Source organism: Lepisosteus oculatus, chromosome 1, assembly GCF_040954835.1.
Source record: "Lepisosteus oculatus isolate fLepOcu1 chromosome 1, fLepOcu1.hap2, whole genome shotgun sequence".
Lineage (NCBI taxonomy): Eukaryota > Metazoa > Chordata > Actinopteri > Semionotiformes > Lepisosteidae > Lepisosteus > Lepisosteus oculatus.
Window position 1 is genome coordinate 45,005,256 of NC_090696.1, and position 72,089 is coordinate 45,077,344.

General features: G+C 36.8%; 1 protein-coding gene across 2 annotated transcripts; it reads right to left on the minus strand.

Moving 5' to 3' along the window:
- Positions 1-7,110: 7,110 nt before the first annotated feature.
- bod1l1 (biorientation of chromosomes in cell division 1-like 1) lies at positions 7,111-46,340 on the minus strand. 2 transcript variants are annotated; one of them, XM_015344980.2, is made up of 44 exons: positions 46,106-46,340; positions 45,643-45,767; positions 44,849-45,039; positions 44,033-44,587; positions 43,558-43,707; positions 42,578-42,744; positions 41,653-41,749; positions 41,365-41,488; positions 41,192-41,273; positions 36,511-39,064; positions 36,006-36,076; positions 35,477-35,561; positions 34,651-34,724; positions 34,226-34,277; positions 34,061-34,128; positions 33,877-33,937; positions 32,165-32,232; positions 31,684-31,765; positions 31,532-31,596; positions 31,247-31,334; positions 30,702-30,748; positions 29,345-29,420; positions 29,168-29,229; positions 27,677-27,755; positions 26,504-26,556; positions 25,904-25,988; positions 25,532-25,590; positions 25,145-25,229; positions 25,009-25,067; positions 22,831-22,918; positions 22,303-22,352; positions 22,024-22,099; positions 21,816-21,880; positions 19,179-19,263; positions 18,953-19,020; positions 18,633-18,705; positions 15,558-15,607; positions 15,309-15,387; positions 15,151-15,218; positions 14,929-15,016; positions 12,621-12,756; positions 11,328-11,363; positions 9,530-9,646; positions 7,111-8,508 (listed from the first exon to the last, which is right to left on the minus strand). In XM_015344980.2, exons 1-44 carry the CDS (start codon positions 46,220-46,222, stop codon positions 8,382-8,384), a joined length of 6,687 nt encoding a protein of 2,228 aa, XP_015200466.2. In that variant the 5' UTR covers positions 46,223-46,340; the 3' UTR covers positions 7,111-8,381. The 2 variants fall into 2 exon arrangements, with proteins under 2 accessions (XP_015200466.2, XP_006629723.3); XM_006629660.3 differs by having other exon boundaries at positions 19,179-19,266.
- Between the last annotated feature and the right edge of the window lie 25,749 nt (positions 46,341-72,089).

A 72,089-nucleotide genomic window follows, 5' to 3' on the forward strand; every position in this document is an offset into this window, starting at 1 on the left:
TCTTCCAGTGTCAGTGGGTAATACAATATACCTTTTTGAATAGAAAAATACTTACCCATAAAAAGGTAAAACTGAAGCAAGTAATATAGGTTTTACTCCTTGCAAGAACATTTAGACAATAATACTAGAGGACTTCTGTTTGGCAATACTATTCTAGTGTGTATTCAACATGGATTTAGAAAAGGTAGGTCTCATTAGAATTTTTTGACAAAAGAAGAATAGCAATGAACACAGAATGTATCATATTTTTACAAATCAGATGTATGATAAAATGATAAAATAGTGAAGTTATGAAATCAATATAATAATCAGGTTCTGACACTAGCTTGCTGTGCAAGCAAACAAAGATTAAAATCAGACCTAAAATCCCCCCAAATCAGAGATTTCTGAGTGTAACATGGCACATGTGTTCTTTAATTCTCTGACATGAATAGATTAAAGAGACAAAATTGGATCCATGATTAAACATTAAATAACACAGCAATTTAAGACACACAACATTACAAAACATATAATGGTTACACTATGAATAGATGTGTACAAATAAAGTGAGTTTGAGAGCCCTACCTTCTACAGATGTACCTTTGAGAAGTCCTTATAATCTTAATGGGTCTGGTGTTCTTTTTAGAGATATTGTGAGAAGTGCATTATTTAATATAATTTGATAATAATATTGAATTTCTGAATTTCTGTTTTTTTTCTTCTCTCCTTTCTGCCTTGCACTGCATCCCCTTGTCAAACAGAATTAAGAGACTTCATACTTATTTATATTTATAATACATGATGTTTTGTGATGACTGGCAATTTTATTTCTGGCAATTCTTGTATGTAAAAAAAAACTAAGAAAATTCAAGTAAAACAAATGCACCATCATAATAGACCTAAGAGAGAGATTCTGGGTCTTAATAAAAAAGATGAAAAGTCAGACATGCACTGCATACTGTAACTGTCCCTTGTCATTTGTGACACAAGAGTGAGGTTCATTGTTGTTATACTGAAATGTTTTCATGCCATGATGGGTCTGAAGGAAGGGCAGTGAATGTACCTTACAAACTACCATATCTAGAGTTCTGTTGTGACTAGACATTCCTGCCAAAATCATCACACTTGGATCTCCCCATTAATGTGACTGTTGTACACAACCAGCATGCCATTTGGCAAGTCTACACTACTCTTGCTGACATCCATTAGAGTGATCTAACACTCTTGGTTCTAATTCTGGGGAGTCCTCTTGATGTGTTACTTCACATACCAATGGCATAGACTGTATTTGTTCCTTTCTCATTTCTTGATTTTCACCAGGCTTGACATCCAAGAAAGATAATTTGCCTCATCACCTCTGCCCAATAAAGTTTTACCAAAGACTTCTGCAACTTTTAAAGTCAAAAGAGTTGCTTCTGCAACTTTAAAAAGTCAATTATATTTATAACATTCAGCCATGAATGATTTATCAAAACATCACCAAAAGCTATTTATGCTATGGTCTATTCCTGTGCAGGCTGGATTGATGAACTCACTAGAAATTACCCAGTCACTGTTGAATATTGTGCTTCCTTTGTCATATTTGGCTTCCTCCGAGTTTACTTTCCTCATGGCCCAAGGACAGCTACGTCAATAGAGAAAAACTATACCTATTTTTAAAAAACTTTCAGAATAGGGTAATTTTGCTGGGAACTACAAGCTTTGCTGAAACTTAGCTGCCTAGTATTTACTACACATTGCAGTATGCAATTTGGCTTCTTCAAAATGAGTTTGAGATTTTAGTATGAATTACTAGCATGAAATCTAATTATTATTTAATTGGAAGTAATTGATTTTTTATTTGGGCAGCTTGGTGGTATTGTGCTTAGCTTTGCTGCCTTGCAGTGCTGGGGTCATGGGTTCAATTCTGTACCTGAGGTGTTATCTGTGTAAAGTATGTTTTCCCTGAGTTTGTGTAGATTTCCTCCCACAGTTCAAAGACATGCTGCTAGGTTTATTGGCTTCTGGAAAAATTGGCCCTCCTGTGAGTGTGCTTTTGTCTGTGTGTCTTGCAGTGTCCTGGAATCCATTCCAGGGTGTATTCTGCCTTGTGCCCATTGCTTGTCAGGATCCTGAAGTGGATGAAGCAGTTAGAAAATAGATGGAGGATTTAAATAGCTGGTGCTGACTTTTGTTTTGTATTTTCAGGTGTTTTCATTCAGTTCTGATCAATTCTTTTCAGGATTTTATTTTAAATGCTCCAGTACAAAAGTTGTGCTTGTGCATGTCTAAAGAGTATTTGTTCACTTGCCAAATATCTACAAAGGTTATTTAACCTCCACTCTTTGGATGAGCTCATCCAGAACACTTTCAGTGCTGTTATGTTATGATAAGTGTAGAGTAATGACTAATAGGAAGTAAGTGCTTGTAAAGTGGCAGGAAATGTAAGCAATGTAACAATAGCTTAGGATATGTTCTTTTCACAATGAGAACAGTGATTGATATACTGTAGCTGTGCAGCAAGACTGTAAATCAAGAGGTGAGTAAGCCACTATTATACATTTATTTTTTCACTATTTACCAGGTGGAACTGACTATACTCTTGCAATATCTTGTGTTGAAACAAAACCTTAAAATCAGCCCTTTTATTTACAATAGGAACAAACTATTTCCCACTAGCATACAGCAAAATTCTTTAAGCAATGAAAACAAATGACCGTCTCCACCAAAAAGGTTCTATGAAAAAACTTGATTCAGGGGCTGGAAAATAAAAGATTTGTCTTATTTAGTTTTATTTAAACAAATATGGAAAACCTTAACATTTGCAATCCACATCAGCATACAGTCAAAGAAAGTAAGGGTAAGCTACACTCCTTCAATTACCCTCTCTACCTGTTGCAGTTTGCCATGAGTCAGCCAATTGGGGCCAAGGAGATAATTCTTGGCAGGACTGGGTTCCTACAGCTTTTATAGAGCCTGGTCATGAGAAATATTTTGGCATAGTGAAGTATTGTATTCTGAACTGATTTTACTCCACTTGTAATACAGTATCTGAAAAACCTATGTATACACCACACTGTAAGTAACAAGAAAAACTCTATACCATTTTGTTATATAAAGCAATTAGATTCTTAGAAGTATTTAACCATTAAAATGTATGGGAAAGAACAGGTGACTGTCCAGGTTTTCTTATTTAATATATGTGACTCATAATGCTCTATCAACTTGCAATCACTTTATCTGTCCCAAAGACATAAATGGTTATACTGTATATGATTTTACTTCAGGATGCAGACTGGTCTCAGTTGTGAATAACTAAACAGTTAAACTGCTTTTACTATAACTTTGATTGACTGCAGACTAAATAAACATGGCTGATCCACAGAGGCTAATAATTTTGACATGAATATGAAAAGGACTATATTTCTCTTAGTTCCAAAGGGTTTATTAAAGATTTTTATACTTGGTATAGCGGGAAAGCGCTCTTGGTGGGTACAGAAAAAGCTCTTAATATTTTCCCTGTTCTATTAAGACCTATTGCCAGATTTTATTCAAACATAATAAAAAGTGCATAAATGTATTGCCAAGTTAGAGTTGTGCTCAGGAGAATTTGTTCCACAAATATAAAATCTTAAAAGCCACTTCAATAGTCTCATTAATCAAGCCTGATGTTGAAAAGTGAAAAATGAGCATTTTATAAAAATGTAAACATAAGTAGGCTTTTAGTTACATAAGTACTGATCCAGGATGTTCCGCACTCCTACTCTCAGAAGACAAACGATCTTTGTATGCAATCGATGCTAGATGGAACAATCCTTTTGAGAAGCACTATAGTGTAAACTGAAGGCATGAGAAAGTAGCAAATGGGTTGACCAAACTTGGAAGATATTCAAAAAAATGATGCAGGTTACATTATCAACACTAATTGAACAGAAATGTGCACTCCTTTAATGAAAACTGTTACAGTCCAATTAATGTGTGTAGATTGAAAGAAAGGGATTTATAGTTCGTTTCAAAAACCTATCCTCATGATGAATGTTTCAAGATGTATCATGACATGCATCAGAGACTTCAAACAGTAAGAATAGGCATAAAGAAGGAAAGGCTTTATAGTATTCTCCAATTGACTCAGCTATTGCTGTTTTTAATGGAAAAAAAGCATTAATTAAAAAAAAAGATTTTCATTAGGGGCAGCATGATGGCACAGCGCTAAGGCCCTGTGTTCAATTCCAGACCTGGGGTGCTATTTGCATGGAGTTTGTGTGTTCTCTCTGGGTTTGCATGGGTTTCCTCACACTGTCAAAAGACACACTGCTAGGTTAATCAGCTTCTGGGTGACCCTGCTGTGTGCTTTTGTCTGCCAAGTGATAGACTGGCATCTTATCCAGGATGTATCCTGCCTTGTGCCTGTTGCTTGCTGAGAAAGGCTCTGGCTCCCCTGTGACCCTGAATTGGAGGATGCAGTTAGAAGATGGATGGATATATTTTCTTTACGGTTATTGGGAACATCAGAGTTTCTGTATGGCTTTAGGTGAAGGAAAAACAACAAACTATGGACCTCATTCATAAAAGTTTTCCATGATAAGATGCAACATCCATAAGCTTGTAACTATATTTACCTTATTGTAGATAGACTTGTTGAGAATGTGGCTCTGTGTTTTTAGTAATGCTGTAATATTTAAGAATTTAAAAAAAAATATGTACTTAGATTAATGAAACTTCAGTTATTGTGTGGATTAAATTGTACAGTGAAGTAAAAAGAGCCCTGGTAGATTAGTGTTGCGTTTAATAACTGAAGGGAATATCATCATAATTTGCACAGCAAGTAGCAAAATATGAAAAATTAGTTAGACTAATATTTGACAGATAGTCCTTTATCAGGAAATACCTGTGGAAAAACCTAAATGAACTGCAGTTAGTTATACATCAACCTGTTCTCCACAGGAATACTCTCAAGATGACTACTAAAATCATTTTGAGAACATTCCTGTGGAGAACCAGTTAATATACATCATTGCTAAACACCAATATAGATTAATCAAAGTTTTTATAATGCCTTACAGCAGGTTCTTCAGTTTTGTAAAGGGCAACTTAATAGCATTCTGCACTTACTGTAATGATGCCTCTGTTCTCCACTATTAACACTCAGTAGGGCCCTTATTTCTCTGTGTAAGCACTTGCTTATACATTAAGATAATTTGAAAAAAGGAATCAATTTGTAGATAGGTTTGCAATGGATGCCACACCAAAAATAACCACAGATCCATGCCCTCAAACAGTTTGGAAAGGATGGGGTAGATCTGAATGTTATTCCAGAAAGTCCCTTGCAAAAGGTGAAAAATGGTGCTCACAGTGCCCTCTAGAAAATGCTTATGTTGAGATCTAGGAACTTGTTTCAAATCATACCATCTACAGTACATGTGGTAAGATAGGTGCTGTGAAGGAGATTTAAGTGATTCATTACACAATTAGTATTAGAGGCAGAATTTATATTTGTTTTAGAAAACATGAAGCTAATTCCTTAGTTTTGCCCCCAAGATCAAACTGATTGTGCAAACAACCTTCCCCCACAGATGCGATTGGCTCACACTGCAGAAGGGAGACAAAGGAGTACAAAAAGAAGAGCCTGGCAGTTTGTATTACAATGCCAAGCCTGCAATGAGCAAAGACCATCCACACTGAAGATATCTAATAGATTGTGGTGACAAAGGGATTGATAATCTGAAAAAGAGAAAGGAGAACACAGCCTGAAAGAAGTGTACATTGTGGAAATGAGGGAAAATTTTCAGTGATCTTGGGAATCATTCTACCCGAACAGCAAATTATTTGAATATAATTGTTGAATTATGAGACCAAATTAGGTAGGTGTTTTTACCCAACTTTTTCAGCTCAATGTCCATTACTATGCCAGATATATGGAAGGTATCTACTGTTGTACCTATCCCCAAAAAGGCAGGCACTAAATCATTTAATGATTTTAGACCTGTGGTTCTACCCCTCTTTTTTGATATTATATAAAATAATATTCTTTTTTAATACATAATAACATTCTCAGACAGATACACTTTTTAGCAAAATGTATGGAAGGAGTTGTAAGTAACCACCTCATGTTGGATCCACCACAATTTGCTTTAAGACACAGGGTGAGAGAGGATACTACTTACTTTAGCTAAATTGGTAACAAACATCTCCAACAAATTTCTTTGTGTGAGATCCATTTATTGATTTTAGCCCAGTTTTTAATACTATGCAAGTTCATATTCTTTTACAACACTTCTCTGATGCATATGAATGGGAGTATTATATGCTAGATAAGGGACTTTTCTCACAGATCAGCCTCAGAGATTATACGAATGGTGCATTTTCACCCTAGCATTATGTGCTATCACCTCTTTTGTTCTCAAAATATACTTCATATTCAGATTTAGAACACTACTGTCAATCTATTCAAATATGCTGATGGTATGGTTCTAGTGGGATCAACCTTCAGGTGAGCAAACTTACCTTGAGCAAATCAGTAATTTTGAAAACTGGTGTCAATCCAGTGCATTGGAAATAAATGTGACCGAAACTAAAGAGCTTCTTTTCAGTGTTAAATCCAACTGTTGGCAACCTTTCAGCCAACAGTACTTAATGGTCAGTCTACAGAGGTTGTGGAGAGTTTTAAAAATCTGGGAACACATACTTGACAGACGTTGAGTTACACTGAGAATACAGATAATATTTTCAAGAAAGCAATTCAGAGGCTGTTTTTAATTTGGAAACTTAAGACCTTAAATGTCAGTCAAAATGTCCTAAAGAAGGCTTATAAAAGCCTTATTGACAGCATCCTGGCATTTAAAGATGACAGTGCGGTTTATATATCTGGGGGTGAAAGGTAATATCAGAGTCAAGGATTGTGAGAATGGCAGGAAAAATAACTGCGTAGCAGCAGACCCAGTCTGGTGATTAATATCACAGTTAAGTTCTCAAAAAGGTGAGGAGTTTCACAGCTGATTCCACTAATCCACTCTATCCTCAGGTTGTATAGCTCCCACCAGGGAGACAGTTTAGGGTACCAAAATTGAAAGGGTAACAGAAGTGTTCATAAGAAGTCCTTTGTCCCATGAGCAATAAAACTGCTTAATGAATGTAAAAATATTAAGAATATTCTTTCCCACTTCTTATTTAATTAGGTAAATAGTATTATTTTAGTATATATAGTACAGTATATAGGTAAATAGTATAGGTACAATTTTTTATTATTTTGTGCACCTGAATGAGATTTAATGTGACTTTTATGTTTGGTGTCAAAATGTTTGATGTAGTTCTTATGGGATGAAACCAAAGACATTTCTACAGTTGAGAACTATTGCCTTACAAGTGGGCTCCAAGAGCATAGGGTTATTGAACCATTCAGACAATGCACGCAAATCAAAGGAACAGGAATAACAGAAAACTCTTTAACTCCTTAAGAACCTTCATGCTTAGAATGGAAAGCTTATCATGGGGGGGGGGTGCTTATTATAATTTAAAATTAATTTTCCAAAAGTGACATGGGATATGAAACTTTAAATGTAAGATAATACATTTTTAATTAACCTCAAGATTCTACACTTTAAATATATCCCTTCATTCAGTCAGAAAACCTTTGAATAGTTTTAAGAATAAATGATACATTTAATGCCTAATATTGGATTTATTATTTTTTGGTTTAACAAATATGGAGTGCAGAAATTACTTATAATGCTTCCTAGTGCAGCATGGTGTTTAAGAGTTTGTATCAATCCAAGGAACGATGGAATAGAAAATATAAATAAAAATACTAAAACTATTTTCAGCAAATAAAGATAATGAAATTTACAATTTACAATGACAATATAGACATACCGGATCATAAGTAAAAAAAAAAGAACATGCACGCTTTCTACTAACATTCATAGAATGTGAACATTGTCAAATTGGAAATTAATAATGGTTTTAACATGTTGAAAATGTAAAATAAAAAGTATATTTCAAGCAGATTCTAAAAGTGTGCATCTATTTATTATTAAAAGGGACGAGCTCCATACCTATATTCTAAGCACTAATCTTTTACACCAAAATAGTGGTCAATTCTTACTACGATTCTGGTCAAGTATGAACATTTTGAAGAATCTAATGCGTGTAAGCACGTTTAACCAAATAAAAAGACTTTTGTTACAATAAAAAAATCAATCTTGTGAAAAAGTGACCCAGAACAAAGTTACTTCACTATCAATATATCATTAAAATGTTTTTTTTTAAACTGACATCCTTACAATCACAGAAATCCTAAATGCATAAGGTTTTTCTAGTGTTTATAAGCCTCATATTTTATAATACTGGATATATACAAACTTATACTGCATAAAAAATGGAAAATATGTAGATTTACATCTCAAATATGGCACATGTCACTTTCAAGTTCGTTTTGTCCTTTTGGCTGCTGGCTCCTCTGTTCTTTGGCCCCCTCGAGTGCGGACTGCAGGAGGGCTGACTTCAGGCTTGCGTCCAAGTTTGGCGGCAGGAGAAAGCTGGGTTCTTGAACTGTTTCAAAACACATTTCCGAATTAGTTTTTGGAATTCTTTGTTTTACTAAACGAGTCAATTAAATATTAAATTGTCTTCAAAATAAACATCTGGTAGAGTTTGACTGCTGATATGCAGAAGCATTTGGTTTGGTAACACTTTAACAGGCAAAGAAGAACAGAAATAATTGAAAAGTAGCAATCAATGGACATTGTTGGGATATTCAGGAAAAAGTTCTGGTAAATTAAATAAAAGGCTCTTACAGTGACAGAAAGGGTATTTATTTTGGGGTTTTTCAATATTTTTATTGCTCTTCCTTGAGGCTTCTAGTACATGGGACATACATGTACAATAAATCTTTTTGTCAGAATTGAAGACCCCCGTCGGTTAAGGTGGTATTTAAGAGCAGCAGCTGCAATGAATCATGGTATGAATATTAATAAGGTCTTCATCCAATCACAACTTTGGATCAAACTTAAGTCATATCCCCACAAGTTTTTATTAGATGCCTACAAACATTACACTTTAACAGTCTTTTGAAGGACAGGCTTTAACCTGTTATTCTTCAAATACAAATGTGACAAAAAATTTGTACAAAAAAAATTACTTTCAGCGGAAACCAGGTACTTGCAGAATAGAACTACGATATTGTTATGTTAAGCAGCATACTGTCCATTCCCAGAGTAAAGATGGGAGGGCCATAGAATTTTCCCCTTAAATTTTACAGTCCTCAATAATGGGAGTTGCTTATTTGTGTTTAGTCATCTCTATCTTGTCACTTGATTCTAGCAGTCTAAAGGGATTGTTCATAAAGATGTGACATAATAATACTTCAGATTGTATCATTTTGTAAATTTTGGAGCCGTTAAGCATTATTTATTGTACAATTTAATTTTTATTTTAATAGTAAATAAATTTACTATTGATTTAATATCAGGTAAAAAGACACCACTTATGTCTTATTTAATAAATCACAACTAAGAACAAACTGTACTGTCAAAAGCTTTTTTTGTATTTGTGACAAATGTTAAGTATCTACCGTGTTGTGGATGTGGTGTCCTCCTTTCCAGACGAAGACCGTTTGTCACGTGCTGAGCCTGGATCTGGGCTGCTCAACTTACTGAATGCACGTGTGGAAGGCTTTGTGGGCTTGTTTCTGAGGAACAAAAATATTATGATGTTTGTAGCAACACTGAGTGTTAGTATCAAAAACATTGCTTTGATTAACAAAATATATATATATATATTAAAGATCTATATTAAAACACAATAAAGAGCCAAACAAGTATAAAAGCTACTAGGTTTAGGGTAAGCTTCATAAATAGGTTAAAAATGCTTAGACTTAAAAGAAATACAAGGAAGGAATTTCTATTAATTCTCATTACTTTGCACATACTGAGACTCCAAAGACAATTGTTAAAATGGAGTACTAGGAGAACTACAAAGACAAAATCCAAATAGAAAACTATAATAGAAAATAGAAAATAAATAGAAAATAGTATTTTTATTTAAATTCACTGTAGTTATCATGACTTAAAATTTAAATATAGTTTTTTTTCTAGCAGAGAGAAAACTGTTCCCTCTAATCTTGTTCACAAACAACACTATTTTGTTCAGTGGTCTAATATTTGACACGAGGATTTTTGCCATCAAGCATGCAAATCTGGAGAAACATATTGTAACAATACAAATAAGTAAGAATCTCTCTGAATTGAAACCATCAATTACAAGTGCAGGTTTTTGAACAATACCCAAATACTTTTAGGGTTTTGTCAGTCAATGAACATTAATTATCCTAATCGCCTTATTTATACATGTGTGTTTTTAAATTAGTAATGCACACAGATTTGGGATATTTATTAAACGTTTTTGACATTTTGATTATTAATAACTGACTGACATACTGACATATGAACAAGAGTTCACTGCATATCAAGACAATATCACTTCCATGAATTCAGTGTTTTTGGGCAATATCTTTCGGGTACACACCACAGTGGAAGAAAATCACATCATAACACATTTAATAACCCCGTGTCCAACTCAAGGTCATGGTATCACGGAGCCTATCCCAGGAAGCACCAGACACAAGGCGGGACACACCATGGATGGGACGCTAGGTCATCGCGGGGCACACACAGACACAAACACCAGTTTGGTTTTTACAATTGCCAATTCACCTACCAGTATGTCTTTGAAATGTGGGAGGAAACCCACGCAAACATGGGGAGAACAAACACCATGCAGATAGCACCTTAAGAATTGAACCCAGGGCCCCAGTGCTGCAAGGCAGCAGCGCTAACCACTGTGCCACAATGCTGCCCGTGGAAAAGCATTTTTAGCAACAAGTTAAGGTTTGAGTAGACCACTCTAATGGACATCAGGGAGCGTTATGCAGACGTGCAAAAAGATAATTGTTTTGTAGAACAGACCAACTTATTGAGAGGCCCAAGTGCGACAGATTAGTCAGTACTGTATAGTTGCTACAGAATTCCACATTTTAGTAAATAAAGGCAACCTGACTGCATGGTAGCACACACTGAGTCCCAAGACCTCACTTGCTGACATTGCTGTGGGCCCATCCTGATGTAACAATTCTCCAGCAGGACAAAATGTCCTCATGCTGCCCTACACAACACACTTCCAACACACTGATAATTTTTAAGTGATGTGTGGTATCTATGGTTTATAGTTTAGTAAACAGCCACATGCTTGTCCAGGCTCTATAATAGGAATGGAACAGAATCATACAAGTGGCACCCGCAACCAGGTACAATGCATGTATTATAGTCATACATCATGAATCACTTCCAACACTGGCGATATAAGCTACTAACCTGTTACTTTCAGAGTAGACCCCCTGATGATCAATCCTGTTGATGACAAATGTTAATTAGCATAATGAATTTACTTATGTTATGTCTGTTTAACAAAATGTTAGTGCACCTGCTACAAAAAACAAGCAAAGCACACTAAAACAATCTCTGTTCACACCTAAATCTTAATTATACAATGATAACCAGTTAACCTAGTAAGGACAACAGGAGGGTGTCATGTACTTGCAAAAACTGTTGATGCTCATATCTACATTTTGTATTCCTTATTTCTCAAGTATGAAACCCTGATTTCACAGCATTAAATTTGCGCCCAGACTGACAGGGAAAGGTGTTGTATGCATATACAAAAGCTCACAAGTTGGCAATGGTGCCACAGAGCAGTAAATTGAAATTGTATTGGCTTTTCCATTCAATCTTTTAAACAGTGACTGATCATATCTGATAAACTGATTCTTGAGGGCTTGCTTCCTCACAACAACAATTACAGCTTCTACAACAACTGGGCATCAAGGTTAACTCATAAAACCCGACTGCACTCATTAGATTCCCCTACAATGGCAACAAGATTCATTGCCACTGGGTTGCACATCTGCTGTTTGTACATCAACAAACTAACTCCTGGTTATTAGCACAAGGTGATACATTATTAAGTTCCATAACTATTTCTCAAGTGGCTCTAGTAGAGTTTGCTTAAATCATAATAATGGGGATCATAACTCGTTTTGTTGTAGTCCTTTAATGTTGTGAGGGGGATCATTAATGACTTGAAAAATCAACTTGTTACCGCTACAGTAATCACACTGTGCAATATCCTTGCCAAAACTAAATCTGAAACTCTCAACATAATTATTTTGACAGGTCTCATATCAAACATTCAGGCCATCAAATTCCTCTGGCAAAAGATTAAATAAGTACGTAGTTTCCTTACAGCATGCCCTTCTGTTATGCCCTTGTTTGCCTCCAGTCTCTCTAGTCAAAATGTCCACCTGAGGACCCTGGAGTTTTAACATTTTAGCGTGGGACAAGGGACAGCAACAGTACCTAGGTCCGTGCTTCCAAAACATGATGTTGTCTTTACTGCCATTTCTCCAGCCAGCTCATCACAGGCTAAACAATTTGAATTTTATATTTGGGCCATATTTCCTTCGTTGAATTAGCTTGGAACCAACTGAATAGGACAGCAAAGGATATCAACCCTGGACAAAACCCTTTAAGTCAGTTCTTAAAGTCCAGAGGGTAGTGTGATGAAAGTGTGACAATAGCTTTTGTCTTCCAGCATCCCTAAGATTGTACCTCTCAGCTTCCAGGCGTGATGCAGACCGCGTTGTCGCTCGTATCTGAGTTTCTTCTTCATCCTCATCATCCTCATCCACCTGTTCTTCCTCTTTTTCATCAGTCTTTTTGGTTTTCTTGTCAGATTCTTGTTTTTCTATATAAACCATAAAAATAAAATCACTATCTGTAGTAGTAAAAGATATCATCACAGTAATAATTCCTTATTGTCTTGATGGTGGACTTGTTACCCTGCCACATCTCCTAAGCTTACCTAAGTTGAGAGTTTAACCACAAGCTAGCTGGGCAACACTTCATTGCAGTGGCTCTGTGGCTAAGGATCTGTGCTTGTGGCTGGAAGGTTGCTGGTGTGTATCCCGCGGCCAGCAGAGGAATCCTACTCTGTTGGGCCCCTGAGCAAGGCCTTTAACCGCAACTGCTCCAGGGGTGCTGTATAAATGGCTGACCCTGCACTCTGACCCCAAGCTTCTCTCCCTGTCTGTGTGTCTGTGTCTCATGTAGAGCCAGTTGGGGTATGTGAAAAAGACAAATTCCTAATACAAGAAATTGTATACGGCCAATAAAGTGATCTTATCTTATCTTCTAATTTCCCAAAGACATTACATTTCCTAACCTTTTAACTCTTAACCTTAGAATTACACTCAGCCTTTGAACTGAGGTGATGCTTGCTGGTTAAGTTATGCTTAAAAAAAGAGAATAAATGGTAGGGTTAAATAATTTGGTGCAAGTGAACACATGCAGGATAGATCAGAGGCGATGAGTAGGGTACAAGTATACAGAAATGACACTCTGGATATTGCACATGGGTATTGTGACTGGCAAGGGATTACTGGATGTATTTTAACTTTGAAGTGATCTCTAACTAACCTTCTCCTACAGTAATTTCCAAATCTAATCCTGGAGGATCATTAATAGGACCCATTTTCTACATATATTTTAAAATAAATAATGCATAAAATGTAAAAACCTTTACTGTGAATGCATAAAAATATCCACTGAATCATTATTTTAATACTTATTAGTAAGTGCAAAACACATAAGAAGATAAACAACTATGCATGTGAAAATTGTTTATATGGTGCTTCATGGTGTGGAGTGATCTTCCAAAGAATTAGGTTACAAACTTAATGTTCTGAATCTCTGGTCAGGTCTTATTATATATATTTATAAGAAGGCTGCAGTACAGCAGTAAGTTGCCACAGGGGTAATTCTACATCAGTGGTCAGCAATCTATGGCACACATGCCATTATTGGCACGCAAAGGAAATTCTAATGGCACATGCAATGAAAGTGGTACATACAATACAAGATTAATATGTCACAAAGAAATTAAGTAAAATAAAATGATAAAACTATACCTGGGTGTTCTGTAAATCTCTACAACATGTTACCCAATGAAAGATCTTTGGCATAGAAACACTGATTCTTGTTTTATTTGCTGCAATATTTTTAGCGAGGCTAGCATTTTGTTTTCAGATGAGCTTGCAATCTACATCGCTCATAACATTTTGTACACTTAAGTGTAAAGTCAAACATTGTAAAGCCTTGTGAAGGTTTTGGTTATGTGGATTGTCTTGATGCAATCAAGATCTTTAGTCAAAAAAATGTGAAAACTTCGGTAAACTGCATGATGAAAAATGGGTTACTAGTTAACATTCACCACACATATGAACCAACTCAACCTTTGGAGGGAACATGTGAGAACTGGCACCAGAAGTTTGTCAGAATTTATGATTTTCAACATTTTGGCACAATGTTTCAGTGGATGGATGTTAAGAAATTTGAAATGCACCGCAGTAAAATAAGCTCAAAGTTCAATAGTTGATTGATTTTCATTTTTGGGAACTTAAGTGTCTTAAAACCACGTAGAGATGTCAAACGTCTTGCATTTTGTGAGAGTTACACTTTATCATTAAAATGCCTATTTGTTTTTAAAACATGATGTTTCAGCTGTCTAACTCTGCTAGGAAAATATACACTGGGATTTTTTTCCTGCATTTGGATCAACATACCTCTGTGGACAGGTTAATAGCTAAACTCAGCAAGGGAAAGCAAGGATCACATTAAATGGTAATTAATTATGAAAACTATTATAAATAATGGTAATAATTTGTATTAATTTATAAGAAGGATCATTTGTAATGTAACTAAGGTCATTACTGAGGTTAAAAAACGTATCCATGGCGTGAAAATCTCTTAAAACAAGGGCACCAGCTTATACTTGGGATGCCCCTTCTTAAAGGATGGTGACCCCTACATGAGGATTAAGTCTTTTATAGTTCTACGTCCTTACAACTAAGCAGTATACCTGGCTCTTCAGACACAGCTGCAATCACTTTGCAAGGCCTTCCTCTCCGAACTACTTTCTTCTCCAATGATTTCCCTTTGTCTTCATCCTAAGATAAGTAAATAAGGCAAAGAAGTCATCTATTTTACTACGTTACATTAATATGTGAATATAAATACATTCACATTCCAAATATTCAAAATTTATTGGAGTGCTGACTGATGTAATAAAACAGTGACTTACATTTTCAGCTTTTGATTCATGTAAGTTTTCATCTCCTTTTCCATCCTCCTGATCTTCCAAAGGACTGCCTGAATAAAATATAAAGGAAAATAATCTTATGCCTCATACAGGGAACTATGCATTGGTCATCTGCTGATAAAATACAGCTAACCACTTACAACTGTCATCTCGAGCTCGTTTTGGCATTCGCCTCATTAGGGCAGCGTTCTTCTCTTCGGCTTCTTCAGGTTCTCCTTCCTTAAATTATAAGAAATGTAAAACGTGATCATTTGTATACTTTTAATATCTGTTTTAATATTAAATTGAATTCATTCATTGAAATTGAATCGCAAGTGAATACGATAGAAAGTTGCAGATAAGAACCATTAATATCCAAATCCACCAGTAACAAACAAAATATTACTCACATCAGAGTCCTCATTTTCTTCTGCCCTCTTTCTCTTTGTAGCAGGCTTACCTGAAGGATTTCAAGTAAAGTTATTTAAACTCCTGCCCATCCCTTACCAGTTCAAGTTTTGCTTGAGTTTCTTAGCAAAGGAAACCAGGTTTCTGGATAATACATCCCAACATTGTTTTGGAATCCATCCATTCCTCTTTTCCCCAATATGGACACCAGGAGCAGAGGATTCAAAACAACCCCAAAGCAAAACAGAACCAACTCCATACTTCCAAGAAGAGATGACATTCTTTCAACATGAGTTTACCATTATGTACTAAACCTTCAGCATTCTGTACTGGCGAGACTGCTTTGTGTTTCATCGGCTACATCATGTTCCAAAGGAAGATCGGTAGTCAATTAGCTGCTTTCTGCTATTCTCATTTCTTTTTGCTTTATGTTGCCATGAAACTCACAGAAACTGATTGTGTAAACCACAGATTTGTGAGGTCAGCTTCAGATGCTACTTTCCAGGACATTGTATCCTAATGATGCCAAAGGTTTTCTGAAGATTGCCACTGTTGCCATAAGTTGTGAGTTAGCCTTCCAAACCACTATTTGGGTAGTTTAGTCCCCTTTATAGAAAGATATAAACCATCCCACCTGCCTTGAACTGCATGATGGACAGAAAATGAGCATTTTTCATAGCATTACTCAACTTGTGGAGGTCAAACAAACTTTTACATTTGACGATCTGACAGTTATTTGACTTTTCCCCATGATTACCAATATTGACTGGATTGTATCTGTGTGTAACCTCCTTTTTACCCTCTTTATCCCCAAGATGACATCCACAAACTTCTAAAATCTTCCAGATGTTTTGAAAATGATCAGATGGCCACAATTCAGAGCATTATTCCATTTACAGTGTCTTCAGTAGTCCTCTAATATCCCATTTTGTGAAATTACAAAATGATCTGCACATTTTTTAAACTGAACAGTTCTAATTTACATTAAATGTCAATCAAAACAAAGAACAGAAATATCCTGATTGCATAAGTACCTAAACACTTTAACTCCACATTAATCACTACTTCAAAGTGTTACAATTGCAAGCTTTACAGCGAAAAGGTGAAAGATCTGAATACTTTTGCCTGACACTGCACATATTTACAGTGCCTTGCGAAAGTATTCGGCCCCCTTGAACTTTTCAACCTTTTTCCACATTTCAGGCTTCAAACATAAAGATATAATTTTTTTTATTTTATGTGAAGAATCACCAACAAGTGGGACACAATTGTGAAGTGGAACGAAATCTATTGGATTTTTGAAACTTTTTTAACTAATAAAAAAATGAAAAGTGGGGCGTGCAAAATTATTCGGCCCCCTTGCGTTAATACTTTGTAGAGCCACCTTTTGCTGCGATTACAGCTGCAAGTCGCTTGGGGTATGTCTCTATCAGTTTTGCACATCGAGAGACTGAAATTCTTGCCCATTCTTCCTTGCAAAACAGCTCGAGCTCAGTGAGGTTGGATGGAGAGCGTTTGTGAACAGCAGTTTTCAGCTCTTTCCACAGATTCTCGATTGGATTCAGGTCTGGACTTTGACTTGGCCATTCAAACACCTGGATACGTTTATTTGTGAACCATTCCTTTGTAGATTTTGCTGTATGTTTGGGATCATTGTCTTGTTGGAAGATAAATCTCCGTCCCAGTTTCAGGTCTTTTGCAGACTCCAACAGGTTTTCATCCAGAATGGTCCTGTATTTGGCTGCATCCATCTTCCCCTCAATTTTAACCATCTTCCCTGTCCCTGCTGAAGAAAAGCAGGCCCAAACCATGATGCTGCCACCACCATGTTTGACAGTGGGGATGGTGTGTTGAGGGTGATGAGCTGTGTTGCTTTTACGCCAAACATATCGTTTTGCATTGTGGCCAAAAAGTTCGATTTTGGTTTCATCTGATCAGAGCACCTTCTTCCACATGTTTGGGGTGTCTCCCAGGTGGCTTGTGGCAAACTTTAGACGAGACTTTTTATGGATATCTTTGAGAAATGGCTTTCTTCTTGCCACTCTTCCATAAAGGCCAGATTTGTGCAGTGTAAGACTGATTGTTGTCCTATGGACAGACTCTCCCACCTCAGCTGTAGTTCTCTGCAGTTCATCCAGAGTGATCATGGGCCTCTTGGCTGCATCTCTGATCAGTCTTCTCCTTGTCTGAGCTGAAAGTTTAGAGGGACGGCCAGGTCTTGGTAGATTTGCAGTGGTCTGATACTCCTTCCATTTCAAGATGATCGCTTGCACAGTGCTCCTTGGGATGTTTGAAGCTTGGGAAATCTTTTTGTATCCAAATCCGGCTTTAAACTTCTCCACAACAGTATTACGGACCTGCCTGGTGTGTTCCTTGGTCTTCATGATGCTCTCTGCGCTTTCAACAGAACCTTGAGACTATCACAGAGCAGGTGCATTTATACAGAGACTTGATTACACACAGGTGGATTCTATTTATCACCATCAGTCATTTAGGACAACATTGGATCATTCAGAGATCCTCGCTGAACTTCTGGAGTGAGTTTGCTGCACTGAAAGTAAAGCGGCCGAATAATTTTGCACGCCCCACTTTTCATTTTTTTATTAGTTAAAAAAGTTTCAAAAATCCAATAGATTTCGTTCCACTTCACAATTGTGTCCCACTTGTTGGTGATTCTTCACATAAATTTTTTATTTTATATCTTTATGTTTGAAGCCTGAAATGTGGCAAAAGGTTGAAAAGTTCAAGGGGGCCGAATACTTTCGCAAGGCACTGTATATTGGGCTTATTTACTGGCTCACACATTTCAACTGTGTTTAGCAGATTTTATCATTTTTTCTTTCAGTTGCATTATATCAAGGGTAGCAATAAATCTAGTGTGTTCTCCTCTTTCTTAAAAAGGGGAAATTAACATCTTACACTATTGGTCCTTCTTTCAGACTTCATTCCTTTAAACTTTTAAACACTTTAAAAGGTGTTTACTAGGAATGGTTAAGGCTGTCAAACTATTATCTTCTCCTCAACAGTTCTAAGCAGTGAACTAGGCAGAGGTATTCTCTACTGACAGACGCATGTACCTCTGGATTGCTTAGGCGGACATTTTCCTTTCCCCTTTATGGCACCTTTATCTTCATTATCAGGCTCTTCGTCCTGCACAGAAAATCAATACCGTAACTAGGAGAGAACTGTGATTTTGGTGATGTTTTTTGCTTCACAATTTGTGCAGGCTTTGAAAACTCACTTAAACTTGCTTACAAGTATTACAAATATCTTTTTGTAGTTAATATTAAAGTTAATATAACTGGCAATCTGTCGTAATACTGATGAGCATGATGCTGAAAAAATATGATTCCAACAGAAATATCCGAGAGGACTACGAGCAGTACTTCAGACTTACATCTTTCAAGTCTGCTTCAGAGCTTTCTTCACCTTCCTTTTCCTCACTCTGGTCCTTTGACTGTTTATCTTCACAAAACAGACAACAAACGATTCAATAAAACAGCCCATGCATTGGACACCATTCACAATTTACAGTATTCACATCAAATACATTTTTTTTTACTTGAAAACAACAGGGGGAAACCACCTAATTACAGTAGTTGCTCAATTGTGGAAACAATCACCTGCTTGCTGTGGGGTGGATGTCTGAGACTTGGGTTTCCTTCCACGGCGCCCAGGTCTCCGCTGCGGAGTTTTCTCTTCTTCATCCTTCTAAATGCAAAAAGAAACGGTTTTAAAGTATAAAGAAAGCTGTTCTCAAGATAAGTCATGTGAAACCTTAAAACTTCTCGCAAGTGTTCAACGAACCAACGATGCCTTTTTGTGGTCAAAACATTCTCAAAATAAACATTACACTTATGATAGCATTTTTAAAAAAGTCTAATGCAATGCAATATGACAGAATATGTGGTGAATCATGGGTCTGCACAACCAAGCAATCTGAGCACTGTCTTCACTCATGTCTCCTGACATTCTGTACACCAAACTGCTCTGATGCTAAATAGCATACATCTAAATTAAAAATGTTGAAGACTTAGCATAAACACACAGAACAGAAGAGTAATTATCACAACATGCACAAGTTTCCAGCAGCAATCAATGTAATTAAGACAGAAAATCATCTACACTCACAACTGGCTACCTAAGCACCATCATGGAAGTCATTTTATTGTGCTGCCATCTGTTGGGCATTTTAAGCAAATGGCAGCATTGTTTTTGTTCTTATGTGAAGAACCACAGGCAGCATGGTGGCACAGGGGTTAGAATTACTGCCTTGCAGTGCTGGGGCCCATCTGTGTGGACTTTTTCCCTGTGTTTGTGTGGGTTTCCTTCAAGTGCTCCAGTTTTCTCCACAGTCCAAAGACATATTGGTAGGTTAATTCACACTAGGTATGTGTGTGTGTGCCCGTCTAGTGTGTACCCTGTGTTGTGTCAGTTGCATGCCAGGATAGGCTCCAGCTCCCCCACGACCATAAATTGGAAGAAGTGTTTAGAAAATGGATAAATAGAACCATTAATGCCATAATAAAATTTAGAAATTTATAATTTCATATCTATGTTGCATTAAAGTTGGCCCTGCACAAGGAAATGGTAACATATTATTACAGGATGGTTAATATATTAATATTAGAAAACCATAACTAACGTATAATTGTTTTTTAGAGCTTTAATGATGCAATGTAGTTTTTAAAAAGAGAAAGGTCTGCATTATGTTTGTTTTTTTCCAGTGGGCAGAAAATGTTTTTATGCAGTTTCACTGTACAAAAACTTGTGGCTTAGTTCTTAGTTGTTACTGGCTCCATACGAAACACAGCAACATTGTGTCAATGTTTGAAATTACATTTTTAAAAGCTATCAATAAAGTTACAACTTTAAACAATAACACTAGCAGCAAAAATGTGATCATTTGACGTATGCTGCCATGTAAGAAAATTAGTAAATCGGTGATTAGCGATGTTCAGTATGTCTGATGTTGTCATTTTTTATATTACAATTCAAGTTAAATCTATTTGAATCACTAGATATTACTCAGTGAAAAGAATGGGTGAAATAAAATAATAGTAAAAAAAGAAACACTTGGGTAGAAATCATTAACATTTTAATAACACTGCCATTATGAATTCTTTAGTAATGATTGCACTAATAATGTTTGTAACATTTATTTAAAATGTCATGTCATAACATTCACCAAACTGCTTTATACAATACAGTGTCATGGGAAACCATAGCCTACCCAGCAATCAACGTGCGCAAGGCAGGGTACACCCTGAAAGGGGCACCAGTCCATCACAGAACAAGTGCAAGCCAATCATACATGGGGACAATTTGGAGGCCACGGTAAAGGCCGAGGGGGGAAATTTGGCCGGGACACAGGGATAATTCCCTATTCTTATCAAGAAATGCCCAGGGATCTTTAATTACCCCTGAAAGTCAGGACCTCGGTTTAACGTCTCATCCAAAAGACGGCGCCCACTACAGTAGTGTCCCCGCCACTATACTGGGGCATTATCATTATCATCATCATAATAATAGTTTACACTTATATAGCGCTTTTCTGGATACTCCACTCAAAGCGCTTTACAGGTAATGGGGACCCCCCTCCACCACCACCAACGTGCAGCGATGATGCGATGGCAGCCATAGTGCACCAGAACACTCACCACACATCAGCTATCAGTGGGGAGGAGAGCAGAGTAATGAAGCCAATTCATAGATGGGGATTATTAGGAGGCCATGATTGGCAGGGTGGGCGACAGCAGCTGGTCCCACTAACACCACTTCCAGCAGCAACCATAGCTTCCCAGGAAGTCCCTCATCTAGGTACTGACTAGGCTCAACCCTACTTAGCTTCACTGGGTAGCTAGTTGAGAGCTGCAGGGTGATATGGCTGCTGGCTATTTAAAATTTAACAAAAATAATTGTTTGTGTTTGGAAACAAAATCATATTTTGTAAATATTTTATTTGTACATCAAAAAGTAAAACTGATAACTTTGACAAATGTGTTATGCAGCTTTTTTGAATCACTGTGGTCTCAGATTGTGAGAATGTGGATTACGTGATCAATACATCTGCTCCTCACTCCACTTATTTTCAAAGTCCCACTGCATGAAAATGCTCTTTGCTTTATAGAAACACTGCTAACAAAAAACAATTAAAAGCCATTTTAAACTTTTGTTCCCCACTCACACCTCAACGGGACAAAGGTATAAAAATGTAAACTTTCTTTCACCATTATATAAAAGATAAAAAATGATCTTACCTCATCTTGCTTTTCTTCAGAACTATTTTCTGTTTTTTCATCATCATCTTTCTTCTGCTCCTTACCTGTAAAAAAAGTCAAATGTTTAATGACAAACAGGTTAGCTTTTTTTGTTAACTGTGAATGAAACTTATGCAAGCCTGCAGCTCACATTTGCGAACAGGGACCTTAACACTTGAGCACGTTTTAAAAGAGCTAGGAAACCAACCTTTGTTAGCGTCTTTCAGCTGGGCAGCAGGACGTCTTCCTCTGCGAACAGGAGGCTTCTCAATCTTCGCTGGCTTCTTTCAAACGTAAAAGGAGCAGAGAGGTTTTATTTGAGATTTTTACCCTTCAATATTTAATGTTCCCATATTAGTGTCAAATAAATTTAAAAGAGTATTCATTAGAATGCAAGCAAAGGAAATGTCCCGGTGGTTTTGCAAGAATACATTCAACAGATGGAATTCAGTGCAAATGGTTCTTTAATGTAAATTTTTTAACCAACCTCTTCTGAATTCTCTCCTTCTTCCTCATCTACTTCTTGGGATGAAGTTCCTGGAATGAAAAGAAATTGAAATCAAAATGACTGCATATGTTTTTTGCAAATCATTTTAAATACCAAATATAAGAAATATTAACATAGTGCCCTTCCTCTTATCAGATCCACCCTCCTCCACTATGAAAAGGAGAAGCCCATATATTGAAGAATACTAAATCTTAATTTAGTGTCACACAAGCAATCCAGAGACTGGTTGGAATATTGATTTTGCACGCTGTCTTGTAGCACTCCAGATCTGAACTCTGCAGCCACTTCCTCAACACTGTGGATACTTCCCTGTGAATAATATCAAGGACAAAAACGATCCACTGACATCAGGGAAAGGCATTGAGGTTGCCATAATTGAGCAATGATCTCTTTAGCTGGAAGACCATCAACTTCACCCTCTTCAGCTATAAAACGAACTTTGTGAGGGCTTTCTTTGCCTTTACGTTTAAAAGTAAATGAGTAGTACGGCCTATAAAAACCACGTACTTGTTTCCTTGAGAGGAGGGGCGTGGTTTCTTGACGACCTTCCTCTCCGCAGAACTTTTGGCTCTTTGACTGTCTCAGTTTCTTCTTCCTGAATTTTGTAAAGAGTTCATCATGAGGAATGCAGAAGGAACTAATTTATGATGAACAGTACAGAAAATAACTAACAGAATAAAATTTCCTCTAGCTTTTTCAGGTTCCATTAATATCTAGGAAAATTTGAATAGATTTTAATTACAAAGGTAAACAACAAATAAGTGAACCATGAGTCTTCTTTGCTTCTTATAGCATGGATACGGAACTAGAGACACAGCATGCTAGTGGATAACACTGAAAACTAGGTTTTAAGTCACATACTCCTCTATTGTAAACTGCTGCTCCCAGACTCCTTTCCTATCTTTCCTTCTCTTCTTCTGCTCTCTTCTGACTGTTTTCCCTAAGTCTTTAACCAAGCCTCCATTAAACCCCTCAAACAAAAAAAAAACATGAATCTGTCATCCCTTCAGAACTACCATCCTTTGTCTTAATCGCTCAAGCTTGCTGTATAGTGCCAGCTCTCTGCTTCCCTACTGCAGCCCTCAATGCTTGACTATCTGCATTTTCGTTTTTTGCTGGCACACTCAACAGAAACCACTCTTCTCTCCATTACTGGTTCTTTTCAGTCAGCGCATGCTGCTTCTGTATCCCTTGTCTTAATTACTCTTGTTTTCTTTGCCACCTTTGACACTGTGGATGAGTCTGTTCTACTCTCAACACTTGATAGCATAAGAATGTTTGGTGCTGCTCACATTCGATTCACTTCCTACCTCACTACCTCTCCACTGATGTGCCCCAGGGTTCTGTCCCTGACTACCCATTGCTCTTGATTCCTGGGACTTCACATTTCTTCCCACAGTTCTTCATATCTTTACATGAATGAATCAGAAGTCTTTTTCTCACAGCGACACTCTTGTTGCCTCTCATTTCTCTGGCTGTCTCAGCTGTCTCATATGCATCTCCTCCTGGATGCATTCCCATAATCTGAAACTCAGCCTTTCAATGTCTGAACTCTTTTTCCTCACCCCCACCCCCGCCCCCAACCTCAGTAGACCTTTTCCTCATCTGCTCCACTATCCTGTCCCCCTCTTCGTTTGCCAAGAACCTCTTTTTCATTCTTGACCCTTGCCTCCCCAGCTCATCTTTGTTCCTGCTGCATCTTGAGCAACATAACATATTTCATGATGTTACTCTCCCACCTAGACTATGGTGATTACTTCTCAGCCATCTTTCCTGACAATCCAGAATTTTGCTGCTTATTTTTCTTTTCTCTTCCACATTTATTTCTTCTCCATTACCTCCCACTAGCTCCCCGTTGCTGCATAAAGTTGATTGAATACCCTAGTTCTGGTGAAGCTTTCTCTGTTCCTGCGGTTACATGGTTCTTTGGCCTCTTCTCTCACCATTATTTCTCTCTTTCCTCTTCCCTTAAGCTTTCTGCACTTCCTTTCCAATCTTTCGCTGCCAGAGCTTTTAGTTCACTCACTGGTAGAATGAACTTAGCACAGGAATAAAAACAGCTCATTCCCGGACCATCTCTTGACTTTGATGTGTAAACAGCCCCTGTGATGTCTCACATGTCACCAGTGTCCTTTAATGCTTCTTATACCGTACTGAGTTACCTTTTAATTCGCAAATTGGTAACTTAACATGTTAACTATACTTACTGTAAACATAAAATAAACAGGGAACATACCTATGTGTGCTATCTGTAACTGTATACAGTTTTTATTTTTACAATTTAATTTGTTTCACTAGCATTAGTCAGGCAGTCTGTAGTAGCCTCACTGCTATTGTATTAATTAACCTTATTTTACCCCAATGATTGCTCCGTACTTTATGTTAATTTTGTGCACTGTACATTACCAAGGTAGTAAGGGTGTTTGGTAAGAAAATTAAATACGGAATTGTAATCCTGAAGTTCTTTTCAATAAACTTTGTCATATGCACAAAAAATAAGCTGTACATATTTCAGAAACATGGGAATTATGAACAAACTGCGCTTTTGTATGTTCCGGATCTAATATCTGCTCCCTTCCCCAAAGTTATAAGACCATGTAAAACAATGTAATGTTGTTACGACAGTCATAAGTACATTCAGTCACCAATATTTATTTTTAAAGTCACTTTAAATTCATTACTCACACTTTCAGATTTCTGATCTGTGCTCTGCACAGGACTCTCCTCTTCCTTACTTCTTTTACCTTAAAAAAGGTAGTTAAGTTTAAAAAGGTGACACTACATGCGAAACACTAAATATGTTTGTGTCAAATGAACCTACTTATTTCCCCGAGAGGAGTTAAAGCAGTCTGAGAGATTCTCCTTTTCTGCCTTTCACCCTCGTGTACTTTTTCCAGTTTTTCCTCCTATTTGTACAAAGAAACAAAAACATTATTTCAATACTTCAAAGTTAATGACTAGAATATCCTGAAAGTACCAGAACATGTAAAAACAACCAAGTGAAGAAATGGAAATGCTGAATATTTAATAAAAACTTGACTGACTGAATATTGGTGAAATAAGTTAAATGTCTGCAAAGCACTGTCACAGATTAACATAAGGCATATCAAAGTTAGCTTTCTATATTTTAGAAGTAGTCATAGTCTCTGACACATTCACAGCTATTTTGGTGGTGACAAAATTGCCAGTCTAAAAAGAGGTTACTTACCTCCTCTGAGTTATCCAAGCCCTGTTCTTTATTTTCCTTTTCACTCTTTAATGGCTTGCCTTCAAGGTTAAATAAAAAAAAGTCTTTAATCATTTTAGTGACTAAACATTTAACATTGAAAACTGAAAAAAAGAACTCCCTTCATGGTTCTGTTATGACAGTAACAATTTAATGGCTGAAAAACTCAACATGTGATAATATAACAGCCATGTTTAAATAAATTACTTCAAACTCCCGTATTTTCTAACGACAAGCATTTGGCTGCAGTGACGTTTTTTAACTACTCAAAATACGGAAGGAATCTGACACATACAATTACAGAAAGAAATTAAAAACTCAAACAAACAAATTAAAGCTTCCTGAAATACATACTTGCATCCTTCACTGGAGTGGATTTTTGACCGGTCTGCCTTCCTTTTCTAGGTGTTCTTCCTTCAGCCTTGTCCAATTTGTTTTCCTAAAAATGTAGAATAGATGAACAAACATCAAAACCAATTTTGTATCTAAACACAAATATTATTTACAGGGTGCTTCGGTAACAGTTTTAACTCCGGGAACAGACAAAGCTGTTTTGGACACCAAAACCAATTCAAATGTTTTTCACACTGAAAAAAAAGAAAAAGAAAAAAAAAAGGACTGTTCTTTTTCTGTGGTGTACATCTCATTGTTCTTTATCGTATAAGGATCCAAATAATGCATTCTGTAAAATATCTCAAGTTTGGTTTTTTCACTCCGATCGCTTATATAAACCAACAGTTTTAATAAGATAATAATAAGATGCTCGATTAGCTTGATTAGATTTTATGAAGTCATTCAGTAAATGCTCCTACAAATCATTCTAAAAAAAATAAATAGTAAATCCTAGTACAAAAGGTTTCTATACCACAACCATGCTTTAGATAACCACAGCTTTGCTTATCCCCCACAAAACTCCATTCTCTGGGCTGTGAAAATTAAAAAAAGAATACTCACAGTCTCTGATTGTTCATCAGATGCTTCTTCTTCCTCCTTTTTAAGTGGTTTACCTGGATAATGACAATATAAATGCTACTATATTTTTGGCCAAAACTAATAATATCAAAGCAAACATTCACCTTTTTATCTTATTATGGGTGTTCATTAACGGATGGAGTACTTCACTTTTTCTATATTAACACTATAGAAAATCCCTAGTTGGGGGAAATAGTGGAGGAATTATACAGATAAATGGTCAGGTGCATATGGTGATTGTATACACATGTATATAATATTGTATAATAATCATACACATAAATGGTCAGGATCTGAGCACTTGCAACATTTATACAAAATTATACAGAAAATAAACAAAAAAAATCCCCCCAAAATATACAAAATGCTGTGCACACAAAGGCCTTATTTTGAATGTCAAGAAGTTAACTATTTGCCTTTGAGTGGCAGATCCAGCCATTAATTACCATCAACAATCTTGCAGTTGCAATGCCTTATAAATTAGTTTAAAGTAATGGTACAATAGAGACTTCCATGTGTACATTTGCTTTGATTACAAACCTAAAATAGGTAAGTGCCTTTTTTCTAACTTTGTCCTCCACAGCCACCTAATTTTCTGAGAACACCCTTAAATTTTCTTTTTCCATCAGCTGCTCGCTCCAACTCCACTTGAGTGGATATGCCCTAACACTGACAGCCTTATTTTCTTTGTGGGCGATCTTCCCATTCCACTATAAATCAGTTAGACAGACAATTCTTTTAGGTTCATGAATTTTCAACAGCTGTTTTCTTTCCTTCTGTATCACCATTTCCCTATAGTTTCCCTATGCAAAAAGTCCTCCTAGCATTTATTTTTTTTCCCCAACTAAAAATGTATCATTATTTGCATTTGCTCTCATAGAGTATTTCTACTGGATTGCAGACCTGCAATATTCTTTCTTCTAACAGCACAAATGATCAACTACACATTTTCTAAAAAAGTAAGATGTTTTTCTTGGTGGCAATCCCATTTAACTGTTTCAGAGAGACTTGAGAGGATTAGCAACAAAATCAGAATTTATTATTGGGACACAAAGGTGGTAATATAATAAGAGTTTCATAATTCTAATGTTTTGTGTCATTACCATTCTGAGACAATTACATTATGCTCTTGTATAAGTGTGCAATTAAACATACTAGCTTCCTTTGAGAGTGCTGTAAGTTTTTTCGAAGGCCTTCCTCTTCGAGCTGGCTTTTTGTCATCAACATCTTCATCCTGGAATAAATTGCCACATCATACATTAATCCAAAAACCAGATGATTCATGACTTCAACCACCCTTCATTGTTTATCTTTTTGTAAATACATACATATATATACAGTGTATGGTTTTGAGTTGTGTATGGATGTGCTGTGACCTAAAAGTCAAAACTACATTTGTTCATAGGCAAGTTTTGTTTTTCTACAATTTATCACTATTAAGTACTTTACATTTTGATAAGAACATTTTGTTTCTACAGACACCTGTTTATGTTAACCAAAAAATAGCGTTAAGAGCCAATTTGTTTGCATATGTTTCATCTCTGAACAAGGACTGCGAGAGTCCAAATAAACGTGAAAAGTCACTTTGTGGAAATCTTTAAATTCCCCTTTTAAATCCACAAGACAAAGTTTGTCACTTTAATTTGTATTTGGACGTATTTCTGTATAAAGATTGATGATTGTCTTTATTTAGTACCAGAGTTCGAGATGTTTGATGAAAAGTCTTATTTTTTCAGACAAAAAGAGTGTCTATGTTTTAGGGTTGGACATGGAGACATGGAGACTGGATGAAGTTTTTTCGGCTCTGGAAGTCACATCTATTGTAGACAGTAGTGTGGAAATATTAGAGTTTTGTTTCTTGTATTTGGAGTTTAACATAAGCTATTAACTATTTATTAACAACAAAATTATTCATAGAAAAATGAAAGAATTCACACAAACTTGCTTGGTATTTCCTAACAAGTGGGAATATTTATTATATAACTTTCAGAATTTGCTTACTGTTATTTAACCTCTACAGTGACCTACTAGTAACACCCCCATTTGCAATAAGTATGTAGACAGACATATACATTTATGTACATACATTTTTTGGCATGGTTCATTTCCTGGAGCTAAGGCAGCATGCCAAAGGGAACTCATAAGTGGTTTTCATGTATAACTTAGCCAACATTTTTCCTGGTGTTCACAGAGACTATTAGATTTTCATGAAACATAAATAAGAAATACGATGGAATTTTTCTAAATGATCAAATAAGGCCTAAAAATGATGTTTACCAGAGAACCCAGAATATGACTAAGCTCTCAGACTATTGAAAATATTACACTTAGAATCACCAGATCTGTCAGAATATACAGGCATGTGTAGAGCCAAAAAACCCTGCTGCATATCAAATTTCTAAGTCAGGCTGTAGACCCCAAGTTATTCAAAGTATAGCATTAGATGTCTACAGACTGAACTGCTAGTGTTGCTACCTTCTTAATGGGCACAAAGTTTCAATTATATACCGGAGTGAGTAAACATTTGTTATTTTTAATGACAGCAATTGTAATCAGCTGCAAGTATTCTACAAAAGACTATTCGAACAATAAACTTAACTATAATTCTACAGTGCTACCAGGCTGACAATAACCAAAATAACTTACAAGTCCCGATGTATATGGCTTTTGTGCTTTCTCCTCATCCTCATCTTTCTGGGATGTTTTACCTTGAATTAAACACATGAAACAATTGTTTCTTAGGTTAAAATGAATGTGAAAGCAGCTCAGAAGATTAGTGAAAGACAAACAGACTACTCCCGCAATGTGCAACAAATTACTCACTTGTCTGTCTCGCTAGTTTGGGTTTTCTGCCCTTCCGAGTCCCTCTGGCTTCTTCAGACTGCCCAGAAGCTTCCTCCTTGGTTTAAAAGAGATTTTGATTTTGAAAAAGATTTTCAAAGGCTGAATGTAAGGAAGCACAGTACATTTAAACATTTAAATCTACAACGTTTTAGTTAGCACAATGAAAACTGAAAGGAAAATGCCACAGCCACACCATTTTCATTTATTAAAGCTAGATATTTTACGGGAACAAGTGAAGTGAAATACAACAGCAGCACACCGACTGGGAAGTGAATCTGCAACCATAATTCAATGGTTTATTACTTTAACTCTTCATCCTGTCCATACATGCAGATAACTGCACAGCTGAATATTATGTTTAATAAGCCTACAACAGATCCATAACCAAGAAATCTAAACTTATATAGCCCTTTGGCATAAAAATGTACTTATGGTCAATCTGTAAGTAAAACCCACCGAGTAGATTATGCTGTTCTAGCTCAAGCCTGATGTTTAGAATTCAACTGTGTAACTATTTAAATGTGAGATTTTTAGATATGTTCCAGCAAGGGTACTTGTACAAATTTGCAGAAAATAAACTGCAAGTCAAAATCAGAAAGGATTCAAAAAGCTTCAGTCCACCAGTCAAGCCTTGAGGAATCCGATACAGTTTTAACAGCGTAGTGTACTATATTTTAAATTTAGAAAGTACTAATTATACTTAAGACGCTAATGTAAACATCTCAAAATGGGAGGCTTAAGCCAAACAGTTGCCACCCAAAAAACATAATCAATTATATTAATTTGAAGACAGACACTGATGATTTACTGAGCACAAGAAGAAACTTTCAGCTTAAAACTGCATCACTCACAGTTATGAGGTGTTTTTCTCTTGCAGATAAACTGACACATTATTGAACAGGCATGACAGATGACTTTATTAAAGATTAACAATGGTCATCAATAGGGTTTCAATTGGTCTAAAGTAAGGCACAGACTATTATTGTGTATTCCCGAGACCTATGCATTGTAGAAAGTTTAAGATGGGGTCTTAAGATCATCTATCCCATGGAAAGATGGGATTCTGTCCCTTTTATATTGTAAAGCCTGACAAGAATGCTCTTGTTCACTGTTCTTAGAGTCCCACATACCACTAGTTATTCTAAATTGTCATTCTAAATTGACTTCTTATCCTCTGCTTTTTCTATACCTGCCTTCTTAATTTAAAAACGCATAATAAACTGTAGACTTCAGTAATTTTATCTTCATTAATTACTGAAACAGATTAAATTTGACAGGCACAGAGCACAATAAAAATTATTACAGCAAAAAAAGTTTTACTTATATAAAAAATTACCACATGATCTTTTTCTTCAGCTTCAAGAAATTCATATTTGCTCTCATCTGCAACAAAATCAGCACAAATCAAATCTACGGTAACCTGTTACAATACATTTTGCAATATGCAGTTTTACAATTTCAATTTATTGATACAGAGTAATTTCTTTGCAGTTCACTATTGTGTCAATCCTATTTCATGGTAAAAGGGATACCAATCTGCTTAATATTCAGGAGATACATGCAAAAGGCACATGATTAATTACTTCATTTAAAAAATGAAACATCTCAGAGAACACAACACTTTTAAAAAATCTTGGTTTACGTTATAACTGCATTACATAACTTTCATATTTTAGATAATGCTGTATCCTTAAGCACAGACTTCTTTCTATAAATTGCCTTCTTTGGGCTATGTTAGAGGTCCTATCGTACTATCGACATCTTCTTTATGAAATCAATGCATTTATTTAATAAATACTGTAATACAGAACACAACCGAAAACCTAACCAATTACTATATGGTCCTCTCCATTTCATTTTAATTTGCTTGCAGTGTCATACCGTCAGGATTGAAGCCTTCTGGAGCGTCAACAGACAGTTCTGCTTCAGAAACCAAGGTGTCCTCTTTACTCTTTTCACACTCTTCACCCTGTAATATAAAAGTAATTGAAATTGAAAACATATTATGGAATTTCATAATGCTTTAATTCTAAACATTCTTGTCTTTTGACCTAAATAATCATTTACTGTATTCAAATAGTTCTTGAAAGTTCTTGATGTCTGTCTTTCTGTACGGTGTTTCTTTATTTGTGTCACCTCATGGGTTTACGTGTTCAGTTTATTCACCTCTTGCACTGATATATCGCTCCTTTTTTTAAGATGAGGCTCCCCTGCAGCAACCAATGGATCACCTAGAAAAGCAGTGAAATAAACTGTTGACAGCAGTTTTTTTTAAAAACAAAAGCACGCTTCATGAACCCCCATGAAAGGGTGCTTACTTGTGTCTTCCACTGAAATAGAGGCCTGCTTTGAGCGCCGTCTTCCTCTTCTCTTGCAGATTGCAGTTTCTGATTCCCCAGACTGCACAAAAAAAAGTTCTTCTTTAAAACCATAGGTCATCTATTTGTGCCCTCCAGTATCATTTGTTTTGCAGAAAAAAACATGTATTAACTTAACCAACTGATTCTCCTTTGAGTCAATATTTGACTTTTTACTTGGGTTCTTTCATAACTGACATATACTTTTTCATGCAATAACATTTTATTCATTTTCTGTGGCTCACTAGGGTGCGTTACCTTGAACGGTAAGAAATGTATTTGCCTTAGTTGGATATTTTCCCATAAAAGACGGGGATCAAGGTAATACTTACCTATTAAACAAAAATCTAGATGCAGCATGACTGCTATACAGCAAAACTCAAACATCCACCAAAACATAATAACATTATAATCTGTAAAACACCTGTTGTCACACACTTACAGCAGCTTTCATCTCTGATTCTTTTCTGTCCTCTGCTACCTCCCGATCCTGATTTGTGGACTTACCAGCTGTAGAGATAAAAAATAATTATAAATTTGGTACACAAATTAAGCATATACCTTTTTAAAGCTAGTTAATAATAATAATAATAATAATAATAATAATAATAATAATAAACTTTATTTTATATAGCGCCTTTAAAGGTGGCTTCTCAAAGCGCTTTACAGGATGACAATAACAATAAATAAGAAGACTACAACAATAAATAAGAAAATTTCACAAGACAGGACACAATTATAATTACAACAATACAACAATAACAATAGAGGAGACCGTGGAAGATGGTATTAAGAAGAGCAGAGGGGTGAAGAATGGAACCAGTTAAGTAAAGGCTTTTCTGAAAAGGAGGGTTTTGAGTCTGGATTTGAAGGAGTTTAGAGAAGGTGACTCTCTAATATCCTTGGGCAAGGAGTTCCAGAGCTTGGGGGCATAGCAGGAGAAGGCCCTGTCGCCCATACAATGTAGACGGGCTTGGGGGACAGTAAGGAGGGCAGAATTTGAAGAGCGGAGGTTGCGAGGTGGGGAGTAGGGCGATAAAAGTTCAGACAGGTATTGAGGTGCCAAGCCATGTAAAGCCTTGTAGGTGAGCATGAGGATTTTAAAGTCTACGCGGAATTTGACCGGAAGCCAGTGTAAGGACTCCAGGATAGGAGTAATGTGAACACTTGCACTAGATCTGGTCAGGATTCTGGCTGCTGAATTTTGGACATACTGCAGCTTGTTCAGAATAGATTTAGATACCCCAGGGAGCAGAGCATTGCAGTAGTCAATTCGAGAGAATACAAATATGTTGATCAGCTTTTCAGCCACAGTTAATGATAGCATAGGGCGTAGTCTTGCAATATTTCTAAGGTGAAAAAAAGATGTTTTGACAGTATGCTGTACATGTGGGTCGAATGTTAAGCCAGAATCGAATATAACCCCAAGGTTTTTCAATTTTGATTGGAGCTCAAGTACAGAGCCATCTACAGACAGGGTTACAGGACTGGCTTTACGAAGTTGATGGGGGGTACCAATAAGCATGACTTCAGTCTTGTCACAGTTAAGATGAAGGAAGTTTTGAGTTATCCAAATTTTATGTCAGAGATGCAATTAGATAGAATAGAGACAGCCACATCAGTGTCGGGTTTGGTATGGATGTATATTTGAGTATCGTCAGCGTAAAAATGAAAGCTGAGGCCATGTGATCTTAAAAGCTGACCAAGTGGGAACATGTAAATGCTGAAGAGCAAGGGGCCCAGTATTGAGCCCTGAGGGACACCAGACTTGACAAGACCAATTTCAGACCTGTACCCATTGAGAGAGACAAAGTGACAGCGATCAGTGAGGTAAGACTTAAACCATTTGAGGGCAGTGTCAGAGACTCCAAACATAGTCTCAAGACGAGAAAGCAAGATGTTATAGGAGAAAGAAAGATGCAATTAAATATTAGTGCTGGATCACAAGCTGTTATAGCACAGTACCTTTCAATTGCAAGGCCAGATGGATCAAATTATTTTTTCAAGGCTACATATCAAGTAAGAGACTCATGATGAAAAAAGTTGATGAACAACACACTGCACCATAACAGTGAGTTATCTGGACAAAACATTTAAACAAATCCCTGGGACATGCTTCTGTCTCTCACAGATGGAACCAAATAAAAGTAATACCTTCATTCTCAGGTGATTGATGCTCTCCAGTTCTCTGTTCCTGGGTATCTTTATTTTCAACCTGACCACAAAAAATACATTATTCAAGACCTTCCTGTTAAAGATGGAACTATGTGGGTTAGTGACAAAACTTCCTAATGAAAAACAGTGTTCCATTTTATACATCGGCAGGCAAAATACAGACCTGTAATATCGTTTGTGAAGAAATGTTCTCATCTTCATCTGGTTTCTGTTTTTTGTCACTTGGATTTTCTGTCAAATAGAGTTAAAATTGGTATTACTAGTTCTGAAATATGCTGCCTAAACTAAATTTTCTGTCACTCTGATGTGTAAAAGTTTTGTCCTTCACCTTGACTTTGATTCACCTTTTCCTGGTCTATGGCAGGAGTAGCCTTTTCTTCCTATATAAAAGACATTCAAAGACAAAATACAAATTAAAATATTTTAAATTATACTCAGCAGTATACACATTACTGCAGTTAATTCATTGGTTTTACTCCAGAAACAAATCAAACAATCACAATACAAAGAATTTGGTTTGAAACACCTACAACTACTGGTTTGATTCCATTGCCTGTCAGGAACTGACATTACCAAGTTTCAGCTTTTGTTAGTAACACTGCAGTCTGAAGATGAAGTATACTTTAATACATAAATAAAATCACGTTATGACCTAGCCACATGTTTTGCTGCAACAAAAAACAGTATGTAGAACATTAACTGACACATTTTGCCTCCTTCAACCACACAGCTGCAGAATAAGTGTTCACTTACATCATTAGGTGTCACCTTTCTCTGACCTATGTCTGTATCTCCAGGCATCTCAGTGGAACACCCTCCTGATGACACTAAAGTGAAAATATTTTTAAAGCATGGTCAATGAAAAAACATGCAGTCTAAAAGTGCCTTGAATGTTAAGTAAATTCCAAAGTATAATGCCTTTAAAAGAAAACCCAGAGATAACAAAATTACAGAACAATGTGTAGCTCCTTTAGAGATTACGGAGAGACATACAAGGCATTTCTGAATGCATTTCAAAGATGCGGATATGAAGTTTTTAGGTTTCTTTCTTCTGTGAGCTTTAGGCAAGGATTAAACTCTTTTTTCCCCACTATGGACATTAGGGGGATACGATTTCATGAAGGTTAGGTAAACAGTATAAAGCATACCTATACAAAAAAGAATTGCAGGACAGGAACCTCTGGTAAACTAGTCTTCTGGCTAAGTAATGAATAATGGTCTAATATGTGTAAGAAAGCTTCACGGCTGAAACGTTGTGTTTTCTTTCTTCTTTTCAGCATGGAATAAACCTATTATTTGTTCCTTTGCAGCCTACTCATGCTGATGCAGCTACCCACCTGAACTACTTCAACCAACATCTGCTGTGACCCACTATGCCTTCCTCCAAATCTTTTTCTAGATCACACACCTGAAGAAGGCTCCACGGCCAAAACCTTGTGTTTTCTTTCTTCTCTTTTCAGCATGGAATAAACCTATTACTTGTTCCTCATATGTGTAGATTACTTTTACCTATATCCTTTTCCCTGAATAAACTAATTTAAAAAATCTATTCTGATCAACATGAAGCACTTCAATTTACCAATTTTCTTCACAGCTGCAGACAAGGCCTTAGGTGGTCTTCCCCTTCGAGGAGTCACCTTTTCCTTGATAGGATTATTTACTTCCTGTTATTAAAAAGATTTGTTCAGTGTAGTTCATTGTAGTTATATGTAAATAGATCTCAGTTTTCAAACTAAGCCCATATTCAAATGTTTAACTCTTAAACTGCATAAAAAGAACACATTTTTGCAAACTATCCCAAAAGCAGAGGATACAACACACTTTTACATTCTGGAGGAGATGCCAATCCCTCACAAGACATACAAGCAGACAGGAGACAATTGAACTGGTTACCCATGTTACCACAAAAACCATGCAAACTCCACACATACGTTGTCCCAGACTTGAATCAAACCTGGGACCAAAATCTCTGAGGCAGCAGTGATAATCAACGTCACTTGCCCTTCAAAATTCTTTAGAACATAAAAAATATTCCTCTTCTCTTTTTTCTACCTCTGATTTTCAGATTTGAACAAAGCAGGTCAAATGAAAAGTTCAATGTCACTAACCAGCTTGCCTTCACAGGTCGTCTCAGGTGCTGGCTTCTTCTCCGGTACACTTTCACTTACTTTAGTTGCATCTACACAAAAACAATATCACTTTACAAACTGCGATTCAAAGTGGTATCCATTTCAAAACTGGTTTTAGAGGTACAATTTCATATTTGAATACTGCATGCCCCTATTCACCTGGAGTTTCAGGTGCTTACAGAAAGTTAGTTTTTTTGGTAATACAATCTTGCAAAAACAAAATAACTTTTTATTCTATAAAATGGACCAGAAATCTTAAATACTAGGTCTGAAACCAGTCTCTTTGAAAACTGCAAATCAGAATATCCAATGAAAATTATCATAAATTATCCTAAACACAATGGAATTATTTTAAAATATTTTTAAAAGTTTGAGTCTATCAAACTTGTTGTCCAATATCAGCAACAGAATGTTCAAGAAATACATTTCTGCCACCAAACAAAAATTAGATGTTTTTAAACCACATGTATGGTTGTATCATTACCTTTACAATCTGCATCTGCTTCTCCTACAGTTTTGTCCACTGCCATTATTGAGGTGTCTATATTTTTGTCTTTGTGATCCTCCTTATTTTCTACATCTTCTCCAGAGCTGACAGCCTTATTGCAAACTTCATTAGATTGATGATGTCCCTGTCCTATTGTGCTTTCCAATTGTTGTACATCACTCAAGATATTTATGTTTCCTGCCTGAGAATTTTCTTGTTGATCGTTATTGTGCGGTACAGGCGACGATATTTCTACAGCAAACCCTGTCTGTGTTGCCTGTAAATCCTGAGATGTGATCTCTGAATCCATTGATAACAATGTCAAGGCAGCTTCTTTCATCTTCATATCAGCCTCTTCAAAAGAAATGTCTTGAACCGTTTCCACAGTTTCCGGCTGTGTAATCCCTTCCAATTCCACTTTGGTCTCACTTTTGAGGTCAGGGTTATTTTCCTCTGCAGAAATCACAACAGAACTTTTTTCTTCTTCTTCACAGGCATTATCCATTTCTTGCTGCTGACCAGTAGCGAGGTCTTTATCTTCAGTCTCCAAAGAAAGTACTGTTGGATATGACACCACATTAGTTGGAACATTTTCTTCATCTTTTGGATTCTCTCTATCGCCCAAAGCATCATTCTCGGTACCAATCTCCATTGGGCACACACGCATTTCTGGCTCCAATACAGTCTGCCTGTGCTCTAGTAGCTCTATCTTGGAACTATCTGTCTCATCTTCCTTGGAATCGTGCTCAGGGGAACATGTCTGCATTTGTGTCTCAACTTCAGGTTCAGGAGTAACATCACTCAGGGCATCAAATGTGTCGTCTGAAACAGCAGTTATTCCTTCTGGCTCTGCACTTTTACCATCTGGAAAATCCATCTGTTCAGAGACAGGTTGGGTTTCATTTTCCAAACTGTTGGTATCAAGAGGCGCATGCTTTTTGCCAAGTTCAGATACATCTGTGTGCTCAATATCAGCATCGACATTTTCATGAGTGAACTGGGAAAGGTCTTCGGCGACAGCAACATTGAGTGGTGTTCTACTGCGATCTTGTCTTACGTTTTCTTTCACTTCAGAGTCGTCAGTTTTCTCATCCCAAGTTTGTGCAATACTGGTTTCATCTGCCTTTTTCTTTTCAAAATCTTTAACACATTTTTTATCAATATTCTTAATATCCTTGCTTTCTTGTGCTTGTGTTTCGTCCTTAGGTTTATCATGTATCTTTTCTTCTGAACTCCTCCTTTCTTCCTTCACACTCCCTTCCCTTTTTCTCTCTCTTGATGAGTCAGACCTGTTTGGTTTTGGAACTTTGCTTTTATGCTCTGTACTCATTGATTTCTTTTCCACCTTGGATGTAGACTGAACTTTGGAATCATCCCTTGATTTCGATTTTACTAAGGACTTTTCCACTTTAACTTTGGAAGTTGAATCCTTCTGAGCACCAGTGGCTAATTTACTGCTACTCTCACCGTCAGATTCTGCTGTAGCTTTACCCTTAAATCCAGAATCCAGTTCCCTGAATCTACGCTCAGTATCAACGTCCAAACTAGATTTTTCGGTTTTCAAGTCTTGAAGGGTCTGATCTACCTTTGATTTCCGATCAGAACTCATGCTTTCTCTCTCACTTGGTTTGGCTTCTCGGTTTTCATTCTTGGATTTCACTTTTTCCATATACCGGTCATCAGAGTAGCTCTTGGATCTCTTTGTAATGTCTTTGGAATGCTTTTCTTTTTTTCTTCCAATGTCAGTTACAGGCTCTATATCTGATTTGTCTTCAGAGGAACTTTCCAGTTTGGAAAAGGAGTCTAGGAGGAGCTGCTGCTTAGAGTCACACTTTGTTAGTGCTTTCTCACTCCTTACCTTCTCCGTTTTTGAACTGTCACTTAAAGAAACTTTAACCTTCCTTGTGCCATCCTTAGAAGAGCTTTCATCCAAGGTCACTTCTGATATCACAAGCTTTGACTCCTTGACTGAAGACAAACTCTTCTTTTCTGTTTTTCCCTTGCTCTTTCTATCAGACTTATCATCTACAGCTGGCTTAGAAACAGAACTACCATCCTTCTGCAAATGTTCCAGCCCTTTACTTTCCAAACCATGATATTCAATAGGACCTTCAGCTCCTTTCTGTGCTTTATCAATTTTCTGCTTGTGCTTGACTCGGTCATCTGAAAGGCTTCTTTCTCTGTCACTCCTTTCCTTGGAATGTTTCATCTCCCTTTTTCTCCCAGACTCAACGTCCGCCTCTCCCATTTCTTTTTTAGGGTGCTTCTCAAGTTTCCCTGCTGTCCTTTGTTTAAACAGCTCCTCCGAACCTTGTTCAAGATCCAAAATGAAAGAGTGGGTCCTGTTTTTATCAGGTACTTTTTTGTGTTCTTTTGCTTCTCCACTTGCAACGGTGTCCTCCGAGACAGAGCTGACCACCTTCTTCCTCCGTGCTTCTGTTCTGCCCTCTTCAGAAGCAGCAGACTCCGAGAGTCTTCTAACCGGCTTCAGCTGCTGGCCCTTCAAAGGACCAGCTTTCAGTTCCTTTGAAGAAGCCATGGCTTCCGGTCCCTGAAAGTAATGGCATTGAAAAATGTGATCCTAGTGACAGAAAAAAATTACAGAAACCTAAATATTTTGAGTGTAATTTTTTTTAAACATGGTACAAAGGTCAAGTGTCACAGGATGGATATTATAAAATGCAAACATTGTTTATGATGCTCTTCAATTTACTTTATCAATTTCCTAGATACACACTTGTGTTTGAGATATTCTTAAAATGACAGAAATTAATCAGGATAAAAAATAATTGTAATCCTTTACAAAATGTCTTCAAAGAAACTGCTGCTTCAGTTTCCATTCAGGATTCTCACAACAAATACTTAGCATAATTATGCATTTAGTAAAGAGAAAAGGCTTTCCATTTCATTTTTAGAAATGTAGCCCTTACAGTTCCAATAGTTAAATGTATTCTTTCAAAGTGTTATTTAATGTTTTTTTTTTTGTTTTAAAAAGCATGAGGTGGAGCAAAGTCGCTGAGATTTTACTCATCATCAGGTCACATGACTTGTAGTACCATGCTTACCACAGTTCTTGGGCAGCACATCCTGGCCCTCCAACACTAGCATCGCGTTGGTGTGACCACATCTTTAGAGGTGGAAACCAAACCTTTCCCAGGTTTTCTACATATAACTTTTTTATACTCTTTTCTGGTACTATTCAAATTCTCTTTGAGATCACTTAGCTCTATTATGCATCTCATTCTGGGATACTATGAGTTTATACTGAGGCTATCATGTCCACGACGGCTCCAGCATCAAAGCGCGGTGATGTTAGTGTGGTTACTGGACACACCTCCTCTCTCCTGTAATTGCCGGTTACCACGGACACAAACAGAAAGCCTGATTACCCACGTGCATTTATAAGAAACCTAGTCGTAGATGGTGCAGATCAGACTGCACTCAGCACGCTAGCACATAGTCGGATCAAGATTCTGTTTTTGAACCTTATTCGCCCTGTTCTTGTGTTCCCTAGTTTGCTTCTCTTGTGTCTGTCTTTCCGTGTTGCTGTCTTCAGTTCCATGTTCCTGACATGTGCCTTGTTTGGGATTCCTGACCTCTCCTTTCTAGATCTGCTCCTGGACTCCTGCAAGGTCTGTGGGTTCCTAGATGTTCCCTTGGCTCTGACCCTGCTTGTTCCTGAGATTATGCTTTTTGGATTTTCCCCTTGTGTTGTGTTACTGAGATTCTCCTGATCTGCCCCTCGCTTTGCTGTAACCCATTATTTTCACAGATCCTTCTTGTTGCTTTTGACAGTAACCCGACTTCCTCAGTTTTGACCACTACCTGAACGACCACAACTGGAAGAGGGCCACTTGGCAGCACACAGTCTACCTTCATGCCCTTTACAGCTTCAGCCTCTCCTGTTAGTGCAAATGCTACTTAGGCTGGCCCTCACTGTGTGTACAGCACTGCTGCCACCCAGCATTCTGTCCTCATGCCTTACTCCCCAGTTTCCCTTTGCCTCCCTACCTCATCCCTTCATGTACTCCTCATACTTGGGCTACTACTCAAAGATCCACTTCTTTGGTAACAGGGCTTTTTAGTATGCAACATACCTCTCTCTCAACATGGTTTACTCTTCTTGTATTCTAGCTATTCCATCACGAGTAGGGCTTACACCTCTGAACAGACTGCATTTGCTTCCTCCATTACAGAACAATTTATAATTCAGGCTTTTCCTTCTGCCTGTCTCGCTCTTGACAGGCAAGAGCTTTAGGCTCTCACGTGTCCTGGTGATGAGCAAGACTGGGTGGAGAGATGCAAGGTGTATAATGAAGGCATAAATCAGTACAGAAGCCCCAAGAGTTTTAGAAGTTTCTGGGGGCAGATCCATGAATGAGCAAGGGTCTTCCCACGTTTGGGAAGACAGGTACGCAATATGGAAACTGTGTACGTGTGAGTTTTGAAGCTGATAAGGGAAAGGAGGGAAAGGTATGTATCACGGATTGTTCAGACTCCTAGCACCATAAAATATTCCCTGGATATATGGTTCCAATCACTAATTGTTTCCGTATCACCAGTGTTTTCAGTAAATTCAAATTTAGATCACTACAATTCAATCTTGGTAACGTTATTTGGAAGCCTATGCAAATTCAAGGATGTTTAATTCAATATATATATATAAAAAAAATCTTACATCAGTCTTCTTTAATGTTTCTTTAGATTCCTCCTCCGGATCACCTTTTTTCTTAATACTACTGCCAAAATCTTCATCTTTCCTGAATGAAAAAATATTAAGGCTGGTTTAAAAATCCTATGACTGTTAAAAAAAAACAGTGACACTCCACTTTAATTATTCATATCTGTAACCTGGAATCTCGTTTCCGCTTCCTGCTGATTGCCACTTTCTTTTCCAGGACCTTCTGCTCTTTCAGTGCCTCTTTAACACTTGGTCCTTCTGGATCACAGACTGGAGAGACTGCATTCCTTTCATCTTTGTTCAAAGTAGAGAACAGATACAATGAACATGGGAAACACTGAATTTGCTTAGTATATTTCTAAAACATACGCAAGGTCCAATGATGGCGAAAATCAGTTTTAAAACAACTATAACTGTATGTTGTGTTGTACACAAAAAACCTCTTCGGAAAACAGTACCTAGGTGCTCCAGCTGTGCAGATTTCTGTTTGCGCTTCTCTTCTAACCTCTCTCTGTTCTGCTGTCTTTTCAGTAGCCTTTCTTCTTTGTCTTTGGCCTGCAACATGAAATTTAAGTGATTAAAAAATAGCATCAACATTCCTTGATATCAGAGTATAGGTAAAATACAAGATTGCAACTTTCATTCCCAAGAAACAAATTATTTTATACTATGAGCATTTAGGGACAAAATAAAGACACTCATGCATTAAGGACAATTCTTTGTATTATGATCATTTCCTTTATTTTTATATATTCTTTCTTATAGCCAGGCTTAACATATGACGCTTCATAGGCCAAAATGTCTAATTTTATCCCTTTTTACTACTGGTCAGCTTTAAAAGCAGGGTCAAAAACAAAGAAATATTATACAATATAAGGTATCATCAACAGTTGTACTTTCCTGTAACCATTAAACACCATATAATTCTGAGTACCTGAAAGACAAAACTTTAAGAAAAAGTCTGCACGTATCAAGTTAAAACTAATATTCTATACTCTATATACAACCCTAATAACACTAAGAAGTGTTGTCTGTAATGCCTTTAAGACTGATTACCCTAAAAATGTTATAAAGGAACATTAACATGACATACTGCAAATTCAACGTACCACAATTATAGTCAGAAAACCAGCTTTCCTAGATGAATAACTGATATTAGTGTAACTAGTTTTAATAAGTCTTCGTTAAAGAATATTCCCTACTGCATCTTCAGAAAGAAGCAAAACAGCCTCCCTCAACTGTGCAGTCATTCTTGCAAGCACTTGATTCAACATAATAGGGCTACTGTGATTTCAAATTAAATCAGTGTTTGAGAAGTACTGAAATAAATGGTTCAGTCACTACCCAACAAATCATTACAAAAGGATTAAGAGAGATCCTTACTGCAGAGCGCCTGCGTTGCTCCACTGTCACTTCATCATCAGAATCACTGTAGTACTTGGAGTAAAGGAAAGGCTTGTGGACGTAGGCTTGCCGGCCTGTTCTGGGTTTGCGCTCTATGGTCTCATCCTTCAGTGCAGTCTCTGCTTTGTGTTCCACTTTCTCCTCATCTTAAATACAAACCAAAACGTCTCTGGTGTGAATAGACATAGCTGTCAAAACCGACTACCCGAGTGATCAGGAATACAATTAAACTGACTTAAATTCCAATGACCCAGTGTGGAGGGACAACTTCTAATAAGTGTATAACCACATCTTAGCAATTTCTATGTTCACTTTTGAAGTTATATATTTTTTTTAAAGTAAGTGTAACCAAGTAGTTCATGCAGTAAAAACCTCTTCCTGAAGTATGGAGGAAGAGCCACTCACTGACCATGGCTGGAGCCGTGAGCTCAAGGTAATGCTATAGAAAACACTTGGCCAGAAATGGTCTAGGTCTTTTCAAATTCTTGTCATGTCGCAGCAACACCTTTAAAGAATCAGGCAGATGCATAACTAAGGGGCTTAAACTGGACCTTCAGACCTGTTATGTCATAGTTCCTTTTTGCAGTGTTATGCAGCCTGACAACATAAAGTCTCTGAAGACAGTGTATTTATCTGTAGTTAAGGTAAATTACCTAATCCGAGTGCATGGGACCAGTAGCAAGATGGAAAAAAAAAAACATTTTCTACTATTTTAAACCAGGGCATAAATGGTAACAATTTAAAATCCTCAATTAAAACAGTTCAAACAGCATGTTTATTTTCAATGAAACTGCTGAAAATTGGAATTCTGAACAACTACATGACAGGCTACAAATGATATATTAGAGATTTGTTTCTGATATTTTTAGTAATAATTAGCATAAAAAGCTGTATGAAATTTAAATATAGAAGAAGGCTTCGTTGCTGGGGTTCTTGAAAAAGTTCAACCCTTAGTGTACCCTCAGAAGTAATCTCCCCTTCCTCTGTAGAGTCAGAAAGCTGGGGCTCTTCCTCACTCTCCTCTTCAAAACAGGACAGGTCACTGGTGTGGACGGAGCTGACAGAGATGTCACTCAGGCCTTCTAGGTCAGAGTCTTCTAGGGAATATTCTGAAACAAACAAAAGCACACACTCAGTTCTTGTCCAGTACTAACTCTCAAAGAAACAAACATCATCTTTGGGATGTTATTTGGAGAACCTGAAACAAAAACTGAGTTAAGTACAGGTAGAGGAGGCAATGACTTTACTATATGTACTGTATGTTATTGAGGTATTATTTTAATTTCTGAATTAATTAGCCTAAAATGATTAATGAATGAGGTTTTAAATCATGATTTAAATAGCTTTAAATTGGCTATTTAAAGTAATAGGGTAAAGCAGGACATTTAGATCAACTTGTACGTGAGAGGAAAAAATAACCACAATTAGTTTTACCTTCTTTCAGCCTCTCTCTGGCTTTCTGTCGTATATGATGTTTATCAGTGGGAGTCTGTTCAGCCTCTCCATCCTTTTCCTTTGCTGCGGTTTCATCTTTTCCTTTCATGGACTCCTTTGTTTTTTCATTAACCTTTTCTTTGCTTTCATCTGGCTTGCTTTCCTCAGCATCATCACTTGGCTCTTTGAACTCCTCAGTGGTTTCTTTGCTCAGTTCCATCTGCTCGTTGGGCTCCTCTGCTGTATTCTCAGCATCCTGGGGCTCAAGCATAGCAGCTTCCAGGTTTTCTTCCTCTGCGGTGCACATCTCTTCATCACCGACTTCTCCGCTCAGTTTCTCTTTGCCCACAGCATCATCAGGAGACTTCTCCTTCTCTAAACCTCCATCAGTAGCAGGCTGAGAAATGGTTCTCCTGACTGTTCTGTCCCCAGATTTCCCAGCTGAAATGTCATTTGATGCCCAAGCAGCACTTGCCTCCTGGTTCAGAGACGTAATTGTATCCAGAATGGACATAGCATCACTGGCTACTGACGTGTTGGGGACAGAGGACATGCCTGAAAAAGAAATTAAACACACATTAAACACCAAATGTTATTGACTGTAAAATGATTATGAAGGAAAGGATGGATTTTTTACCCAAATTGTGGGATTTATATTATTTTACATTTCCAAACAAACAATGTGTTGTCTATTTATTCAGCAACAACTATTTAAATATATCACGATGTACCTCCCATTATATTTATGACCCCTCAAGAATATATTTTTCATCCATTTTCAACATCATATAACAATCAACAAAACATTAAACATACCTGTAGTTGGAATGTAATACTCTTGCTTTTCTTCTGCTTGGACAGAACAAACTGGTGGCTCCTCCTTCTGGTTTATAGAACCAAGAAAATCACACACTACTCGTTCCACTTGAGGCCTGAAGGTGTGGTGAATTTTAGGATCTACAACCTGTGTGACTATTCTATCAACTCCCGCCTCCAACATCCCCGATCTGAAACAAAGAGAAAAAGGTGCCGTCAAAAAAAGTCAACATGAGAACAGTGCTTCCAGAGTTTTCTCAAGTCATTCAGGCCGACAGAACAAAACATCATTACATACTAGTTCCACGGCAAAATCTCCTACTCCCGATGGGAATGCATTCTGTAACAGATCATATATCTCATTTCTAAACAAAGTAGAAAAAATACAGAAAAAGCAGGAGGCCCTTGTGCAGTGATTCCTAGTAAAATGAAAGTGCCATCCCATCTCAAAAGGATATCTATATAAAAAGGTGCTGAATACTTTGTGTTTCTAAACATAGAAAATTACACACGTGTATATATGCCAACATAAAGACACAAAGGGACATGAGTACACTTTATATTTTTTTACCTTTTACCATTAAAATGTCACGAAAAGATGGAAAATGGCATCCTTTTGTTTGTCATCTCAGTTAAAACACATTCAGAAATTGCTGCCAGAAACTTTGCATCTAAGAACTTAAACTGACTTTCTTACTTTTGCCGTTACGACAGTTAGGATAACAGCGAAACTGAATTTCAGCCATTAAAGTGAGCGCATATGTAAACAAAGGTGTGAGCGTTGATAAACTTACTGTAACACAAGCTGCCTGATGCTGTTCCTCAGCTGATTCTTGTTCAGATGCGGGCTCCATGTGTGATTCGATAGGTGGTTAGACACAAAGTTATCCACTCGCTGTCTTAAGTTCAGGTAAGCAGGCTGGGCGAAAAGTTTTTGTTGTTAAAATTCGAACTTTACTAAATCTGATATCGTACATAAATGGGGGAAGAACACACTTAAGAGAGACGCAGGAAACGTGAACGAAACCTTGAAACCCCAGAATAGACATACACATCACTAGCTTACAGATGTCAGCAGGTGAAGGAAGATGAATACGTGACAGCGGCGGTAAAATACACAGTGATAGGAACTTCACACGAAACTTCATATTTAAATACAAACACCAGTCAAAACGTCGCTTTTAACGAGAGATATGCGTTAATATGAAACATTTTGCTTTAATGCTATAAATTTCGACGGTATAGCTTAAATCATACCTTTGTGTCCACATCTGCCAAACAATCCCTTCTGAACTGATCAAAAAGCCCTTGTGTTTTTAAATGATTAACAATCATAGAGACCAATTTGGGGTCTCCGGGTGGTAAACCAGACATTTAAAATCCTGAGCGAAGACTTCAAATAAATAAAAAAACCAAACCTTAAATGATAAAACACTAGGTTTGCTTCATGTAATATTACTACTTGTTCACAGTTATTATGCTTCTTGTGCCCTGTGAACTCTGTAACCCGGAAGCTGAAGAGTAAAAGAGTAAACGACATTTTTTTTTGGGGGGGGTGACAGATACTACTAGCACATTATGGATAAGCTTTTCAAATAGCGAACTCTAACGGTAATGTAAATTATTACATCATCATCTGAAGAAGTTTTGATTAAACCCTTTTCATTAAACAAAAAAAATAATGACTAGTTATATTTCCTGTAAGAGACATTTTCTGTAATGTAAATGTCTTTATTGGGAAAGGAAAACGACTTGCTTCCTGAAAACACTGCTAATTTATGAGGCTTTTTCAAATATGAAGACTTTATCTTTACAGTTTATTGGAAGCAAAACGCCCTGCAATTCTAGTTTTTTTTTTATCGTGCATAAAAATAAGCAGTTGCCTTAAGACAAAATTTGAACTTTATCGGGTGGTGAGTGCTATTGCATAAAACAACAACTAACACAGTTTTAGAATTTCATTTATTCGCGTGCTAGTATAATATAAGCGCATCTCATACGTATTTTTTTCCAGATGAAGATAACGACGATTATGGTAATAGTCTTTGCAAGCCAGGGATAATGGACTGATGCCACAGAGAATATGTTTTGGTATCAGATATAATCACTGATATTATATTGTAAATACGTTTTAATTCTGAAAATAATATCTACGTTATCAATGCTTTCAAGCGGTGTTGAACTTTATGTCGGCAATAAATCTCTGGCAAAGTTTGCAGCTTCTGTGTTTCATGTGAGACAATAAATCAAAATATGAAGGAAACTTAAATTGCTTAAGTTTCACTAAAAGTAGGCAAGAGCATTTGTGGTCACATCTCAGTGTGCCTTTGTAAAGAGCTTTATCGTTTGCAGACAGTTGGCAAACAGTTGCAAGCAGACTGAAATTTTAGCAGGGCCACATATCAATGCCAAATAAACATTCTTCTGTTCTGCGCACACAAAGCCTTTCGTGATGACACCTAAATTCTCTGCTGTCGGTATGATAAACCTTTAAATGATTATATATTTATGAACACAAATCATTGAACAAGTACCGTGCCTTGGTCCTCACAGAGAGTAGCCCTTGTTTAAAGTTTATGGACCGAGAAGAAAACAGGTAATTCGCTTCTTTCTAAAAGCTCAATATGCTGACAATGTAATGCTGTCCTGGAAAAGACCTAGGTAAGATTTAGTACAAAATAATGCCTGTTTATCCATTTTTAGTGTGCTCTTCCCAGCAGGTTTACATACATGCATGTCTTGATTTCATATACACCCACAGAATATGATAATTTTACTTTAAACTCTTTAAAAAATTTACACTGTTCATAGAGGGTACCTTAGTTTAGGATGTCATTTAACTAAGTAAACACTAGGTGTCACTATTTCCCATGACAACATTTCAAACACTTCTAAGGATTATGATGACAAAAATAGATATCTTTAATTGACCTGGCTTGAAACCTACTAGCTATGCAACAGTTTTTTTTTTAATCTGTTACTATGATGTGTTTATTTTTATATTAAATATGACATATTTTAAGTATCAAATATTGTTAATATAGAGTTTCCTTTTTGAGAATTTGATAAAAAAGAAACCAGATACAGGAGTACAGAAATATTACAAATTATATAAAATGTTCTTAAATAATATTCTGTGATATGGTGTCTGCATTCTTAAATTATCTTATTAAGTAGGGTCCCAGTGCTACAAGGCATCAATGCTGATCACGTTTGCCACCAAGCCACTTCTGATAGGTCTTTAAAAGCATTACTTAAAAAATAAAGAATCAATAAAATAAAAAACTTATAAAGTCAAAATGATAATATAAAAAAATGTGCATTTATGATATGTTAAAATATATTGTGATCTTTTCCTTTTGATTATTTTTAAGTTAAAGTTTCTTAACACATCCAAAGAGATAAACATCCATTACTGATTAATATTTTTTCTAAAAATATGTGTATACTGTACTTTTTAAAAAACAAGCATTTCTCATCCAGCAAAGAAATAATAGGCATTTTTAAAATATGTATTCCCAATGTGACACATATATATTTATAATAAACAATTATAAATATAATTGTTTATTATATAAACAAATATAATTGTTGACACCTGAAGAAGGCTCCACGGCCGAAACGTTGTGTTCTCTTTCTTCTTTTTTTCAGCATGGAATAAACCTATTACTTGTTCCTTTGCAGCCTACGCATGCTGACGCAGCTACCCACCTGAACTACTACTTTATAATAAACATATACCTTGGTTTAAATGAAGCACTTGTACAGGCAAACATCATAAAATACATTTCCTAAAGGAGTATATTATGTTGATATACCTATTATTTAAAAGTAAAGTAGGTATTGTATGTGTATTTTCTTAGTTCGTCAAAGTAAAGCTGTTAGAGCAATTTAAAATGTGATTTTTCAGTTAAATAAAAAAACTTTTTTAAACAGGTGAAGATACATTTCTTAATATATTACCAATTCTAAATAAAAGAGTTATGACATGTGAACTATACACTTGCTGTCAGAAGCCTGTGTTAGTACATCATTAAACTGCCAATTCAAAAAGCTCTTAAAATGATAAAAGATGAAAAAATACTGTAAGTTAAAAGGGAAGTACCCTTGTGACATACCAATAAATATGATTTATATATTCTCCCTTAGAAATATTGCTTGTTCCTAGGAATGCAATTATTTCAATATAATGAAAATCACTGCTCATTTAATAGACTATAAAAAGAAATAAAAAGTGAAACTTTTAGACACATGCATGTTAAAGTGTGTGGTGTAAGTTACAGTAGGTATCAAAAGACTTTGTGAATGTTTAACAGAATTGGCTCGACTGACTATCAAACTGTCTTCATCCATTGAAGTATAGTTCTGTTATTACTTTTTACTTTCAACAATATTTTTTCTTCTCCAAGAAGAAAAAAACTAATGAAAAAAGAATCTGTCACTTCTGTGTCTCAAAGATGAATGTTGTTAAAATGTACAATTGAAAAATGTTTCCAGGTTTGCATTACTCACTATCTCATAGCTCAGCATTGATATAATTTTATTTAAGATTTCTCTTGTTCTAAATAAAACTGTTTTAAAAAAAGGAAAACACGAATTCATAATCCTGCATTTTGTAGTTGTATTAATAATATACAATAAATCTTATACGTGGTCTTTCATTATCTTCTGTTTAAACCAACAAGGTCCTTTATACTGTACTGTACATACAATATTTATTTGCCATGATTTAAATATATATGATTTATTTAATAAATATATTTATTTTATTTAAAATATTATTTAAATATAAATAAAGGGCAATTTGTATTTATATATCTAGAATGGTCCTCTTCTTAGATTATTGGAAACAGAAGGTTTAACAAAAATTCAGTACTAATGTTGTTGACTAATAAAGTTAAAAGACAAATTTCTAATACAAGAAATTGTAAATGGACAATAAAGTGATCTTATCTTATCTGTAATATTTTTTTTCATTTACTATATAGGAACATTGAAGCAGTTTGCAAACTGCTGTAAATTCAGATTCTTTCAAATTATGATTTCAGACTTGTTTCTCAAGATATGTTTATTTTAAACCTTAAATTGTTTGCTAAAATAATACCAGCTTCAGAGAAATGTTTGACTTGTTTGAAACCTGGATTGGTCTTTGTAACTTGGATTCAGCAGTTCTATCACTGGGCTATACCCCTCCAAGAACTGAGTGCAGACTTATGAAACTGAATCCATAAGTTATAGAGAGGATCCTCATAGATTCCGATGTGATGTTGATAGAAAATGTACTGTAACTTGGCGTAGTTCTTAATATTGACTAAAATACAGAATATCGGAAGAAACATCATTACGGGATGAGTGTTACATTTCTACTTATAAATTGCTGTAAAAAAGGCATTGCCTGATTGTTAGAAAAATGTGGTATGATTTTTTAATTAGCTGTATACGAAAAGTTCTCGTGCTACCCCATTTAGATCCTTATATGCCCCTGCAGGGGGGTGCACCACAACAGATGAGAAGGTCACACCTCAAGGCCTGGGATCTGAACCAAGATGGTCTGCTCAAGATAAGTTCTTTGACTATATCACAAAACTTTATCCATTGTTTGTATATGGGATGAGCTTTATCAGCACTGAAATTATCATTTATTGTGATAAGAATAGAGCCAGAACAGTAATTTTCTACTGGAGAATTGAAGAATTCAGCATTCACAAGAACGAGCCGAAAATATCCTCACTCAATAGGTAGAATGGCTTGCACTTACTAGGTAATGTTTCTAATTCGGGAGAACATCTCTTTTAATTTGTTTGAGTATCGCTGCATAATCTATAATTAATCAAGAAATCCCTTCCATCTCCACACCTTGAATGAGTGTGGTGTTAGATATGTACTTGCAGGTGATTCAGCGAGCTCTGTTGCAGGGGAAAGTGCCCGGTGTGGATGATTGCTGAGGGCGGTCAAAGGAGCTGTGAACTGCCAAAACATTGTGTTTCTTTTCTTCTCTTTCAGCATGAAATTAACCTTTTGTTGTGTAGTTAGCTCGTTTGCCAGGCCTAACGGTGTGGAAATGTGCTGCTGAGAAACAGGAATGGCTTGCTGAGCCAGACTGACAGGAGGTGCTGTTATCTGAGCGTCAATGCCTGGCAAGGTAGCAGCATAGCTTTTTTTACCACAGGAAAGAAACCAGGACAGAAATAAATTAGACAGCACAGTGGATGAGTTGTCAGATCACCTTGTGCCCTGTGTTGGACCAGGTGCAGTCATATGCACTTCTATCCTGGAGTCCTTGCACTGTCTTCCTGTCAAATTCCATGTGGACTTTAAAATCCTCATGCTCACCTATAAGACTCTGCATGGCTTGGCACCTCAGTACCTGTCTGAACTATTATCGCCCTACTCCCCACCTCGCAACCTTCTCTCTTCTAATTCTGGTCTCCTAACTGTCCCCTAAGCCCGTCTACATTGTAGGGGTGACAGGGCCTTCTCATGTTACACCCTCAAGTTCTGGAACTCTCTGCCCAAGCATATCAGAGAGTCACCTTCTCTAAACTCCTTCCAATCCAGACTCAAAACCTTCTTCTTTGGAAGAGCCTTTACTACCATTCTTCACCCCTCTGCTTTTCTTAGTACCACCATCCACGGTCTCCTCTCTATATTGTAACTGTGTTTTATCTTGTGTATTATTTTTATTTATTGTTGTTGTCATTCTGTAAAGCCCTTTGAGAAGCCACCTTTAAAGGCGCTATATAAAATAAAGTTTATCATTACTATTATTATATGGGCGGCCTGAGAAGGAGAAAGGAGAAGGAGATGGAAACAGCAAACCTGCTCCTGTATAAAGCACCCTATAGCTTCCCTGCCATGCCAGCAGCCATCCTCCAAATCAGCCCAGAAAAGAGAAAGAATACAGGAGAAACACTATGACAAAATGGATTCTCCATGGTCCAGTGTGTGATGAGAGATGGGGTACCTTGGAGAGAATATTACCATGTCTAGATGTGAGTAGGAGTGTTTCAAGGTGCATGATCCACATTCTAGTGTAGGAATGGCTTTGTAAGTAAAATAGAGTATGTATGATGATTAAAAGATTGTGAAAGTGTCTAGTGCAGAAAAGCTGTGCATTTGTATGAGTCTAAACCAGGGAAACCCAGCAAAAGAAAGATGTCTGCTTTGTCTTCTCTGGAAAGGGAACAACATTCAAGAACTCGGACACAGAGGACACAGTGGGCTAGAAGTGAGGAGTTGTGAGTAGTTCAAACATTAGAACAAAAAAAAGGTTACAAATGTGATGAGGCTATTTGACTCATCTAGCTGGTTTGATAGTAGTGAATTGATCCAAGTTCTCATCCAGCTGTTTCTTAAATTATTCCAAACTATTGGCTTCAATCAAGTGGCAAAGTTCTATACTCACGCAGTCTCCAAGGAGTGCCTCCTGTTCTCGCTTTTAAATAGACTTTCGTGTCATTTTTAATTGTGCCCTTTAGTTTGTGTTTCACTGTTCATTTTGAAGATTAGACTAGCAATGTCACAGTGCTAAGGCTAGCACAAGGCTTGATATCTGTATGTAAAAACAACAAGTTAATCACAACATTCAAAATATTGAGTTTAATCAAGCATAGAGAATATTTCTTAGATAATTATGAATATTCATGGGATACAATATTCAAGCAATGAAAATTAATTTCAAAGCTGATTCAGAAAGGTCATAGCCTTATAAAAAGGGAAACAACAAAGAGCTTTAATACAGCAAATAATCAAGGTGATTACAGCACAACAACAAAGTCCAAATATTGTACTTTGCTTTGTCTTATTTCTGCTAAATAATTTACACTAGAAAACTCAGAACTAAAAAATACTTTAAATGTCTTCTAGCTTTAACAGTTAAAATGAAAGTGGAATACCCAGTTCTTTCAATTTCAAACCATTGTCATAAAACACAGCGTTGCATTATGTGATATTTGTTCGGAACTTTGGAGCCAATGTCATATAAGTGGAAATAGACAAAGAGTGTGAAGGCATGTGGACCAAACTACAGCAAGATTGATAGAATTGCCAAGAGCTGCTTATACAGTAGAGTTGGAAGATGTTTCTAAAAAAAACCTGGGGAAAGTCAGGAAGACATCGTTCTCCAGGAGTGTTTGAAATGCTAGAGATCACTTTCACTGCCAGACAACAAAGTTCAAGGAAAATTTTACAAGAATCAGTTAAAGAATCACCACCTAACCAGTGTTCTGAAAGAGAGCACTTCTTCACCATATCTGAAGGACTGCGTTTTTGGGGAGATCATGTTTCAGAAGACACCAAGGATGTGCCTCATTCTTACAAAAGTGAGAGCAGTCCATTCAAATCTTTGAGCGGCCAAGGAAAACGTTTTTTTGTTATATAAAATAATACCAAAATAGAAGATTTGTGCTTGTAATAGCAAGTATTCAGAAATACAAACTGTATATTTGCTGTATTGTGTTAAAGTGCATTGATTACTGTATATTTGTTGTACTGTGTTAAAGTGCATTAATTTTCTATCCATGTTAATTAAAGATATTGTTTTTAAGATGAATGTCTTGACAAGTGAAGTGTGTAATGTCTGGTGTTGACATTAAATGTTTCTGTTTTGGTGGAAGCTTTTGTTTAATAGTGGAAATGAATGATGTTGTGCTCCTGAATTATAGGCCTGAATGTAGGCCTTGAAGACATAATACAGTTTCTGCAAGTGTAATAATTGAACTGTTATCTCAGAGAAGTATGTTAGACTTGTAGAAGGTTGGGGGTTTTAATCTGATATAACAATCCAGAATTATAACAGTTAATTGCAAGGGCACTTGATGACTTTTAGAAACCAATCAAACATAATTAAGAGTCTCACACACAGATTCTTAATATACAGTATATTTATTGATATAACTAAAACACGCATAACAAGCAACAACATAATAGTATATATCTCTGTGAAAAGATGTGCTGTAAACATGAATGGCTGATCATTCACTCAAGGATTACAAATATTAGAGTTAATAACTTCAGAGTTAAAATATGTATCGACTATAATGTGTTACAGTCTAAGGCGTAGGTTCTATCAGTCTTGCATAATTAAATCACATTCCCAGACACAAGTAAATGTACATTTATTATTGTGAAACTAAACATCAAATGTGTTTGTAATAATAGTTCTCTCAAGAATAACAAAATTTAATACTCAAAGATCCATTGTCCAGACGTCCTTGATGAGTTTAAACTTGGTGCTGGTAAAAGCTGGCTGGGTTTCCGTAGCAACTACAGGACAGAGTGAAAACTTTTCCTTGCTCTGGGCTCAGGCAGCTCTGCCAAAGTAGCGTCCTGTTGACTTTGGTCTTTAAAACAGTATGCTCACAGTTTGTCTTCTTGAGGCCTGCAAGATGAACAAAAAGCTATAGCTTTGTTCACAATATTTTGGAAATAAAAAAAATAAATCTAATTCTAATTGTTTAATTAAGATGATCAGCAGAAAATAACAGCTAGATTTCTTCTCTTTCAGGAAGAATATCTTGGGCATAATTCTGTACTATACTGATTCACTCTCTCGGCCTGACTTCTTGGAGAAAGTTTAAGTACTGACCCGACTGCTTGCAGTTACGTGGTTGTAAAAGTCAGTTTGCCAGTTTAGAGAGAGATTGAGAGAGCCAGGCTGGAGAAAAAAAAACTTTTGACTTGTGTTCCAGTTTACTGTATATGGTGCAACATCACTAGTTGGTGATTGGCCAAGAGGTCATCAGGTTTGGTTCTGGTACCCACCCTACAGATCCCCAATTGGTGGATCTTCCTTGGGGTGATTTGACCATGCCACGTGACTTAAGGTCCATCAGGTTCAGACGTTTCATTGCTCTCTACTAGACATCCAGGCACCAGCAGTGGACATCCATCATAGGACTTTAGATTGTCACTTTCCTGGGGAGGAAAAAGACAACTCATTTCCTTTACTTTCCCACATACATAGACCACTAGGTCATCCTGTGGCTGAGATCATAAAGAGGGGCATCTTTAGCTATATTCCACTGCTGTCACACAGACAGCACCAGGCTGCTTGGTCAAGGCACACAAATATTATTAGAAATCTTTAAAAACATTTAATTCTAAGTGAAATAATAGGCCTTGTCCTTACACACTGAATGACTAAAAAGCAGAATAATCTTATCCACAATGGTCCAAGATGCTGCATATTTTGTTGATGAGAATGGGATACCAAACCAAGTTTGCAAAGCACAATGAATTAACTATCCATAGCCTTAAACAATGTTTTAATTAATAAACTACAGTTATTCCAATGCACTCAGAGAAATGCTGGTACAGTATATTCAAGTTTGGAGAAGTTTATTTCTGTGAAAAGTGTTCATTAAAACAAAACAATATACCAATGTCTAGGTTCAATAAATTGATTAGGACTTGGTTTGCCACAAACATTATTTGCAATATTCAACTATTTTGAGACATAATTAAATGCTTCTACAAGCATATTTACATGCACTTGCAAAATGCAATATCATTCAATGATTTTCTTTACTTACAGAAAATGCATTAAGGAACGTTATATGAAACAAAACTTTTTTATATATCAAAGCAATTATATAGCCTAGATCAGAAAAGGGAAATATATAAACTGGTGCAATTTCTGAGACTTGAGCATCTGTGTTTGCATGTTTTGTTTATAAATAGAATTTAATTTTGGCAAGCATCCATCCACTTTCTGACTGCTTCTACTGATTCAGGGTCACAGGGAATATCTCAGCTTTGGCAACAATACAAAATCAAAAATCAATAAAGCTTTTTTAAAAAAAGACACATTTAAAGATAAAACAGTGTCATATTATGTGCAAAATTGTATTCTTAAATATTTTTTAAAGTGAGAGAGAGAGAAATAAATTTATAGGAATAAAAGAAATGTAAATATTTGGACAGATCCTAAGATGACAGCAGCAAAAACTCATAATTCCAGTTTTGATCTCCAGATGGAAGATACCAAGAGTTGACCATAAAGTACGACAATCAAATTCAGTAAAAAATGCAGGACGAATGAGTAAATGAAGTAATTCTTTTAATTATTTTTCATGTGTAGAATTTTATATTACAATTTTTATTCACAAGAATGTGCTACTTTTAGTAAAACTTTCATCATTAAGGTATGTGTAATTCCTTCCTGAGTCTACAAAGGATAAAAAAATATTTGAAAGGTGAAAATTTAGCAGAAGACCAGAAGAATGGGAATGTTTTTTTTTCACTTCAACTTTTGATAAGACATTTAACAAAATGTTATTTTGAGACAGAAATAAAGGAGCAAACAGTTGCCCTGGAGATCCTTAAAACATTCAGCTAATCTCTAGATGAATTCAAATAAAACATGTAAATATCATCTCTTTATATTTATAATGTATTTGTCAGTAAACTATATGATATACATTTTTAATTTTAAAATATTTTTGACCTAGAGCTTATAATGCTAATATGTTCAAAAATATATCCCAATGTGTGCATTTACCCAACCTTGATGTACACGGTGCAAAACTAAATACATTTCTCTGAAGTATGAATAAACCTTTACATTTTTACACAGAAATGGTCTGTGCCTCAAAGGCCTATAGATTTAATAGAGATACCCAATTCTCTTTATATATTTATTGAAATTATTACATTCTCTTGCGGGCTCTATTTCCTCTGTGGCTTTGATGTTTGCTTGTAAAACCAGAACACAAAATGTTGTCATTTTTCATGGCATGACTTTACTTCTCATCAAATGCTTTTATCTTATAAGACCTGAATCATAAAGCAGACAAGGCTCTTTGTGGACGTGACAAATAAATGTCTAAAACCTGTAAAGATCTCTAATCTCGGCCATAGTATTTGATATTTCTTTTTGCATCCAGGTAAATTGCTGTTAACAATCACATTCTATGTTTACAAGAAGAGTATTTCTGTTGAAATATTTATAACTGCATGCTAGTAGTCTTTCTTGTTAATATATTCCTCTTCTAGTGTGGCTTAGGTCACTTTAATTGGCTTTCCTCTTTGAAGAAACATTGAATTAATTGGGTCTTCAGTTGAAACAATCTTCCAGTGTTACAAAAGCCCTGTGGAAATTACAAACAAACTAAAACTTGAGGTTCACTTGCTAAATGTTTACATGAAGCCAGAAATTCATATTGTTACAAATAATGAGTTACGAAAATGGTGAAGGAATTGACCAAGCAGTTTAGTCAATCAGTAAAATAATTATTCATAACCCCCAACTTGCAAGTGATTTCTCCAGAATATACCTGATCGGTTGGTATAATTAGAGACACGTGAATTTTTTATTCTCTGGCACAGCTTTGGTGAAAAGAGCAATAATCCAGGCACAGCTGGTTAAAGAAATGTTTATTAACAATGACAAGACCAACACTACGCTACACACAACATAAACATACAGCATACAAGTTACTATGTTTACTGTATGTACAAACAAGGCATTTCAGAGGTCTAACATCCTACTCACCCAGAAAACTTCAGACTGCTACTAAATATTGAACTCTTAAATAATGCCCACAGAGGCCACAATAAGAGATAAGCTGCCTTCTTAATAAATGCAATACAACCTGCACTTAAATCTCTTTCTCTGCAAACCCCGATGCCACAAAATAAATGAGAGCCTATCTCTCTATTCTAAAAATGCACCCACAAACAAGAAAGACGTCTCTAACCGGTATATTTTACCTAGAAAACCCATGTTCCCTAATACTTAGCTCCCACGAGGTTTTGTTTGGATGATCATAAAGTAGGGGCTCTTACCTGGTGAAAGCTTCAAGTTCCAATTCCTCCTGACTCCTCTTTTGTGTTCTGACCTTCTTTCTCTCCTATCTCCTCGTACTCTTCTTCCTCCTGCTTCCCCTATACCTTCTCTTGTCAAAATGTAATCTTATATGGTGTGTTTCCGAAATGATCATTGACATTCATTAACCTTAATTAACTAGGTAAACAAAGTTTAACTTTAAAATAGTTTTTGATCAGGGGATCTCCCACATCTCAGCAAACATCCCTCTGCTTTGAAACTGGAACAGTTTACATGGCTAAGTGTCACACACTTTATCTAAACTCTAGAGACACTTCCTAGTCACCTATAGCTGTAACAATATAAAAGGGACCTTGGCAATATTGCAAACTAAAGAATGTGTTGTGAGAGGCTTAGAAACTCTAAAAAGCATAGCTGAATGAGTTAAGCTTAATCATGGTGATCACTGTTTCTGAAAACATCAGTCATCATTGTTAGATGGTTCAACTAATAACGGCATTCAATCAGAGAGAAGGCTGACGTTTATAGCCCACAAATTCTCTGGATTGAGCCTGGATTGTGTCACTAGTTAGTCGGGATTCCCCAACAGGCGATGTGTAAATAGCAGAATGCTGTTGGATTAGGCTAGGCATTAGTTGGCAGGAGTCCTCTAAATGTGGAGAACAAAGTGACCCTTGTAACCTCTCTTGTAAGGCATGTGGAGATTGAAGCATATCCAACAATTAATGGCTCTGATAGGGGGGTCATTTGGTGGAACATATCTGTTGATGGAGCCATCTTTGTCCCTCATCCAACCAGATTCCCACACGGAGGCGGACTCATGCTAATTACACTCCAGCCCCGAGCACCTCTTCCAAACGACACCGCTCCTGCCAATCAGCCAACCATGACACTCCATCAATCAGCGCACCTTCCTCCTCTCACAATATTTAAACCCTCCAAACCCTCTGCTCTTTGCCCGGTATTGGTCGCCCTTTGGAGCTCCTACCTCACCTTCAATTTCTAAACCTTCTCTTCGCTCTTCACGACACGAACCACGAGCTTGCCTTTGACCATGACTCTCGCTTAGCCCTCGTTTGCTCTGGAAGCTACCTGCCTGTCTCCTGACTGCCTGAGGCACAGGGTCCATCCTCCCGATTGCTCAGCGGGTCATTCGTGACAGTCTTGTTGGCCCACCACCTGCAAAATAAAGGGTGAGGGTCAGGTGTGATGCCAGTCTAGTGGCAAGCATAAGTGGAAAGGACCTAGAAATCAATTATCACTGATAGGATAATCAGAGCCAGCAACAAATTGCGAAAGTTTAACAATGTTATGCTGATTAGCCCTAATAAGGGCAAAACAACTGTAGCATTTTGAAATGGCCAATTTATCCAATTTATATAGCCTAAGATTTATGGCAAGTTCTGGTTGTTCTTAAAAAAACACATGTGTGAATGGAACATTGATATACAAGTATGACATCAAACAAAATCCAAATAAATTGCAATTTGCTATATGTTTCATAATAAGTGAGAAAACAGATGTGTACAAAGAATTATGTAGAGGAGAGGTATGTTTAGTTGTTCTTTCATATTTTGGAACAACATTTGAAGGTTGGATTGTTAACTCCTATGCAGAGGGGATGAGTGGCTTTTAACAGTTCATAAGTCATTACAACATGCATAAGAAATGTATGGAGCTTTGGGACATTCCCAGTAGTATATAAATTATTCAGTATCCAAATGATTGCTTGATCTCAGTAAGAATAAAAAAACTATCTTTACAGAGGAGAAGAATAAATCTGTCATCTTAAACAGTATTCGCATTTTCTTTTATATTCCACACTGTGAAAAACAAAGAAAGAAGAGCCTTTACTTTCACCTCTGGAACAAAATCTGTAACCAATCATACTGAAGAAAGGGCATCAAAAATGCCAGATGGCATAGGCTAGCCATACAGTACAGTAGCTCACTATTTGCTCACTGTTTGCTGAGTCAACACTGACTAAGAACACTGTTGGAGGATGTAACTAAAGTAAGAGAATGGAATGTCATTCTCTGAATAGTACTAAATAATAATGATAAAAATAATTTTAAAACAGTATTCTGCTAGTCTAAAAATAAATATATTTATTAAGAGAAGTATAGACAATCTAAGTAGTGCATCAAAGCCATATTTATTACAATTTCTTCTTCATTTCCTTTGGTATTATGTGTCCTGTACCTACCTAGAGAATTGTAAATCAGTAAGCTTTTATGGTAAGCACAACCAATGTAATCACAGATACAGTTGTATATATAGATATAGGTTTTTCTCATACAGCTTTGTTTCAAAAGCAAATTTGACATTCAAAAGCAAAAATACCTTGAAAACCTTACTTTACAAAGTATTACGTAGCTAAGGAGTTACTACTAAGTAGCTACTGAAACAATGAAGAAGGAATGCCTACATTAAACTGGTAAAACTGATTAACAGTATTACATTTAATCTCATCCAGTTCTGTTTTGATTTTTCTTGATTTCCCAAGTAAAACTATTGTTATATTAAAATTCCAATTTATTCAAATTAGAAAATAAAACTAAAAATGCATCTCTGTTATATTTGTATATTACTATTCCCTAAGTCTTTTACAAATTATATTATTTGGCATTTTTACATCATGAAGTGATGTCTGTGTCAGACAAGAACTATTGTCAGAAACTAATATCATAATTCATCGGTAACATCATTCTTTTTAGGCTCTTATTCTGCTCTGCAGCTCCCTGATTGAATGACAAAGAGGTAGGAAACAGGACAAATTGTATTCGAGTACCACATTTTTAATTTTCACCTAATAAACTTAATGAAACCAACATGAAATTCATTTTCTATAGTGCGCAAAGAATTACAAAGTATCAAAGTGATAGCTTATTTAAATGGAATAAAAAAGTGATGCTTTTTTGTTGTCTTGGCAATTTCCACTGATGTTTCAATTCAAGGTTTTCTAAATGGCTTAGTGAAAATGTATTCCTAGCATAGCATTCTAAACTCGAAAGTTATTTTATCTATAAACTTTTACACTGGAGTGTGTGCATGCTGTTGCATAAAATGAGAGAAGAAAATACTTGCTCCTGGCAAGAGAAGCAGTGGTGAATAAATTACAAAGAAAAGACCACAGAATGAACACTGCAAAGAAATATCAAACGCTAAAGTGAAAAGCTATAGTAATTGCACAGGTATTCATTTTCTGAGTCATTATTTGGGGTAAGCACCTTTGACAGCCATTATAGCTGTTAGTCTTTCTGATTTCGTCTTTACCATTATTTACCATTGATTGGTGACTGCCAATGGACAGGATTTTTCAAGTCTTACCAGGGATTTTTGGGTCATTTGCAAGTCAGGAGCTTGATTAGGCCACTCAAGGACATTCAATGCTATACAATGCAGCATATGTGTACCACTTCTGTGTAGCTTTGGGCTTGTGCTTTGGGTCCTTGTATTGTTGAAAGGTGAAAGGAAAATGTTCACACTGTTTTTGAGTCTTTAGACTGAGAAGATTGAAACAGGTTTTCCTCTAAAATTATTTTGGACTTTGCAATGGACTTTCTGTTCAATTTCACCCTCAGTTTCGACAAACCTCCCATTCCCTTCTGTTCAGAAGATGCCCCATTACATAATGCAGCAACCACCCAGATTGGATAATGATCACAGCGTTCAACTGTCAGTACTATTTTGGCTCACACATCAACTCAGTACAATATATGATACCAATATATTTACATTCATCTCTGAGATCACTTTTTAATGAAACACAGATAGAAAATACTGTATATTTGCTGATCATCTTCTATTGGAAACAAGATATTTCTCAAATGTATTAAATAAGGTAAAATTTGCTTACTATCATTAAATTGTTTATGGCTTATTGAATTTTACTGTTAACTCCCAGGTTGATCATCCATTGTAGTAAGTAAAATGTAAGAGGTTCAGGTGAATTCACAAATTTAACATACAGTAGATGGCTCCAAAATTAAAACAAACAAACAAACAAACGATAAAATCAATCATCAGGATAATCAGTAGCTATTAAATGTATGGTTACAGATCTATAGTTTATATTACACTGGAAACCTGTGTCTTACTTGCAGGGCTAGACAATCAAATAAATCCAAGCAAATAAGGGTTGAAAGATAAAGGTAACTTTACTGATTTGTATCACTCGAATCTGCTGAGAGCTAGACACAGAATTCTGGTGTGGTCTGATATATCCTATCATTTTTGAACACCTCTTAATGTGTCCACAGCTTGTGTTGTTGGGCAATTTTACCTCAGTGGAGTTATTTTCTTTACTCATATACTGTCCATCTCAGCCTGATAAAATAACAGGAGACCAGAATGTAATTACAGTGTGTCAGTGTCAGTAAATCCCAGCTCTTCCCTGGCAGTCTTCATTCATGAAACTAATAAAACACTTTTGGATCCTCAGAGAAGACCATTTACTGATGATGAAGTGACTGGTTTTGATTTGCCAAATTTGTTTCAGCTCATTTAGAAAATATGCACTCAAGTGTGAAGAATTAAAACCATTTGCTTCTTTTATCTTTGCTGCTAAATATGCATTGCAGAGAAAGTAGGATAATTCTTCTCGGACTTACCTCAAGTCTCTGAAGAAATGTTTAGTTCATTCTTTATGAACTCCTGATTTTAACAGCTAATGTGTGCTTCCTCTTTGATTAATTTATGGATTCATAAAATCATACGGGAAAACATCCAGAACTATGTAAGGGCATCCAAATCCTGAAATGAAAAGAGTAGACAGTAAAAAAAAAACAATTAACCAAAATGCATGTGCAAGCAGAGATTTTAATAGTGCACTTAAATGTTTAAGCATTCCCTGAGTTCAATTTCACTCTTTTTTCTTGACCCCCTGAACATTCTGTATGCTTTTTTATTGCTTCCTCACATTGCCTTGATGAGGGCATACACATACCCGTGCAAACACCCAGATCCCTTTGTATGTTATTTCCTGCAGTTCTGAATCACCAATCCTATTTAATGTAAAATGTATACTGTAGGCTTCTATTTCCAGTGTGCATCTTTTTGCACATTTCAATGTTAAATTTCATTTGTCATGCGTCTTCCCATTAAATTATTTTCTCTGGCAGCTATTTCTGTCTTTTCCCCTCACCCTACGTTTATCATTTATACTGTATGGAGCTCACTAATAATTGTGTCCATCCAGCCAGCTGGAGGATGATGAAGACATAGCAAGTTATGATGCAATCAGGTCTATATTGATATATTAAAAAATATACTTCCGTAGTGATGTCAATTTCAATATTCCACTTGTTTTCACAATAATGAATACTCCTATGTGGCTGTGGGCATTATTTTTACCAAATGCACCCTCTAGGAAATTTTTAACATTAAATAGTTAGGTGCAATCTAAAAGACAATCACCTCAACCATTTCTGACCCAAGTATTTGAATGATGAAACTGTTCTGAAAATGTAGTGATACTTCAAATATTGGCAATTTTGCAACTGTATGCAGTTACATGGGGCAAGCAATAAATTATTTAATCTCTCTACTTATGATGTCACTGTCACTAAATAGAAAGAGCTAAGAAGAGAATTTCTTTTTATACTAAGCTGAACAATTGAGTCAAACTGTAGGTGTTACGAAATATCACTATTGAATCAAAAGCAGTCTGCAGACTACACACAGCAGAAGCTAATTGCCTCTATGTAACTACAGTTTAAGGGAGTGAATGTTTTAAATTGAAAAGACTTTGTCCAGAGATGGACTTAAAAGAAAAGCAATTGGAACAGTTGGATTCCACACTCCCTAGTAGAAAGAAAGAAATGTAATACATATAATAGTTTTGTTTTTCCAAGTTATGCATAACAAGCTGTTTCAAAGGTACATTTTGTACAAAATATATTTTTAGATATAGATCTAAAATGTTAATTGCAGGTAATAAATAATGTACCAATGCAGGACTGGGATTAGCCACGGTGGTTGATGCCCTGTCTGAGGCGGCAGAGGCACTGATGTGAAGTTAGCGAAAACCCCCCCCCAAAAAAAAACACAAAAAGGAAAAAAACAAGGCTGACCACTTTGCACAGCTGCGTCCAGGCTGGATTTACCTTGTCTAACAGGGTCCAGTCTGGAAGAAAAAAGGCATGAGGCCAAAACAAAATGAAACTCAACCTGTTTCGGCGAAGGATACACGGGGGGACAGGGGAGGAAAGGTTCAGCCTGCCCTGGTGGAGGATACACAGCGGGACAGGTGAGAAGAAAAAGAAAAGAAAATGAAGGAAAAATGAAGGCCTTACGTTCTCGTCACAGTCCCCTCCTGGACTGTCGCTGGAAGGTCCTCCCTTTGCGGGGGTCTGCTTGTCCTTCTGGGGTGGGGCTCTGTGTGTTTTTAAAAGGACCTCACAGCTCCAGCTCGTCCTTAATTAGCCGGGACGGCTGTGGCTGCCCTTAATCCAGGGCTCCGCCTCCACATTGAACACACCCCCGTGTAATGCCACGTACCCCCCCTCGGCTGACAAAAGATCAGCCAATTCCAAAGGCCATTTCCCTCTCTGAAAAACAACCACCAGAGGAGGCTGGATGGGCCGAGAAAAAAAAATACCCCTTTTGGAGAAAATAAAATGCTGCCTTATTGCAGAGTCCAGGCCAAAATAATAAAAAAAGAAAAAACGCTTTTGACAATCTGCTCCAGACTGAATGGAAAATTGGAGCCGCTTTCGACAGCGGGGGAAAGCGGGGGAGTGCCTTTGATAGCGGGGCCCACTTTTGATAGTATAGAAATATAGTATAGTATAGAAGTATTGACAGCGGGGAAAAGGGGGGCAGTCTTGAGCAGAGGGATCCAGCCTGGACCAGAAGAAAAGAAAAAGGCGTAAACCCTGAAGCAGTCACAGTGAAAGAGATTTAGATGAGCATGATTGCCACCAGCTGTAGTCCTTGTGCCTCATTCTCAATTGGAGGAGGAAAAAGAAAAAAATGCCGGTTTGCTAACCTCTTCCACTGTGGACCCATGTTGGGTTCTGCATGTAACAATGTGGGAATGGGGAGAGCCGCGTCAAACACCAGTAAAAGTCGACTCCCAGTCTGAGAGGGTGAAATCACCAGTGTGAGGTTAGCGAAAAACTGAAGAAAAAAACAAAAGGAAAAAAAGACACCACTTTGCACAGCAGCGTCCAGGCTGGACTGTCCCTAGTTAACGGTGTCCAGCTTGGGGAAAAAGAACCACTGGGCACTGCAGTATCCAGACTTGACTTACCCTATCTAACAGGGGCCAGTATGGGAGAAAAGGCCAAACACAAAATAAGCCCAACCCTGTCATGGTGGAAGATACATGGCAGGACAGGAGAAAAGAAAAAGAAAAGAAAATGAAGGAAGAACGATGGTCTTATGCTCGCATCACAGTCCCCTTCGGGACAGTCCCCTGTTGCTGGAAGGTTCTCATCTTGCGGGGGCTGCTTGTCTCTCCAGGAAGGTGCTCAGTGTGTTCTTCAAGGGCTCTCACAGCTGTGACTTATCCTTAATCAACCAGGGCAGCTGTGGTTGCTAAGGCCTACGCGTAATGCCACAATCCAAATTTTGAAAATACATAAAATTAACTTTAAAAAGAGTATTTTTATCTGTCTTCACATTTTTTTAGATTAAAATAAAAAATAAAATAATATTGTACCAAACATGATGACATCACAACATTTTGATCTCTTCTTTGACATTGTCAGACTTCTAGCAAGGGCAGGTGATGACACTTGTTGTCAATGTGGGTACAAATAACATTTGATTAAGCAGTACACTTTCTATCCAGAACAAATGTAAACAACCTGGCAAGAAATGTAAGAAGTGGACTTAATCAGTCATTTTGTCAGGAACCCCACCAAAGGTAACTGTAACTGGGCAAAGGTGACCAATTACAAATCAATCTGTCAACACAAAACATTGATGAGGACATGGCCTGCAGAAAGAAGGATCTAGCTTTCTGTGCCACTGGAAATATTTCCAGATGTGACGGATTACATCTGCAGCAGTTGGCTTGGTAGAATCCACAAAAACTTCCAGAAATATATAAACTGGAATGGAAGGGGTAGACACCAAAGAAACTTTTAAAGAAATGTACATGGGAAACAAAGATCAGGGGAGAACAAAAGAGAATAACAAAATAAAGGATTGAGTACTGTGATTACGTGCTTATACTGTACTTAATTTAGACCTTAAGCAAGAGGAATACAAATTTTTGGAATCTATGTTCACAATCATTCAAAAATATTCCAATAGTAAAGTAGTAGGTGTATGCTATAGATTACAAATAAGAAATATCATCATCATATAACATGTAGATTATAATTTAATACTTCCATCCATGCGTCTTCTAACCTCTTCTTCCAATTCAAGGTCCCGGGGGAGCTGGAGCAAAAGGGGCAAGACGGAGAACACTCTGGAGGGAATGCCAGTCCATCACAGGGCAGACAGACACAGACACTCAAACACTTATACAGATCCAGCTAGTTGGAATGCGTAACCGGATAATTCAGCAATTTTGCGGTGCACACACCTCGGTTCACCACACTGCGTAGCACTTTTTTAAATATTCTGTTGTCGGACTGCATTATTTTGTGAAACCACCAGGTGGCATGTAGAAGCATTTGGGCTAACACCAGAAAACGCCAGGCTTGGAATCCACTAGTTAATATAAAATTGTCAAAACATTTAGAAAAAATAGCCACAAGTATTAGTTTTAGCTGCCAAAATTTATTTAGCTACACGATTTAAAATTAATATTTCTTATGAAGTGGTGCAGCCATGGTACTGTAGCTCAGACAGCTAGCTCTTGACCAGAAGGTCCCAGGTTTAATCCCAGGTAGGGGCAAGTGATGTATTCTAGGTTGCTCTAATTTCTTCCAGACGGCTCCCAGGTCCACTCAGCCTGCTTTCCAAATGAATTCCGGGGGTTAATCCTTCTGGGGATAATAGGCCGGCTGGACCACATCAACTCCACCTTGAGTGTTGGATAGTCAAGAAAAATGGTGGCCCTAGCCCCCCATTCCCCCTTGGACCTTTATGGCCTGAAAAGGGACCTAGCTATGAAGTGGTGTTAAATAGGTACTACACCTTTTTTACAACAACAGTAAATAGTGTTCTTATTACATACTCAGGTTAAAAAAAAAAGTTTTTTTTAAGTATATCAACTTTATATACTTAGAACACGCACATCAACGCTTTTCCAAGTTAAATACTTTGATGCATACATTTTTTTTGAGGAAGGTGGAATACTGTTGTGTAACTGTACATTATACTTCTATTGTTTTTAGCTTCAGCTACCAAACTTTCCCTTTAGTTGTAAAATTCGATATTAAGTAGATTTAAACATGCACAGTAGAGAAACAGATTAAATGAAGCAATCGTTTTATGAACATTTAACACACGACAAGTGCCACCTATTGATTGCCTCTGGCCAGTAAATTATATAACACAATGCAATGTGTTACAGGAAATGCATTTGGAAGAAATGAGCCATGTTCTGAGTGGCTGCATCTGTACTCAGGGCCAATTTCTCAGAAGTCAATTAACCTACCAGTATTTTTTTTTGTTGTGGGAGGAAAGTGGAGCACACAGAGGAAACCCATGTGAGAACAGGGAGAGCATACAAACTCCACATAGATAGCAACCATGGTCTGCAACTGAGCCCGGAGACCCAACCATGAGGAAGCAATACTCACCACCGTGCCACCATGCTGCTCTATAATTCCATACTGTATAACAAAATTAAGAATTGATTAATTATTGATTTATAGGAATACAGAAGAATATCTTGGGATTCATGTAAAGCAAGAAGAAAAATAAACTGAAACTGTTCGCTATGTCAATATAGAAACTTAAAATAAAAAGAAAGCACACTACACAAAGGAAGGAATTTTGCACTAATGTTGAGTAAATATAAAATATTATACTAGTATTTAAGAAAAGTATTTCAGTTTTCACCTGGCATTTCTTTATATACTGTATTCTGATGCCTTCATTTGTGTCTGTCATACTTTTGGTCTATTGTGTGCTTGTTAGTTTTGAAAGCGAATGGATTAAAGAAGGCATGTGATCTTACTCAACAATCCCTGAGAAGAGGGTGTGTATTATTATTAATCCTTTGGATATTGTTTGTATGTAAGATGATGCTACAGAGCCACTTTTATATAACGCTATATTGTATTTTTTGAACACTAGATATAGTGTTACATAGAATGGGCTATGAAATCCCAAAGACTTTTTTAAATAAAAGTTTTTTTTTAACCTTCTGTGAAGAATTTGGTGGTGGAGAAATAAGCAAAATCTTAAAAGACAAGTATTTACAATGTAACAGATACAGAAAACATTTTACATAAAAATGGTATTTACGGATCACTACTGTATATTCACAATATGAAAGAGTTCTTGGATCCTGTTACCTTAATTCTAATCTACTATCAGCACATTTCTAGCTTTACCTTCAACATGCCTAGCAATACACTCAGAAATGGACATACATCTTTTATAAGGTAGGGTGAAACTGCTTTCTGTCACGATCGTTACTCCTCCTCTTAAGGGTGCTCCAGCCCTTCCTCGTTCTGTCCCATTCCCCACACCTGTTCCTTATTCCAGCCCCTCTTTAGTTCCACCTTTAAAGCCAGACGCAGGCGTTTGCCCGGTGCTTCTCATTGAATCCCGTTTTGTGAGAGCCCGGGGTCCTGCTGTGTCTGGCTCCGTTATGGTTTTAGTTTCCTGTTCTTGTTCCTGATTCCCTGTCCCGTCAGTCCCGACCCGGTTCTGGTTTTTAAATTACTTTGGATGGATCCCCTGGTCTTGGACTCTGCCTCCCATTTTGGATTTCCCTTTTGGATTTATGCTTGGATTGTTTGCCTCGGACTCACTTCCCCTGGACACCTGTTCACTTCGGACACGCCCCCCTGTCTCCTGACCCACTCCTGCATGATAATTTTCCCTATTGTTTCTTCACCTTCTGGATCGTGTCGTCCGCATAGGGCCCGGAAAGAACTGTTCCTGACACTTTCATAAATTAAATAATCTTCCACAGTTGAGACTTTCTTCTAAACATATAAGCATAATGTTTACAAACAAGAGGAGGCAGTCATCCATCTGGCCATCTTGTAGTTAGTGGCTTATTGATCAAAAGATCTCATCCAGACATTTCTTGATGGAAGACTGTGATGAAACCACCTGAAAGTAAATCCAGGAGTGGTGGCAAAAATCTAAAAGTGCTGTGTTGAAAACTATCTACACAAAAAGAAGAATCTACTGAACAGTTAATAAAAGGAATGAACTGTACTCCTTCATGGAAAGTTCCTTTTACCAGTTCAAATTAGCAACACTAGGCTGTGTTAGTCACACAGACATGGTATAATTGATGAGTCAGACAGGGACAAATTTGCTACACTATGAGTGGCAGATTAAATACGCTAAACCTCACAATTGTCTCCAATTGATGAACAGGAGGCCTCAATTTAATCTAGTGATGAGACAGGCTCTGTAATCCTGAGACAACATGGTGGAAAAAACAAATAATGGCATGACTGTGGACAACATAACTTTATTGGCCCTTTACAATTTCTTGCATTAGGAATTTGTCTTTTTACATACCCCACCTTGCTCTCCATGAGACACAGACACAGAGAGAGAAGCTTGGGGTCAGAGCGCAGGGCCAGCCATCATACAGCACCCCTGGAGCAGTTGGGATTAAGGGCCTTGCTTAGGGGCCCAATGGAGTAGGATTCCTCTGGTGGCTACAGGATGTAAACCAACAAACTTCCAGCCACAGATGCAGATCCTTAGCCACAGAGCCACAGAGCTGATAGATAGAAAGCATTTAATACATACTGCATATTTACCTATTAACAACAACTATTCCAAGAGTGCAGAGAAAGTGAATTTCCAAATAGAAAACAAGCAAGTGAATCAAAACTTTGTGATGTCCATTGTAAACAATATTCTAAATGAGGCATAAAAATAGCATTGTTCAATTTATCCCTCGATCTGAATTCTACACTTTTGACAACATAGACTAATACTTCGTTTGCCTTTTTTATTGCTTCCCTACATTGTCAGGAAGATGTACTATGATTTGATATGACAACTTTCACACCCTAGTATTTTCAATAAGTAGCCTCTTGCATCCAAAACAGTCTTGTTTGTTTGGAAGTAATGCTTATCAAGGTGTCATCAGGCACTGGAGTATTCAATCTAATTATCCAGGTGGGTGCTGCACATTGGGGTGTGGGGCTGTGGAGGAGAGTCCCCACAATATTTTCTATTTTATTTATAATTGTAAAACATTTATTTTACTCTTATATAGTGCTTTTCAGGGCAAAGCGCAATATAAATGTATGGATTATTATTGGAAGAGTTATTGGTTGTTAGTGAAGATCTGGAACTTCAAAATAGCAAAGAGTTGAAGCAGTGTCATTTAAGTGAACATTGTAACTGGTTGACATGGAGTGAATCTAATTAACTACTCCAGGGCTAACTGTGTTGCATATTACCAAAGATTAAGAACTGGGTGACATGGATTTAATGTGACAGCAGCCAAAGTATTCTGTACACTCACCATTCATCAGTTATCAGTGGGGAGAAGAACAAACTAATGAAGCAAATTTATGGATTCCTCCTTCTCATCACTAGCTATACCAGCTGATCTTATGCAGCCAGGGAGACCTCTCTGTAGTCAACACCTTCATGACTGACAAAGGAACAGTCAGTTTATGGTTCTCTTTCAAATCTCACACATTCTCTAAGACTGCACATTTGTCTGCTGATGGTAAAGTCAAGGTGTACTAAGAACTTAACCTGCATTACCAAGACTCCTTTTATTCAGTTATGGAGAGCATTTTGCTGTCTTGCTAAGTGATGTTCCACTTCTCTGTGTACATATAGGTGCCAATGCCTTTAGTCAGCCCTTGTTCAGTTGCCCAACCCAGAGCACACTCCACCCCATTTAGCCTGGCAAACAAAGTACCACAGGCTCACACCCGAAGAAAGCTCCACCGCCGAAATGTTGAGTTTTCTTTCTTCTTTTTTCAGCATGGAATAAACCTATTACTTGTTCTAAAGTACCACAATGCCTACTTTCCAAACTTTTAAATTAAATGTTCTCCAAGCCCTACAGCCATGTAAAACAACCCAATCTGTTGCTAATGATATCTCATTCTCGTTCTCGCTTTCACTCTCCTTCCTTCCAGCCTTAAGCCTAGACACATACTGAAACCCCTTTCCTCTTGGATGTTCTTATACACCTCTCAATTAGCCCAGAGGAGTTCCACATAGAGTCTGACAGATAAATTGCCTGATAGCTTCTTTCCCTCATGTGAAATTTTACTCCCTCTGATTGCTAATTATTCAGTCAGTCCAGTTTTTCCCATCAACAGGTGGCTTTCTTCCAAAGCCACCTCTCACTACCTCACAGTGACAGAGTCAGCAACATTTCCTGCTAACTGTCACTTTTTTGACATCAACATAAACACTTATTGTAAGTCTTTTTCATAGACTTTTCATAGGCAGTCTATATACTGTATATATCTTTATAGGCAGCTCAGTGTTTCCCATTTTGTTTTCATAATTAACCTACCTAAAAACTAAACCTTACACACATGTAACATCAAACATCATCTGCCAGCTCTTGAATTTTGAATGTTTTTGAATTTTATTTGTTCCTTCTGTAGTGTTTACTAGTATTCTTCTATATTCCTCTTTTTTTTGTGTAATCTCCAAACTATATGGCAATGTTTGTTCTTCTCTCGGGACTTGGTCAAAAATACCCCAGTCTAGTGGTTCTCTGTCCCGGTCCTGGATAACCCCTGTGTCTTCTGTATTTTGCTATATTTATTATTAATTACACTTATTAATTACAGGATAAATTATTTAATCTTAAGATTTAAAGGCTTTTTTATTATTATGTCAACAAATTATAAATAATACTGTCTGTTCATTTGTAGTTAGAAACACTCAGAGACTTTGACAATAGTTTTTTTTTAAATAATAATAATTGCTTACACTTCAATAGTGCTTTTCTGGACACTCAACTCAAAACGCTCCACCACCACCACCAATGTGCAGCATCCACCTGGATGATGTGACAGCAGCCATAGTGCGCCAGAACAGTCACCACACATCAGCTATCAGTGGGGAGGAGAACAGAGTGATGAAGCCAGTTCATAAATGGGGATTATTAGGAGGCCATGATTGGTAAGGACCAATGGGAAATTTGGCCAGGACACCCGGGTTACACCCCTTAAAGGGGTAGTATGCAAAGACTGCAGGATTCCTAATGTACAACAGTACTACTACTACTACTACTACTAATTCCTCACACATATATAGCGCTTTTCTGTACACTCAACTCAAAGTGCTTTACAGGTAATGGGGACTCCTCTCCACCACCACAAATGTGTAGCACTTACTTGGATGATGAGATGGTAGCCAAAG

Coding starts and splice junctions, on each gene's coding strand:
- bod1l1 (XM_006629660.3), bottom strand. CDS start 46,222: ATGTCTGGTTTACCACCCGGAGACCCCAAATTGGTCTCTATGATTGTT. Junction 34,725..35,476: donor TGCAGCTGTGAAGAAAATTG/GTAAATTGAAGT, acceptor TTTTCACTTTAG/TGTCATCAGGAGGGTGTTCC. Junction 31,335..31,531: donor GCGATATATCAGTGCAAGAG/GTGAATAAACTG, acceptor TTTATATTACAG/GGTGAAGAGTGTGAAAAGAG.